The following is a 72,089-nucleotide window of genomic DNA, read 5'->3' as shown; positions in this document are numbered from 1 at the left end:
TACTACTTGCATTAAGAGGGATCTGTATGTGGTAAATCTGCTCATTTGGCAAAGAATTAAAGTTAAAATAATTGGGTAAACCACAAATGGAGGAGAAGTCTAGCAAGAAAAATACCAGGAAAAGACATTAATTTCACACTTCAAATGAGATTTTTAACATGAAAGCTGAAGACTGCATTATTGTCTACTTGGACTGTAACCAGCCTCAGGTAGATTCATTTCTCTCATTGAAATGAATCTTCAGTTTGTTTTTAAAATTAATTACCAAAACTAAAACATAAATCAAACATTGATTGAACTGATTTTTTCTGTAAATTGATTTAGCAAATAATGTAGAGCATGTTGAAAGTGAAATTAAAAGCTGTCCCAGGAACAGTGGCTGTCCCATCAGCTTGCACATCCCAACAGCACAGATCTTATTTACTCCATACTTGCTCCAAAGTAAAAGCCATGATCACATGATAAAGTATATTCTATCTATAAATGGTATCTATGGCCCCTTAAATGTCATTTTATGAAATTATTTCAACAATGCAATGCTGGACATTGGATGCAATCTCTGCAGGATGCAGAACACCAGAGCATGAGATTATTTCCTTTTGAGCCGCCCCCTTTTCTGAGGTTATGGGGAGTTTGCAGATTGATTTTAAGGAAGAACATTACCATAAAAACCCCAGCTGAGGAACTGTGCTTTTAAAAGTTTGTTGCATTCAGCCTTTTATTTTACCAACATTGTTACCGAATTCCTGCCTTGACAGATGCAGATACTGTGGTCTTTGGGTAGGTCCAGAACTGTATGTATCAATGCCATAAATTTGAACAAGCAATACAGTTTCAGCAGCCTCATCCTTTGAAAACCTTGGGATCCAAAGCCAGAACAAAGCTCAATCAGAAATTGTTACCATCTGAGTTTACACAGCTCCATCTCTTTTCAAGTACCATGGATTAATGCTGAGGGAAAGTCAATAATGCTAAATTCACCCTGAAGGTTAAACCCATGGATTGCCATGGCATTAGGGACCAGGGATGATCTCGGCCTGCTGTGGCTATGGCCACCTAATTCAATTAACATTTACGTTCTAAAAAACCCTGCCCCATTTGCAAGTCCTAAGTAATATGGCAAATATGGAACAAATTATCAGCAACAGCAGGGGAGATTTAAAATATGCATCTTGGGTTTGAAGTCACTCAGGAACCTGCGGTGATGCAATCACTCAAACACAGCGATCCTTATGAGCTCAGCTTTGCCAGGAATCCCCGTGCTAACCATCTTCCCGAGCCCGGGTGACACACAGCTGCCAAAAACTCATCCACCACCACCAACAACGGCTGCAAGTTTCGCACATCAGTTGTTTCCCAGTGACTTGGAGTGGTGCTTCCCGACCGCTTTTTATCAGAAATCCTTTTTCAGCCCAGGGCAGCGCACAGTCCTGTACAGCGAGCTGCGGGCGGGCGGTGATGGCTGCGCGTTCTGGGGCTCAGCCTGGGTTTGGCGCTGAGTGTGGAGCCAAGGCCGCTGTCCCATCCCACCGGTGCCGCTCACCTGAGTCCCGAGCGCCAACACCTGCGACAGCGGTGCCCAAAGAGAGGCCGCGATCCAGCGGGATGAGCCTCAGCATGACTGGGGAGGGACCCGCCGGGCCTGGGGCAGGGCTGCGGGCAGTACGGGCAGGGGTTTGGATCCCCCTCCTGTGGGGCCGCTGCGGGATCCCCCTCAGGCGCTCCCCTGAGGACGGCGCCTCTCCCGCGGGACCGCCACTGCCCGGCGCTGGCCAGGAGGGGGCGCCGCGGCGCCCGCGGGACGCCATGTTGGGCATGCGTGAGGGGACAGCGGGGGGACGGGCTGGCGGTACCGGGGACATTCGGGCAGCCGCCCTCGAAATGTCCCCAACACCGGGCATGGCACAGGCAGTGAGCCCCGGGATGTCCCACGCACACCCGGGCTGTGCCACACCGGACACATCGGTGCTGCGAAGGGCGGGCTCAGCCCGTGCCCGGTACCGAGCCCCAGCCGAGCCTTCTCAGGACAAAGCTTTGTCCCCCTGTCACCGCAGCGGCACCAGAGGCTCCGGGCTGCCGACGTGTAAATCTGGTGTAAAGCTGTGCAGCTCTAGAACTGACCCGGCGGGCGTCACTCGAAGTAAATTAGGACACACTGACTTAGGCTGGTAGAAATATATTTATCTTTCAGTGAAAAGTAAGTGTTGCAAGGGTGTCACGTTGGCACAGAGGGTGATGTGGTGATTTATGACAAGCCAGGATGGGCTGGTGTCCTGCACGCCGGGCAAACCAGGAGCAAGTCAGGCGGACAGCTCTGCTGTGCTTTGCTGCCCGTGTTGGAGGAGAGGTCTGCAGTGCTGAGCATCAAAACTGGGCATCACCCTGCCAGGGTTTTTGTAAAATTCCCTTCTCTGGGTATCCAGGAGAGGGGAAGGCATGCTCGGCTTTGCAGATGTGTATGGGTTTCGGCCCATGGCACAGTCGGGTCTCTGTCACTGCCTGTGGGGATGGGCTGTGGAGCCAGTTTGACTCAGGACAGGACTGTGCATCTGAAGCCAAGCTGCAGAACCAGCTGCAGGGCACAGACTCGGGCTGGGACCACAAACACAGTTGAAATGCTGGTTTGCATCCTCCCAAACTAAAGCTGAAAAAGCATGCGGGGGGTGCACCCAGCTCTCTAAGGCAGGACGAGCGGTCGGCGTCGCCCCGTGGCTGCTCTGCAGCGTCCCCGAGGCAGCGCTTGCAGCCGGGTCTGGATTTACGCTCAGCGCATCTGGAGACGAGCAGCGTGCGGCTCGTGTGCTGGAGCCGGGCCAGGGTTAAGCCCCAGTAGTCGGAGCTGGATCCCTGGTAGCACTCGTGATGGGAGGTCAGGCGCAATGAAAGAGCCCTAGTAGTTTGAGAAGGAACACACCAGCACCTCTCCTGATGGGAGGTCAGGCACAGTGAGCAGGAGGGCCCCCCTCGTGCTGGCAGCTCCGTTCCAGTGTTTGGCTGGGCTCCAGAAGATTAAAATAGAGCCTTAGACTGTCCCCTCGGCAGCACTGCCAGCCAGAGCCCTGACAATCCTGGGGTTGTACTCAAACGTGAGTCCCTTGGGAGCGTGGGCTTTACCTTAACAGCTGAGGCACTGAGTAGGTCGGAGCAGGCAGGGTTGTTGCTCTTGTGACTCAGACTCGAGGAAGAGAGGGATCAGGATGGAGCCACGAGAGAGCAGGGGATCAGGACTGAACTACAAGGCACAGAAGGGGGAAAGAAGCAAGTGTGCCCCAGAAGAAAGTCTGAAAAAAAAAAAATCCTTGTTCTGCTGTAGCTGGGTTCAAAGCACGCATAGCCATGCAAGTTGGGCATTCCACTGTTCGAGCTCGAGTTCCAATTTAGCTCCTTTCTGTGACCATTTCAGGAAAAGAGAAGTGAAAGAAACAAAACAATATTTCCCTTTTTCAAATATTTTAAAAAGCAGTATGGGAAAAGACAAAGGCCATGCAGGTTCTTGTGAAGAACCCCCACATAGGTGGAAAAATCTTCTGTGGTCCAGAAATGATCACAGCTGTGGGGAACAGGAGCCACGTTCCTGTGATGAAGGGCTTCACCAAAAAGCCCAGTTTTCAGAAGTGAGGGGCCCTCCCAAATACCACTAAAATCAGCACAAGTGGCAGATGCTGGTGTTTCTTACAGAGGGTGTTTCAACTCTTACAGAATTATTTATCACCATTTAAGGCATCCATACTTGAAATATTTTGCTTCAGGGTGATAAGGAAGTGATAACAAAGAGTGCCAGACAAAACATTTTGGCACTGCCTTTTTCCCCCCTGTGAAATAATATTTGGTTGAAATTTTGAAAGAATCTATTTTGAAAATATCACACAGATTCAGTAAAAAAATGCTGACATCACCAAATTCAGTGATTTTGATATTTCAAGAAGAAGCATATATATTTACTGCTATTAAAGGCTGTTTGTCTTTAAATTTCTTTAATATTAGTTTATAAGGCTTAAAAGTTGCTGCTCCATTTATTTCTGTAACTGAGTGTCTGTGTGAGCAGAGAGTGGATAATTCTACCTGACTCTTTTTGGTATAATAAAGATGAATTGGACAGTCAGAATAAAAAGATGTTGCTCTCACAGGTAGGAAAAAGAAGTCCTACTGATTAATTAGCACCAATTAATGAATATTTATTAGTTAAAAACTTTAAGAAAATAAAAACATTTTTTAGCCTTTTGCTAAAGGATATATTTGAAGAGAGAGATTGAAAAAAGCAACCCGGGGAGGAGAAGAGCAGCCCGAGGAAGAGGACAGTGAAGCTTATAAATGAAGATTTTTTTTATGTGTTTGTTTCAAAGCAAACAAAAATACCAAATAAAACCCAAAGCTTTTATTTAAAGACAGAATGAAAAAATAAGTTAATAGTTTGTTCAGAGAGATGAGAGTTTATATAGGTCAATCCACTGGAGTGAACAGTGAAATGGGTATCTTTTGCTGTCAGAAGAGCGAGTCACAAACATGCCCAGAAGAGTTTGTAACTTCTTTCCAGTTGGTTTAAAAGCTTTTCAGTAAAACAGCAGAGAACACAGAGGCAGGTACAGAACAGCACCATCCTTCATGGCAGATGGGTTGGAAACGTTTGGGGGAGCAGCACTGCTCACTCACTGATCTTCTGGGAGAAAGGGGAATCTCAGCTCAGGGCAAGCAAAACATACAAACAACCAGGCTCCAAAAATGCATGGTACATGCAAAATGCACCAGAGAGAGGAACTGAAGCACATGCACACAAAAATCCTGCTTTGTCCTGCACTCTAATCCCCAGTTAATTTCTTAGGTCACTGTACATGAATAATTACTTGCATTTGTGGGTTTTTTTTCCTTTTACTAACTTAGTAAACATGGTACCAATCTTAATGTTTTGGAATAAAAAATCAAGGTGGCGAAAATGACAGACATGTTTTATCTTACATTTTGAGAATTATTTTGCTCTGCCACTTAACTCAACTTTGGCTGTGTTTTGGTTAAAATATTTTTCATGGGTGAAAATATCCAATATCAGTCCAATGGCATGCTGTTATTTTTGAAGCTTGCATTGAGTTGGGATGTCAGAGCTGAAATACAGCCCATGGTCACCATGGACATGGTCACATGTGCACAGGAGGCTGATGCTGGGAGGATGCTGACCAGGAAATTGTGTCCCAGCTCTGCCACAAGCTCTGTCACCTTGGCCATGACACCTACTCCAGTTATGGCATCATCTGACTGTAAAACACATTTAGCAACCTGTCCCTCTGTGAAAGCAGATAAACTGTGACCCAGAGCAGAGCTCTTCCAGTGTGACTTCAACATTCAGAACTGACTTGTTCTTGTTTCCCTTGCTTACATACAGTAACACAGCTCCACACCGCATTAGAAGTGTCTTGCTTTGCTTTTTTGTGTACAAGAATATGTGAAAAAAGTTCAGTTTCTGTTGTCTTTTATGGGAGGGTATTTTCACCCACAAACCTGGAAGCCATGCCTATTTCATTCAGGTTTCTGAATTAAAATAAAGATTTGGAGACCAGATTTGAAAGCTTGGCCTTAGAAAAAGACACTTTCCAATAAAAATAAAGGAATTCAGGGAGAAACACAAACTATGTTCAGATTTCCAGGGTTTGTAAAGTTCACATATGGGGGTATTTGATGATGGTCAAACACAGTTTTTTTCAAGAAATACTGTTTAAAGATTATGCACAAGTGCATGTGGTATTTAGGATCATGTGAGTGTACACACCAGCATTTCTTTGTTAATGAAGACTTGAAGTGCATAATTTTAGAAGATCACAGGAGTGGTAAGAATGCAAGAGCAATTCAAGTCTTCTAAATCTTGAAAGAGCTGAGTTTCTATGATATTAGATCAAACAGAAAAATCTATGTTAAGAACATTTTTATGACAATGATTCACTCAAATAAACTTAAGATTTCTTTTACCAACCGATCTTTTTTTTTCTAAAATAGTATTTAATATCTGAAGTTATAAAAAATATTTGTAGTCCTGAAAATTATTTTTATTGTCTATTTTATGTACTATTCATGCCTCTTTCAGGAATTATTAAAGAAGCATGAGTCATACGGCACTCATTTACTCTTGGCTTGTGGCCATCCTCAATATATATTTTGATTTTTTTCAAGCCATTCACAGGTACATACACGTGAAAATATTGTGTCAAGTCCCAAGCTCACAGTTAGCACAGCATACATTGTTCATCAAGATATTTACAAAGTTTTAGAGCACATAAAATTGTGCATTATTTTGTACCAAAATTTAAACGTTAACATACGCTTGGTTGCATATATAGAAACAAGTTACAATAAAAATCTCAGCAAAGACAACCAATAAACAGCCAAATTGCTATGTACAAACAAGGCAGGAAGCAATTAAACACTGCCTCGCACATTTCACTTAAATTACTTTTTCTCGGAGGGGAAAAAACAAACAACCCCTCTCCCCCTCCCCCAGGTCCCCAATAACCCTATTAAGTCTTTGTTTTTATCAGCAAAATGACTGGAACTCCCATTGCATTCAGAAGGGGATTCATTTGCATAACATGGGGGAGAAATGTGGTCCCTGTTAGAAGGAGCAATAGTGAATTCTGCAGTGAGGGCTTCCCCAGCACAGCCGGTGTCACACAGTGTGCTGGGCTCACTCTCTGAGCCTGCTCCAGCCATCCCTGTCACCTCCAGGGGAATATTCTGGGATCAAATGCCTTTTGTCTTCCTTGCACATACCATTTTTCACACCAACATAAATGTTGTTTTCATGATGACTCCACTGGTCCAGGTCTCAGGTGACATGGAACTGTGCCTCAGGGTGTGCTGGTCTGTGCATGGTCTGTACCTGACCCAGCTTCAGTGAAACTACTGATTTACACTGCTGCAAAGGAACCTGGAGTGAGGCCCAAGGACAACAGGACTGTGCCCAAATGGACCTTTACATAAAGTAAACCACAAAAACTCTGTGCATTCAGCTTCAAATCTGCTCAATAATTACTACAGTTCACAGTAATAAGGTAGATTAGTGCCACACCAACTTCTCCAATGTCAGATCAGTTTCACATTGCTTTTCCAGGAAAGAAAATGAAAATAACAACAAACATAAAAAGTTTGTTCCCAGTTTTTTTAAAAGCTACATAGGTGGTTTTCTGTAGCCTAGTGACAGCCAAGCTGAGTAACACCTTCCCCTGTTATGGGCTGACTGGTGCAAGGGGTCAATCTTGCCCAGGATGCTGTGCTGTGAAAAGACTGAGGAAGGCATTGCAGCCTGGCTCTTACTGACCCCAAAACTGAGAACTGGCTGAGAACCAGCTCCTGGGTCAGAGCTGACAGACACCAGCACTGAGGAGAGGTGACTCTGAGCTGGTGGGATCACTCCTGGGTCAGAGCTCAGACACCAGCACTGAGGAGAGGTGACCCTGAGCTGGTGGGATCACTCCTGGGTCAGAGCTGACAGACACCAGCACTGAGGAAAGGTGACCCTGAGCTGGTGGGATCTCTCCAGCATCAGCAATGATGGATGGGCAGCTCCAGAGCCTGATCAGATCAAGGTGACCCCTCCTGGCTCTGCAGAAATGTCTAAGCCAAAGGAGGGCTCTGGGGGCTGCTCGAGGATGGGTGCCCTGCTGGCCAGTCCCTGCTGCCAGCTCCAGTGTGCCAGGGTCCACCTTGGGGAATGCTGCCCTGCCTTTCTGCAAAGAACATATGGGGCCAACAGCTCCCTTCTCACTTCTGGGCATGATTCAGCCTTATGAATTCCACTTAATGTGATCAAAAGATAAGTTATACTCACAAATAAAGCATTCTAGTTACTTATGGTTTTTTTGTAGTGGAAAAATCAGAGACCTAACCTGATGAAATCTCCATTGTCTGAAAATTCAGGGCCTGTTTACTGAAAATAGTTTTTGCTGATGGCAAAGTTCAACACCTTAGAGAAATTCAGAGTAAGTTCCCAAACTGTGTACCCTATTTTCAAATACACTATACCTTTGTTGTTTGTAAGGCTGTATTGAAATTTTACATAACAGTCACGAGCCATGCATTTAAACATCTTAAAAGAGTTGACCAGCAACTTAATGCATTTCTTTATACAATTGAGAATTTAAAGATGCACTGTCTCTTTCCAAAACACGTGAATGTTCAGGATAAAATATTCCATCTCCCCTCTTCCCCTTTAATGTCTATATTTAAAAGCATTATTTTAAAGATTTCTTTGTCTTACTATGAAAAAAAAGATCAAATTTTTAATTAGTCTCTAAAACAAAGTAAAACATACAACTATGGGAAATAAATGCTTGAGCCATAAGTGTCTAGACAAACTGTCCATTTGCAGACTGCCTTTCTGTGGATGCAAGAAATTTTGAATGTAAACCTTGCAGTTTACCTATCTCACTTCCTACCAGCAGAAACAGGTAAGTTTGAGACCACTAAACAGGGAGATATAGTCTACATTTTTTTCTTCTTCCTGTGGAGTCATTAATATTAAAGCACTGTATTCTTTTCTAGCCAGTCCAAGTCATGGCTAGAAATAGGAGGGACTGGGTTCAGAGCAGGAGAAAATATAATCCCTGAAAAATGCAGGACAGAAGTTCTGGTGCCAGATGGATGAGTAAGAGAGACCCAGAAGTTGCAAAGCCCAAGTACCCTTTAGAGAGGAGAGCTTCAAGTGATGCAAAGAGAGCACAGGCACCTTTGAATGAATGTCTGCTGGAGCTGGTGTGGTGCAGGCTCTGAGCCCCGGCACTGCCCAGCTCTCTGCAAGAGCTCTTGGAGGGGCACTCGGGCTCAGCCTGGAGAAAGGGCTCCCAGTAATTAATGGCCTGGATTCCTAATTTTAATTTGATTCTGGACTGTGAGCCTTTACTCAGCTCTACTCAGAAGAGTCACTGGTGGAGCCACTCTGTGGAGTGGGGCTAACAGTGCTGTGCAGTGCATTTTCCAGGATTATTTTCAATTGCTGAAGTTGCTTGTGAAATGTGTGTGTGATGTTCCTAAGAGAACTGCAGAAGAATTGTGATTTGTATTATGGCAGTACTTGAAAGGCACTGCTTTCTACTATTTATTTATCTCTGGGTGTTCACTACTGTTCTTTCAAGGACACCCAAAATTGGTAGGGATAGCAGTTTTGAACAAAGAACATGTATTTTTACCTGAATATAAGTCAGTGCTTTATAGCCAGAAGTATTTAAACCCAGAACTATCACTTAGTAATTTGACTAATAAAGTTTGTGGAAGAACATCAGTCTGGAGGCAATAGATCGAGGAAGCACATCCCATTGGCCATCACATAAAAACTACTGCCATAGCAAGGTTAAAACTAGGACAGGATAGATTTTGGCTGGTATTTGCACCCCCAGAGTCAAATTTCATCTCAGCACAGAAGATTATGATGAAGTCAAGGCCTTCCTTCAAGTAGAGAATGCAGTCCTTTATGAACTACATGACTGCTTCTGGAAAGGTCCAGCAGCAGGAGCAGTCAAGAGATTGTTACATCCTTATCTCACCAGCAGTGTGTGCTTCTGTGCTGGACATTTTGCCCTCATTGTCCCTGATGAGCCAAAGAAAAGTGAGGTGGGTTTCATTTAGGAGCATCTTGTTTTATCTCATCACTTCCTGCAAAAACATAGGGCCTCAGTGTATGCTTATTTTATTCTTTAATAGTTTTATGGCAGTTTTCTTTAGAGGCAAAATAGATTAGGGGAGCCCTGGCAAAGTCCTGAATACTGGAAAACGGTGTCAATTATTTTGGTTCTGCACAGGAGCATTCCATTGTTTGTCTCTCCCTGGTGAAAAGCCTTCTGCTAATAAACAGAATGTGAAGTAATCAGCCCTCAGTGACAGTCAGGCTGTCCTGCTTGGCTCTGTGGTGAGTCAGGCATTCCCCATCCCCAGTTCCATACAATGTGTGCCCTTCTAGCTGCAAATGGGCACTGCCACTGCTGCCTCCCCTGCATCTTCTCACCCACAGGAATTTTTGGTGTGGGTCTCATCCAAACCCTGTGGGAGTGAATGGAAGTCTTTCCATCCTCACTGTGGATCAGGTAATGAATGAGTATTTTTTGTCCAAGAAGTTAACCTCCTGCTCCCAAAAAGAGAAGTTACAAATGTAAATCCCTTATAGAAAAATTTTGCCCTTCCTATCACTGCAAAGACTCTTCTTGGCTTCCACATACTGACCAAGCATAAAATAGTGAATAACATTTATTTTTGAATTTATGGATTGAGTTCGCAGGGATTTTAATAGCACTGGGGTTATGGAAGTGCTATTTTAATAAGGACCACAGATCATGGGCCCAAATCCTTACCTTTACCTCAAGGACTTGTAAACTCAACTATTTAACTCAAATCTCTTTATTGGGGGCCTTAGAATGTATCCACCTGGAGGCTGGAAAACTGAAAGGTAGAAGGCTACACAAACACGGAGTGAGGGAATTTAACCAGCAGGAATGTGGCCTATAAAATTAAACTTCAAGAACTGTTTAAGAAAATTAAAGCTTGTGCAACAGCTGGGGTTTCTCTACACATTAGTTCATTTCTTAGTAACTTCAGTGTTAGGGTTCATATTAATATAGATTTAATTTTTGAGATCATCTTCTGTAGTGCTTATTGTGGTTGCAAAGGACAAAATCCTCACTCACTGTAATTTGCCTTTACACAATGCAGTAAGATCCCAACCTCCTTATCACATTAGTATTTATTTGGGGCCCAAAGAAAAAAAAAATCTTACACTGAAACTTCATCCCAAACTTTCCTAATCTGAATTGCAGAATATCCCAGCTTCAGACATGGTGATCAAATACCCCTTGAGTTTATGGTGAATATTCAGGAATAAAAATAGGGGTGTTTCTTTTCAATGGGTGTGTGACAGTGATGCCAGCACAACAAAATGTGCTCTTGTTTGGTGGGGAAAAGAAAAACTTTGCTTCAATCTCACATATACCCTGCATATTATTTGTCTAGAACCTGGCCTCATTCTGCCTTCTCTTGACCTTGAAGGTTCATCTCCTGAGCTTTTAGAATAACTTGCTACTTAAATAATTTGAGATCTAAGCTCCTGAAAAAACAATTGTAATAATTATGTCAGGCTCTGACAGCATTCAGAGATGGTGTTGATTACATTCTCTATACATTGAAAGAATTTTCATTTCTTTAAGTGGCTAGAAACTCTGGGTTATCTGTTTTACTAGACCCGTTAGTATTTCAGCTATATCCAACCTAAATTGATTCAAGAGAAGCTGAAAAGTAAAAAAAATTGCAGGAGGTGGTGGGAGACAAGTTAATAGACCTTTAGAACACAGTCCTAACATAAGGTCACCAAGGATGTTACAACTTCTGATAACTTGCAGGCAGAACCACTCATGCTTAAAATTTTGCATGCTCAGAGAAACATGGAAATGAAGAGACCTGCAAAACCTGATACTCAATTGCACATTGTTATGTGGTGACTGTTACGAGTCTACCTGCAAAGCTGCAGATGCCAGTGACGATAATGCTCCCTTCATGAAAGATGATACCTCTGTGAGACCAGAAATCTGGTGATGAAGTCAAAAGGTTAGGATTCCTTAGAGTGGCACAAGCTGCCATTTCAGGAGCTGGATTTTCACCAGTGGTTTTGAAAGTATGGCCTTTGTGATCACAATGCTCATATCTCATGTGGAGTGATGGGAAGCAGTGCGGGATTCTGGGGTTAAAGGGTGCTGCTGAAAACTTCTGGGACAGCAGAACCTGACTGCTCCTCTGGCCCCGTGATCTGTTGCATAGCACTGTGCACATCTGTGTGTTCTACAGCCTCCGTGCTCATCGCCCAGGACCTGCCCTCTCCATCCAGAAATGTTTCATAAGGCTCCACATGTATCCTATGGACATCCTGCCTTGGCTCCTCATACCTGCCTTTGCCATCCTCTGGAAGGCTGGATGCATGAGGTACGAAGGTGCCCCGAGACCCATCGATGGGAATGGTCACCTGCTCACTGGAGGTAGGTTCTTGAGCCAGGTCTGGGGATCTCATCAGGTGCTGGGTGTAGACACCCTCTGACAGAGAGCCCGCCTGCGTCTCGCTGTGCACACGCAGCCAGCGGTGCTGCCGGCTGAAGTAGTTGTAATGCTGGTGTTTCCCCAACTTTTTTTTCCCTAAAAAGCCCAGTGGCTGCTTGGAGCTGGAGGACTTGTCCGTGCTTTTCGGTGTAAGCACTGATATTGTCAGACTGCTCATCTGCTCTGTGCAGCATTCAGCACTGGTGTCCAGGGCACCACACTCTGTCAGGCCTTCTCTCAGCGCCAGGCAGGGCTTCAGGTCATGGGCTTGGAGCACGTTGGGTGCGCTGCCACCCAGGCCACTGCCAGCCTGCTGGGAGATGTCCTGGGACGAGGAGTAAATCAGGTCCAGTTCCCTTGGGCTCAAGGCATCGCTGGAGTCGTAGTCGCTGTCGGTGGGGAGGAACACCTCGGAGCAGCCTTCTTCATCTGAGCAGGGCTGGGAGTCTGCAAGGAGAGCTGGTTAACACTCACAGGACAAGCTCAGCAGAGACATGTCATTCATGTGGGTTTTGTCCTAATTTTAAATCTCCAGTGCTGGAAACGTTTGTGTGTTTCCTCTGTGAAATTGCCATAGGCCAAGTGACAGCAAAGGCAGTCAGGGAGGATTTGTCAGGGAGGAGTCACAGATGTGTTAGACAGGTGGTGGCAGAATTAGGAAAACCAGAAAGAATTAATTTATTATGTTAAAGATGGGGAAAAACTTGAATTTGAATTGGGATTAAGTTCTGAGAGGATCTGTTTTCTTTTATCTTGCTTTCACTAAATTTCATAGACATGGAGATTTGTGAGAGAGAAAATCTCTAATCCAGTTTCTGTTTTTATTTAAGATGTCAATTAAGTTACTCTAGATTTATATCTCTAGAGTGTGAGCAATGTGCAACTATAAGTGTGGTAAGAGACACAAGGCACAACATGGATGTTGATAAATAAAAACTGCCCTTTTGGCCATCAGGTGCATTGTGTGTTCAAATCCAAAACAGACACACAGAATTCAAATGCGAATTTGAGGACCACATCTCACACTGACACTGAAATTGCTGCTGTCTTTGGGCTTCAGAGGGATCAATAAAATAATAAATAGTGGCATGTGTGATAGAATAGATTGATGCTCCATTGCCATGGATAGTTTATCTTAGATTCCAGGAATTAAACATCGATTTTATACAGTGCTGACTGCTCACTTGGAGCTTGTGTAAATTGCCATAGAGCCCAGTATTAATGAATCCAGGGTGTGCAGGACAAGATAAAACTGCAGTTTGCACTGTACCAGAGCCAAGGATTATTCTGTATTCATGGTCTGTGATACAGGGGAAAAACAGCTCAGGGAGGGGTGCTGAGAAAGAACACCACTGTATCATGGAGTGAAGCAAAGCACCAGCCTCTTCAGGCTTCTTTTCTTTTAACCTCATGAAATCTAGTCAGAATAGATGTATTAATTTTCCTTAACTGTATAAAACTGCCAATTTGAAAAAACACCAAATTATTATTACTATAATGGTCATGGCAGTTGTTTAATGCAGCATCTGTTGCTTTTGTTTCTGCTGTTTCATTTACTTGTTGCTTAAAGACATCTCAGCAGAATGATGGTTTATTTTTTCCTCCAAAGTCCTTATTCTGTTAGCAAAATGGGTGTTGCTGTTTCATTTGCTTCATCTTTATTTCCTGTGATTCATTTCTTTCATCAGTTTAATTTTCTGGCTATGCAGTGAAGTAATAATGGTCAGTGAGGTGGGTACTTCTTTGTGTAATTTGTGTAATTCAAAATGCTTCTCTAAAACACTGAAAACTCTGAGAGGTGTGTGAAAACATCTGTTAAACTGGACAATTGGCACTAAAATTTGCTCTATCAAAACAAAGCAAGAGGGGCATGAGAAAAAATTGCTGCTAAACAGAGGAAAACTGAAAGCCTGGAAAGAAAATGGCTGTAATACCTGAGATACAGAAGGTGGCAAATGGAAAATCTGGAAAAAATTGAGTTAGATTCTGTCAAATTAATGAAAACTGTGGGGAGGAATAATAGATGAGTGATGAGAATGGGTCAATAGCTTTTGCTAACAACTCATGTCTCATCAGTCAAACAAAACTCTGAACGTGTGCACAATAAATACACAGCCATCGTCAGAGCTCTGCAGGGCTTGTGATAATGTTCTTTAACATGGGCTCTGCAGCTGAAATTGGGACAGAGAGAAAGCTCCTTCCCTATGAAAGAGCAGATTGATGGTGTAGGCAAAAAAATGAAGCAGTCAGCTTTCACCATGGATGGATTTTACTGGAATTCTGGACATCATGGAGAAGCCAGTGATAGCACTTGTCCCTTCCAACCTGTGCATTTAAATGATCTGGAACAGTGAGGTGACAAAGTTGGCTGATGATGAGCAGTTATTCTGAGTAGCTGAAAGTAAAAAATGATTGTAAAGATTACAGAAGGATCTCAGTATACTGAGTGGCAAATGATTGGTAAAATGATTGTTAAAATACCTTGACAGGTATGGGAAAAATTTACTCCTTTTATGAAAGGACATACAAAAACTGTTATAATTAAAAGTGAGTTCAAAGAGTGCTTGGTAAAAAAAGAAAAGTTCTCTTACCACTCACAGCTTTTCTCCTCTGGATTCTAGGCTCAGGAGAAGGGGGAGGTGAAGGAAGACAGTCTAGATGTGAAGAGGTGGAGCTCATTTTCTTTTGAGAGTGTTCTTCTGAAAGATCCACAAGCTTCTTTATGGGCAGGCCTGCTGCTGGCTGCTTGTATCTTGCATACTGCAGTGCCTCTGTGATCCATCTCATGTCCCTCCAGATCTCATCAATTTGCTGTGAAGAAAATAATAGTGACAAAATACAGTTAAGTATGAGTATTAATTCTACCTAAGTGTGTTCTTTTTCAAGTGCAAGTCTGTAGTCACTGCTAAGAGAGAGCAGCATGATCCCCCAAAAGAACATTCAGATTGAGGAGGTCTGAACTGATTTTGGTTAAGAGGTACCTCAATTATGAATGTGTAGTTAGGAGGGGTGAATCCAGACCTAAAATCTGACATGGAGAGAAAATGAAAATTGTATTTTGATAGAGTAAAAATATGATCAGTTTATAGCACACCTGGAAGCTGGTTTGATTCTGCACTGGAATAAAAGTGAGAGATCTGGAGCATCTTTTCAAACCCAGGTGAAAGCAACTGTTCAGGTCAGACCTAGTTTTTATCAAAGAACATACACATGTGCAGATACATAAATGGAGGGCAGAAGCACAGCTATGAGCCAAACTGCAGTTTTTCCTTACCATTTTAGTCTCCATACATTTTAAAAGTATAAATCTACACAAAAGCAGTTGTAAGACATGCCTTTTGATGGCATTAAGAGACAAGTGCCTAAATCAATAGCAGGATTTAGGTTAAGTATCTCTGCAGAGAGGAAAGATGCTGTTTAAGTGTGGGTCTGAAGAGTGTTTTGATAATGGAACATTTTCAACATCTTTAAACATCATCTTCAAGCCATTCAAGATCTTTGATGGCTGAGCAAATGTTGCAACCATCAAATGAGAGTAGCTGTGAGTAAATACCCTCCTGCTGCAGTGTCCTTTCTAGAATTTCCCTTGCACTTTTCCTACAGTGAATGTCAAGTGAGCCTTCCTATTAATACTGCAGTGCTTGAGGGAAGCTGCTTTGCAGTTACACAAGCTACATTCTGCAAGAATGCAGTGAGAGTTCAGTCAGTAATGGAGAGGCAAAAGTGAGGGGTGCTCTGTGCAGTGACAGTTGTCTGCTGGGGAGTGCCAGAGGGATCAGAGAGCCTGCTGACTGATATTTGAAGGCAACTTCTCTTAGCTGGAGATGCTTCACAAAATGCATATTCAAAGTGTGAAAGTTACTCCCAAGGGATGCTGTAGATGTCAGATTCGCTGGGGTAGTTCCTGATGAGCTGTGTTGGAGGCAGGATAGCTGGGCAGCTGGATCTTGGTTTTGACCTAGTATGGCCATTTTTATGTAAAGGTGAAATCCCGACTCCAATGATGTCAGTGCAAGCCTTGCCACTGAGTTAATATGAGCTAAGAATATACATCAATAAGAATAGCAAATGGTTCAGAGATTAATTCATAATCCTGCATGATTTCAAGACTTCAGTGTAGCTCCATGAAGAGAATTCCAGTTAGCAAACATCTCACCTATTTGATTTTAGAGATTTTATACATCCTTTCTGTGATCCTCCCTCAACCCCAAACAAGAACCATCCTGAATGCAGTTTATTAAAATGCAAATCCTGTTAGGTTTCTCCCAGGACATTGTAATGAACGGTGGTTCTTTTACAATTTAGGAACATTTGAAGCATTACATGATATGAATTACAGCTTAACTTCAGTTTTAGTTTCAGTGTCTGTAGATTTCTTTCCTTTCTCTGTAACATTCTGGTAAAGACTCCAAGTACCTTACATTCTGGCTGGGGTTTTTTTCAATAATTTTTACTTTTCAGTTGCCCTCTGACTCCTTTTCAGAACTGCATTTATATAGAGTCCCTTGCTCTTTACAATGTTTGGTTTGTGTAGTGACTTCAACACTGTCTTAGATCTGGGATCACACAAATGCTCTTGTGGTTTTGTGGTCACCAGTGAAGATTGTGGTATGTGGTAGGCAGAGATATTTTTGCCAATAGGTGGAATGCAGCTGGTTTTCATTTGAGAGGAAACCTGACAAGCCTAATACACTGTCACAATAATTCAGCACAAAACACTGAAGTTTAAAATGTTCTCCCCTATTTTCCCAGCATAGATATGTGACTCAAACACTTTGGAAAAGAGGAACACAGAACTGTCTATACAGTACCTGTATATTAATATAAAAATGCTTGGGTTTTATGTGAAGGGTAAAAATTTTCCAAATTCTCCTGCGGACTGCAAGAAAGCTAGATTTTCTGAGTGTGAGAGTGGGAGTACAATGGATCTTCCCTCTCTGCCCTGCTGCAGGTTGCCCAAAGCTCCAAGTGGACAAGGCAAAGGGGGTCTGCATGCAGAACAAAGATAAATAGAAATATTATCCTTTTGTTCTATGGAGGGCCAAACATCTTGTCAATGGGATAGTGTCTTGGCCCCTATTCCAACAGAAGATAACGAATATTAAGAATATAGAGCTGAAAAGTTATTTGCATCTCTCTTGTAGAGAGACAGGTCAACCATGCTCGTAGATATACTCTGCAAAAGTAATGAGCTTTATCTATAAATAACCAATTATCAAAATCATTTGCAAAAGGATAGGCTTTACTGTGCTGCACAATGGAGGGTAGTTCAAAGAGCCCTTAGTTGAGTAGGTAAAGTCTTGATTTGGGAGCAGTAGAGGAAAATCAGGATGAGGGACAGAGAATAAGCAAATTGGACAAGTGTGGTAACACTGGGGATCCTCCTGCACTGGAGGACTGAGGCAGTGCCACTGCATGGTGCTGGCCAGGCTCACAGCTGCTTTTGGGGCCAGCTTGACATCTGAAATGCAGAGCTGTGTTCCTGAGTGTGATATTGTTGGTGGAGGTTGTCTCCACAACCTAGTCTGAATTTTCATTTAAATTTTTTTAATTGCCAAATTATTGTGGTGAAAAATGTCCCCAGTTCATACAGACAAAGAAAAACTCTTACACAAATGAATGCCCAGACATGGTGCTAGCTTACCTCACGTTAGATGGGAGGGAGTTTTACAAGCAGACTGACACATTTCTTTATAACAGTCTAGTATAACTGTCATTTGATTTTACCCATAAAAATCCTTCTATAAAAGCAACAACTAAGGAAAGCATGTTCTGGGTTTGAATTTCATAAAAACAGAATTGCACTTTTGATACAACTGCTCTTTTTATGATGTCTGTGAATAATTCTCCATTTAGATTTCAAATTACAGCCCCATGCAATTTTTAAGAAAGCCACCTTAAAATCTCCTTGGAATAGTCAGAAACAGACTATTACCTGTATGTAGTCTATAACTTGCTGGTGTCTTTGTTTGGCTGCAGCGACTTCACTGTCTGAAATTGCTTCCCTCAGGGACTGCTGGGTTTTCAGAGAGTCCAGCTCTATGACAGCAGAAAGGCGGCAATACAGGCTTATAAATTTTTCCTTGTAACAGCAAAAATGAGCTGTGAAAAGACCAAGTGCAAAGGAAAATTGTTACATTCTGGTTATGAAATATGAAATCCTTAGCGTTCAGAACACAAATTTTATTAAATATAGTAACTAACTCTGGATGGCTTTCTTTAAGCTAGAAATTAATAATACAGGCTTCAGTTCTCCTCTCATTTACACTGGATTTACTCAGTAGCTTCACTGATTTCAAAAGAATCATTTCTAATTACATCTAAGTGAAGGGATAATCAGGTCCTTAGTATGCAGCTCCAGAGGCTATCTTGCCTTTGATGGCTTTAATCAGAAAGGCTATTTCTGAGGCTTTTATAGCTCATCATTTCTTTTATCAAGAAAGTAGTGACATGGCTGGAAAATGAAACTAATATTTAATTTTTTTCTTAAATTGAGTGTTTCAGAATGAAACAAAAAAATTTGAAGGCTGATAACTTTCTCTTGGACTGCACTGTTATCACAATTTGGGAGAAATAATTAAAACTTTTTTAGGTGTTACCACACATCATCTTCTGAACTCTCCTGCAGAAGGGTAACACAAAAAGTTCAGACATGACCTCTTGCTTTGTATAATGTGACTTTGGAGCAGCACAGAACTATCCTCTTTACCAGAGGTAACAGAGACAGCATAGCTACAGTGCCATGGAGCTTTGCAAATGTCAATTTATCCAGTGTGTTAAGGATACATTATTCCAGGACCTGCCACTGCTCAGGCAAAACTGAGCAGTTACCTCTCCAAATGGCAGTGCAAACGTACTCATATTTGCTGAGGGAGAGCAAGTTTTCAGAAATACTTCCCCATTCATTGGTGCTGCAGTAAATGCAAACATACAGCTGACCCTGTTAGAGCAGCGAGTGCCAGTGGGATTTACTGCTGCTGCTCCCCTGGACTGGGACAGGGCATTTTTCAGGGAGTTCCAGGTGTAAAATGCATATATTCTTCTCATAAAAAATATTTTTAAAAAGAAATGAAAACAGTGTCCCGTGTCTACTTGTCCCTTACAAACAGTATGATTAGAATAATTGAGAAGAGTTTGTTCAACTGAGAGATCCAATCACAGAAACATTTTTAGCATTAACAATAAAGGCCTAATCTTAACACAGACATCTCACAAAAAAGAGTGAAAGAATGAATTCTACCTTCTGGTTTCAGCAATGCCTAGATATTGCAGGGATCCAGTGTGAATAGTGTGTGGTCTTCCAGTACATATGCCATATGTGGTGGACTCTTGAGTGAATTACAGCTGCGGTTTCGGCTCCAGTGCTGAAGTTTCGAGCCTTTGTGGTTTTAAGTCAGACCCTTTAATGTTACTTTAACAAATGTTACTTCAACGTAGTCTTTTGTGGTTATGCAATTATATAGTTGGTAGCCACCAGCTAATGGGGAATGGAAGCTTCTAATATTTGAGATGTGAATCACAGTCACTTTATAGAACATCAGGGATACATATATAATAAGTCATATTGAAATGTCATCTGCCTTTGGCCTGAGGATTGCTTACTTAAAAAAATACTCAAAAGTAAAATTCAGCTTTCCATACTGTTTTCTCTACCATGAACTGTTTTCCCACTGCAGCAACATTGCAGAACAGAGAGGGTTGCACCAGGAATGCCTTTTGGGAGGTGGCTCTGTTGCATGTTTGGTGGCACCGCACCATCCCATGCAGGCTGTGTCCCTGAAATGAGAGGCACTCCTGCCCCTGGCCCGTGTTCCACCTAATGAGAATCAAATAGCCTGCACAACATCTAGGGAGGAGATTAATTGCATCAGAGATTAATATGCTCTGTGCATTAATTTGCATAGCAGGGCAGCAGGCCCCTCTCACCAGGAGAAATGATGTGCTCCATCCTCAGAGGCCAACAGGCTTCAGGGTGGCACATCAGAAGATAAAAGTCTGGCTCTAGGGCACTGCAGCCACGGCCATGTGACCCAAAGCACTGAGCTAACTCTTACATTAGCTGTCCTTTGAAGGGGTAACTTTTTCTTGGCAGACTACACCATGTATTGTGTGGCTGTTCCACTCATAATTGTGTGGCAGCTCAGCTGGCATCTGTCCTCCCACGGGCAGCAGAAACCCCCAGAGCTGTCACAGCACCACAGTGGGCTGTGGCTCATGTGCCATAAATCCACTGCTGCTGCAAATGCCTGATCCAAATGAAATTTGTGTTGCTGGGTGATGGTAGGTCATGGATGAGTAGTGACTGCAGAAACACAGGCAAGGCAATACCCTCCATGAATATCTAACCTCCTACCTAAATGATTTGAGCAGCACTTGGCTCTGATAGGAAAGTAATGGTGTCACATAAACCTCTGACAGGGACATCACTGGCACACAGCTGCCACTAAAGCCTTTCCTGCAGTGGCTCCTGGTGCACTGACTCCATCAGTTTTGGCTCATATCTTTCTCTCTTCTTGAAGGCAGAGGAAAGAAAGATCCCAGTTTTACAGGCCAGAAGGAAACAGAGCAGACTGACATGTAAGGCTCAGCAGCCCCCACATTTTAATATTCTTTCTAAAAAGAACTGTTAAGTCTTTATGAGCTGCTTTTATGTGGAACCTTTTCTTTTCTCTGTGGACCAAAGAAGAAGAAATGAGAAATAGAGGACCTTGAAGCTCAAGCATCTTATGTCTTCTGTGAAACAGCTGGAAAACTCTGTTTTGGAGAATTCTTGCCCAGTCAGCAATGCAGTGGAAGAAGAGAGCTGAATCTGCCGCAGCAGCAGATGTGCTCTCCAAAGAAAGAGATTCAAGTCCAGTGCTTTGGCATTTTTCACAACAGGCTTTTGCTGCACCACAGCAATAGGACAGTCTCCTGCATTTTTCCAGGTATCAAAGGGAAAAAGATGCCCTTCATATGGGAAAATCTATTCAGACCTTTCACAAAGCTGTAAAGGAGTCAGACCTTGAGTAGGACCATCTGTAATCAGGATCTGCATAAATCCCCATTACAGAACCAGCAATTATCCTTGTGACAACTTAGAGAGATGTTTTTTGCATCTCCTGTCCCACTCCAGCCTTGCTGTGTCATGTGCAATATCTCTTGGTTCTGATTTTTAAAGAACATCATCTTGCAAAGCAGCTTATAGACACATAGTGGATGACTGTGGGCCTTGCTGTCTGCTCTGCATTTCAATAACGATGGCTACAGTGCATGCTTTAACTGCTCTGCTCCCTCTGTAACTTGTACACCGTTCTAGGGAGTGTTGTTGCCAAAGCCATCATGTGATTTATTGACTCTCCACTGGGACAAGGGGGAAAACAGATACAACTTTGTGATTTTATTATAAGGAGACTGGGTTAATATTTCTAGGTGAAGCAAGCTACTATACCAAGTTCAAACATCTGAAGAGGGAGGTTAAGAAATCCTGAGTGTGGGGTGTAAGGATTATTCTGTCCTGGGGCAGTGCAGACGTCGTCTGAGGCGGGGAGCAGGAGAAGAAAGGAGACATTGTGACCCAGTTCCAACACCTCCTGTGTGTACAGACGGAAGTGCTTAGCCTGTACGGGGACACGCGCGGGGGAAGGAATAGGAGAGAATTACAACATGGCACTTATATAAACAACACCCCAAATGATATAAAACATTAAAGAAAATTTGCACAACATCAAGCTCGGAATTTTTATAAAACGTAAATATTTGGGGCGGGGGGGGGGGTGGTGGTGGCTAAATGTGGGTTCATGTCACTACATAAAATAAAGATTTAAAGCTGCAATGTTCCACATTAAAACAACACACACAGGCACAACCCCCCTGAAAACAACATTTATGTTTCTTATTAGGCAGAAAATGATCACATGCCATGTGCTTTTCAAGATTATGATTGCATAATTATGTGAAAACATGAAAATGGATTCAATTAAAAACATTTAAGATTCAATTTAGGGTTGGTTAAGAGAAATATGCAGCTCTCCCTCAACACAGCACTGAAAAGGTTTAACAAGTGCTGCAGCAAGAGAAAATGGCCCAGGCAGAAGTGGCCTGAGGCTGCTCAGAGCTGCTGTGTGCAGCACTGCCTTCTGCCCTGGCTGTGCCCCAGTGCCACTGTCCCTGCTCCTAGTTACCACAAAAATAATAAAAATACATAAATAAATCCGTGGAATTAAAAATGCAATTCATTAACATGAAAGCTTGGTGCTGAGCCATCAGACCATTTGTATCTGTGTTGAACTACAAGGTCACATTGATATCCATCTCTCAGGCACAATGCGTGAGCTCAGATGCTTAGCTGAAGAACATATTGCACAGTGATTTCAATATTTTAGTCCCTAACTCTAAAAGAAGAGAAAAAGGTTGCACAAAAGGTATAACCTCCAAGCAAATGCAGTAATATAGAGACCTGTACAGAGCCCTATTGAATTAGAGTGACTGACCACAAGGCAGCACACCATCTGTCTTAATTTTGGATTTACTTGAGTCTTACTTGGCTCTTCCCTAGCTACAAGGTGAAGCACTGATGGATTCCTTTTTAAAAGCAAAGCCTAAACCTTTCAAAATCAAGAAATGTAGAACCAGGTTAATTTATTTTAAGACCACATCTTTCTAGCTGGACAAACAGACCTTGAAGTGATATAAAGATGATTTACTTCTACTTTAAGACCTCTTTACCTTTGCAGACCAAAATAAAATGGAATTCATGTAAACAAGAAACAAACTTCTTAGCTTATTTTTTCATGGATCTTTCACATCATAGATTATTCTTCCTGACTTTATTTATTCACATATGCATTTCTTGTACCTAAATGTAAAGCCAGACACCTCTCCTCACTCACAGAAATCTGGAGGTCTGGGACTTTGTGTTTTAGAGGGGGTACATTCATCTGTGTGCAAAACCCAGCAAAATGCTATGTCTTTGCTGGGCCTTTCCTACAGCCTCACTCAGAGTGTCCCAAAAAACTGTCACTTGCTGTGCTTGCCTGCAAAAATGACTCTTTTTCTTTGTCAGCTTCGTAAAGGTGATCAAAACTACAATTTTCATGCAAAAGTGCCTATTTGGACCTGCCTGAAGTTGCACAAATAAGCTATAAGATGAAAAAAATAGCAGGCAGTTGAAATTTGCCTCTTAATCCTTGAGTGTTCACATGTCCAGGACAAGAACTGTTTTACTGAAGATGTTCCCCCTCAGAACAATGGAATACAAAACTTCTCTGCTTTGCTTTTCTTGCAACCCTGACATTGAATCTCTACTTTTCAGTGGCACAGTTTTGTAGCTTTTCGCTGTGTTCTTAAGAATGGGGTATTAAAAAGGTGATAAATCCCACAAAGGCAAATACCTGATGCAGAGGTAGATTGATCTGTTTGAGGAGAGCTTTCACTGCTGTCTGGAGCTCATACAAGAACAATTGAGTAGGGCAGTCTGAAGTATGATCCATACTTTCCACAGATTCTGAGCCAGAAAGTGTTTGGATCCATTCCCACTCATCTCTGTATGTTGAGTCAAGTTAAAATTAGAAATATAACAACAGTTCAATGCACAAGCAGGAATTCAGTGTATGTGCATTTGGGATCTGTTGATAGTTTAATCCTCATATACCAAAACATTCTAAACTTGTGATATCTTGATTGAACTTTGAAAAGTTTTATTTTTCTAGCACATGTACATCAGGCTGAACATTCCTCTGGAAGTCCAACTGCCTTTGAAATATTTCACTAAGGCTTCTCACTCCAGGTTTTCTCTTTCACATTCTGCATTCCCCATCTACCACAATATTTTAAAAAACATGCATTTGAAATGGCTACAGGAGGTTTGATCTCTGTGAAGGACAATCTTCTACTGACTGCAGCCAAAGAACTTCCTGCTTTCCTCCATGTGTCTCTGTTTGAGACCTGATAAACATGGGAATCATAGTTCTGGATCCAGTCCCTAATTCACCCTGCCTAGTATTCAGTCTTGAATAGCAGCCAGCATCGAACATTAAAAAAGAAAAAGAATGTACAGGAAACCCCGCTACAAGACAAGTAATAGTTGTGGTATAATCTGTTCCTAAATAAAGTTCTGATCTGAAACTTCAAGAGTCAGGGATTGCTATAAACTCTGAAGCATTTGCCTTTCTATTCCTTCCAACATTGTTGTTAGTATTCACTACTACATTCTGGATATCCTTATTGTCTATGTAAATATCCAGGTCCTTTTTCCTTGTGCAAAATTCTCAGCTGGTTGCTGAAATGATACAAGAATAAAAAGCTCCAGAAAAAGATCAATAAAATGTGTTTTCCATTGGGCAAGGACCAGGCAGTACAAAGAGGGCCCTTGCCAATGGATAAGGGGAGCAGTGGACAAGGGGAAAATGGCTTTTCCAAAGCACAGAAGTTTGCTGGCTGGTTGCATTTATAAATATGGTTTTCAATTGCTGTGGGTTTGCTGTGGTTTAGGGTGAAAAAAACCAGATATCACACAAGAGAATAAACAGAAAAATTCCCCACAGCAACACTCCACAGTCAGTGAAAATCATGGAAAGGGTGGCACCGAATCCACTGAAGGCTGAGGCAGGGCTGCAGGCTATGATCTTCTGAACAGGTCATTACCCCTGTGCAGGACTGGAATAACCATGGAACACCATCCTTAGCAAGCAATGGGCCCCATCCATGTGCTCTGGGAAGGTTCTCAGAGTGCTGGGGAAGCTCAGGTGCACCTGTTCAGCCCAGCAGGGCCTCTGGGATGGCACAGCCTGGAGCCAAACCCTTCTGCCACACTCCAGAGCCAAACCACGCTGCACCTACAGCTTTGCAATGGCAGAATTGCCTCGGCATTAGCATTTGATCAATTGTTTCAAACTTAAAACAACTGTTCTCTCTCTCTGTAAGTAAATCTCTGTATTCACTTACTTGGAGACGTTGCTGTTGTCTCGGATTTTGACATGGCACAGGACATTGGGCAGCTTCTGCAGCACGAGCACTTTGATCTGGTCCACGGAGCTGCAGAGCTTCAGGTAGCCCAGGTACAGGCCGGGAGGGAGGCGCTGCTGACTTCGTTTGTGATAGGAAAGTATGTCCTGGTTTAAGGGAAACAGTCCTACATAAAAATCTCCTCTCTTTTTCCACATAAGCAGAAGAGTTTGGGAGCAGAAAGCAGCAAATGTTTTTACAGCCGCCGTTCCCAATTCAAAAAGCATTTAAGCACATGCTTAAGCATATGAATAATCTCTGGTAGCTCGGGTGCACTTGGACAACTTCTCACTTAAAGCCATACACAGGATCTCTAAGGTCTCTGTGTCATGCAGGAATTGGCTCTGACAACCTGAGGTTTCAATCTTCTGCAACTGTGGTGTTTAAACTGGCTTAAATAACCCCCACCTCTGCCTCCTGTCTGATCATTTCAGTGGTGAGCCAGGTCAGGGAACTGATTCCTCTGGAAAACAACTTGGGAAAAGGAGCAGTTGTTTTTCAGCTGAGCAGTTCCCTGGTTTGGGTTTGGTTGGTGGCTGCACAGAGAGAGCAGGGCAGCTCTGGGGCAGAGCTGGGAGAGAGGGGCTGCAGGAGCCAGGGCTGTCCCCAGGGAGATGCCAGCCCACATCTCTCCAAAACCTGCTCTGTGTCACCTGCTGTCAACAGGAAGATCTCTGTCAGCATGAGGGTTGGTAGTTTGCAAAACTGAACAAGTGGCAGCGTTTTCTGAACAAATATCTTTATCAACAAATAGAGCTTAGAGGAAATTAGTATTGATGGTGAATTTGCTGAGGCCAGGAGACATTTTTAGAGCTATGTATAGCAGTTCTCCAAAACTACCTGAAAAATGATGTCTGCTGCCATCCATCCTGAGAAATGTGTGCTTCTGCAGTGGGTGAGGATTAAGACACCTGGCCCTGTGCCTTTACTCTTGGAACCATCAAATTATCTGCCAGTGCTATGCTTGGCTCTGACCAGTGCAATTAGACCCTCATTTTCACAAGCACTTCATGAACAAAATACCCACTCGATGATTAAACAAGTAATAGAAGAAAGGGTGGGCATTAGATAGGAATGTGTAAACCATTAGGGGAACATTTTTTCCACTAGGATCTCTGTGGAAATCTGATCAGGACTGCAGTTTGCTTTTCCTAATATAAAACTTTTGCCCAGATTGACAATTTTCTGCACCTTTAACACATTGTAATACATTAAATCTAGCATAGATCAGGTAAGTTTTATTGTCTTTTGGAAATTTTTTAACATTCCTAAAACCTGGTAACATATATTTTGATTGCCTGTCACTTCCCGGTATGAAAAGCAGAGTCTGTGCCCCAGAAAGTGCCTCTAATTCAAAAATTAACCACAGCAGCCATCATCTCATGGACAGTGCTAAAGAAGGGACTAACACAATGATTTGTCTTGTATTTTGGGTAATTGTGCAACAATTTTAGGGAGATTGGCTGCTGTTACCTACAGAAAACATGTATTAATCTTAACATAGACTGTCTCTGTTTAATGTGTGCTCAGAGATAATTCTGAACCCCCACTCAGGGATGGGAACTGAGCTGAGTGTGCCAAGCAGCTTCTGAGATCAGTCCTGACCTTGGCATTTCTCTAATTGCAAGTCTAGGAGCATGTGATGCAGAAATTAAAGGAGGGTTATGGTCAGTTAAGGGTTCCTTAGTGGCTATACCAGGCTCCAAGGAACGCTGAACCCCACAGAACAAGCTTATTAAGTAGAACAGTAAAGTTTAAAACCTAGATTTAGTTTTCAAGGTTGGATGGAAAAATCTTACAGAGTGTAGAAATTCGAAGTGTCTGTATAGGTGCTTAAGAACATCCCAGAGAATTTTAAAGCTTTTTTATATCCCTTGCTACAAAATTCCATAGCCTGGTTTCCCGAAATTGATAGAAACTACAATTCTCTGCTAGGATTTTGAAGTAATTTCTTTAGAATCTCATGGATATTTTGCATATTAAGGATCTGATCCCAGATCCACTGGAAGTAATATAAGTCTTTGCTCTCAATGGGAGCCTTGCCATTAATTTTATTGGGCACTGGACTAAGGCCTAAAATTCTACAAGAGGCTTCCAAAAATGGGGGCTCTGGCACAGGCTTTACAAAAGCAAATAACACACAGTAAGAGAAGCAAAGCACTACCTGGATTGTTATGAGCAAGATGTCTAATGCTGTTGGCTCCTCTGGAGTTGAGAGGGATTTCCTCTGGCTTTGTAGTTTGGATACCTGCATCCATCTGCCGTTAAAAAATGAGTACAGGCTCTCCACTTCTCTGACAGTAACTATCAGCATATTGCCATGGCGATCCTTGATGGGCTCGTAAAAAACTCTGCCTAAATTGTGAGTTCCCAGCAAATTCTAGAAAACAAACACAAAATGAAAGTTATTTATCACATATCAGGAGAGTATCATTTGAAACATAATTTTGTGCTCATTGACATCACTCCGGTTAGCTTCACTAAGAATGAGGCACTGTGTTTCTCAAACCCTTGCCTTACAGTCATACCATTTAGTGACAAAAGGAAATGTTTTCCCTCAGGCTGTGTTTGTGGATTGAGTTGTGGATTCTCTGATGCATTTGGTCCAGCAGTGTTTACTCCAATGCTTAATGGAGAACCTCAGAAAGACTATTATGACCCAATGCCTTTGTAAAAGGCAAATTGATCCACCTATTTACTGCAAAGAAATTCACTTATTTGGGCCAAACTTCCTTGTTTTGCCCAGTCATGTGAAGATGAAAGATACTATTTTTGAAAGCACTTGTTGGTCTGCTGGTGATTTCTTTGATTTGAACTTGCTTAAGAGTTGGGTGCTTATCTGAACCTTCCCACAACCAAATGTCAGAGATCATATAAAATTCTTCCTTTTCCCTCAAATCACTCCTAATAGACACTTTAAATATTTTTTTCTATGTTAAGTAACTGTAATCTCCATTCTCTGTTCTCCATTTTAAAATTATTCAGATTATTTTCAGCAACAAAAGCAAGAGACCCTCATATTTGTGCTGAATGTAAATCATTCTGGAGCTAAACTGTGCAGTGTGTTTGTGAAGCACAGGATTTGAAGAGACACGAATCCTTTTACTTCAGATACCAATAATGTGCTAGACAAAACAGGCAGAAACTCACAAAACTACCAAGGCACAGCTCTCCAGGAAAATCTGTGAGGATTAAAGAAAAGTAATTTAAAAAGACTCCACATAAAATATATATTTTGGTTAAAATCCCTTTCCTCACACAGTAAGGCATCTGCTTATAGGTGCAAACACACTCAATCCAGTGACCAGCCACTGAAGAGATTCCCAGATGTTATAAAGAAAAATGCATAACATTTAAAATATGCTCATTACTTTGTGATTTTTCAAGAGATCTACAGTAAGCTGGATAGGGAGAAGGGTAGTGTAAAAGGAAAACTGAATTCACAATGAAGCACATTGTATCTTTGGGGAAGTGCTGTACATTAATTTAATGACATTGTAAACCAATAGATTATACTGAAATTAATTATCTGCAGTTAGCAGGCAATATTTACTTATCAACTTTAATATTATGAAATTGTTTATAAACTCTCAGCAGTCGGCACAGTGCCTGGGTTTGGGCAGTATAGGTTGTTTATTGCAGCTTTGTGCATCTCTTTCCAGGGCAGACTGTTGGGGTCTGTACAGTCCATCTCCTCTGCCTTTTTTAACTGCCCTGCCTTTTGGGGTTTGTCTCCTTCTCTGACTGACTTTGGCTGTCTTGAGTGTACATTTTGTGCTAATCCCTGTGTCTCCAGCTGGGGCAGATCCTGGCAGTAGTCCTTAGCCATCTCATTGTCATATTAATTACTGCAGCACATGAATGTGCCCAGATGAAAACAAACAGTTCTTTATTGTCACTATGTTGTGAATGACATTCCAGCACAGGGAATGGGGGACCCACTAATATCAATATGGGACTGATTCATGCCCTAAAAAGTTTTGTGTCTGCTTAGCTTGTTACACCATCACTTGTGCTTTGTTTGCTCTAGTTGTCTGCTGGTAACAACAGGCAAAGTTGCAGTCCCTGTTGCCTCTCGCTCTACTGATCTGGTCCCTGAGCAGCTGTGTCATCACTGATCTTTTCCATTCTGTCCTGAATTCCTGCAGAGTCAGTCTATTAACTGCCTCAATAAAAAGTATTCAACCATATGAACTTTATTGAGATCCTTCTGTTGGTGGATCCCATGAGGCCACACAACGTTGGCAGCTGGGTGACAATCCCCGTGCTCCTCAGGGACCAAGCAAACAGAACAGACATTTGGGGCAATAAATTTGGCAAAACTTCAGCAGGGAATACACCACATGGGCATAACTGCTGTGTCTCTGTGTTTCAAGCTCTGCACTTTGCCTCCCTGGTAGCCAATAAGACCACGATGCCCTGGGGATGTTGGGTGTCTCCCAGGGCAGATTTTTGTTCAAGGGGATCTGCACGGGGGGGATGGAGCTGAGCTAACCAAACCTGTGCCACCTGAGCTGAGCCAGCCCCAGGGGGGGAACATTCAGCAGATCCAGTTAAAACTTCCCCTAGTGACAGCTCCAAGGATGACAAGCAGCTGCTGCCTTACACAGGTGTTCCCCAATAATGTTCAGCAGGCTGGGCTTTGGGGCACGCTGGGGAAATCAGTCCAGACAGGTGGCTGCCCAGGAAGGCTGCACAGCATCCACCAAAAGGTGTAAAACAAACTCCCCCATGCATATTGTCAGCAATGGCCCCACAGTGAGTGGGGGGCTGCACACCAGGTCCCTGTGACCCAGCCTGGGGGACGTGTGGCCAGAGTGACCAGCAGTGTCCAGCAGTGTCCAGCACTGCAGCAATGCCAGCAGTGCACCACTGATTTTCTGGGAAGTTCTGGTGGCTTCAACAAAAGGTAGGAGAAAGTGAGGCCTGGATATACTTTTTCCATAACAACCATGCACACAGCTTTTTGAAAATGTATTTTCCCACAAAAGGAACTATTTTAATGGAAGTGTCTGCCTGCCATCTAGAGATTTCATGTTGTCGTGAAACCCAACTTAACCCAACTTCAAAGCTTTGCAATAAAGGTAGAAATGTTCTGCTGGAGAAGTGTAATTTCTGTTTGCATAACAAGTAGTGAACTGAGACAGAAGGATTTAAGTGACCTGTTCAGTAACACTCAGGTTGTATCTGTTGAAGGGGCTGGAATGGAACAGACTTTAAATGCTTCATTAAGAGACTAATAATTAATAATGAGTAAGCCTATAAGAGTCTATCAAGAGCAAATACTAGGATTATAACTTTGAATTCTCAATCTGCAAACTCACAGGCTTCTCTGCCTGGTCATTATTTACTGGTTCATATTTGTTTCTTTGTTTATTTCTTTTGTTCTTTTTTCCTATTGTTTCTTTCCTTTGCTATTCCTGCTCTTTACTTCTATTATAATAAACTCCTTCCTTCCTGGCAGGAGAGACTCAGTGCCTCATTTCTCTGGAGATGAGGTTGCTGCTCCAAAGAACAGTCCCAGGGACAGCTGGCAGCTCTGTCCCTTGCAGAGCAAAGTCACTGAGCTAACAGCCAGAAATGTGCCATGGGACCCACCTGTAGCTGTGCTGCTGCTGAAAGCATCTTCTGCCTGGCCTGGAGAGCAGTGGAGGAGGACACAGACACTGCCATGTTCTGCCTCAGCCACCTGATGTCATCCCACATGCACGACAGCTGCAAAAACACATCCACTTCAACCAGCTCTTGTTCTCGGCATTTGCAAAAGCAGAAGTGATACTAAAATGCAATTTGGACTTGAAAAATCAGTAGATACTGCACATTTTGTGTTTCTGCAGATGACAATTCAGCTGACTGGATAAACATGGCACAGATACTGACTTACACAGGAGGTATTCTGTAAACACCATGAACCTGTTTCAATTGATTTTGGACTGCTGTGCAAAACTGATTTACTGTTCTTTGTGGTATAAGAAAAGTCGTGTGAGACAACTTGAGTGATGGCACAACCACAATACCAAATTTAAAACCCCTGGTTATTTCTTTAGGCCCTTGCTCTAAATGTCCATAAAACCTGTAAGTACCCACATAGCAATCACTCATCTAGGATCATACCTTAAGAGTTAATTGTATCACTGTCAGTGGCCCAGTCAGGATTTAATCCACATGACTGGTTTGTGAAAATTGCCTTTAACATGAGTGATAGAGCATTTCATCATTCAGCTTTTTACTGACATCATTCCATACATTCAGAGTGATGAGCTGAGGCCTATGCATTGCTAGAAACACATTTGCAGAAGCAGTAGATGAAATGAGACTCCCATTACCTTTGTGAACCACAGGAAATCCTGCATAACTGAACTACTGTGAGAGTCATCGATTTCCACAATTGGGATTTGATCTTCATTGGTTACTAACAAATTGTCTTTGTAAAAAAGTATAACAGATAAGTAGAGTCCCCTAAAGAGAGAAGGAAACACTATCAAACACCTTTCATGTCTATTCACATCCATGCCAAATTTAGTCAAAGAATCGTAGATGTCAAGTTCTGATGAGACAAAGTGAATCATCTGGTCTAAACTTCTGTGTAATATAAGGTCATGCACCTTCAGTCAGTAAATTCTGAAAAATATCTGGGAAGTTTATCACTTTAGATGATGTGAGACTACGTGAATCTAAGAGATTACGGATCTTTGCAAGCCACTGACATCAGTCTCAGTGAGAATTTTGCCACAGTACACAGTACACAATGGAGACTTTATGCCCTTTAGAAATCAGAAATTTTACTAAAACTTATAATTAATGTGCTTAGTTCTGCCCTCCTTTATTCAGAGCAAATCTGAAGTAACTCAATTGAAATCAGGTGGGTTATTATGGATTTACATTGGTATAATTGAGTGTAATTTGGCTAACATATCTGCAAACCTGTTTATAGAGATCATTCCTTTCAATATTTACCCTCACAATTAGTTACATATGTTAAGTAGTTACTGCAGGGAATTTAAAGACTCTGGAGAGCTCTTCTGAAAGAATCAAAACCTTATCAAAATACAAAGAAGAAAATGCAAATTGAACACTCCTGGCAATGGAAGAAGAAATAATCCAGAATAAGCAACTTCCATTTGCTAAAACAAATAATTAGGGCTGAGAGTTGGCTCACAGTGGGCTGCAAACCCAGCTGAGGATGTCAGAGTTCTATGTGTGTAGCTTGTTGCCAGCGGACTATTCAAGTGTTATCTGAGCTCTGTGCCTTACATTATGAATGAATAAATGTTGTAGTTTCATTAATGAGCAGCAACAGAGGCAATGCTTTCAAACAGCTCAGTAACTGCACTTTGGGTTTACACAGAATATTTCACTCTGTAACAATTTGAATCCACTTCCAAAAGTAACAAGGAAAACATTCTATTGATTTCAGTAGGAGCTGGAGCATTATTTTCCTGTCAGCTGCACCAGTCCTACACATCTGTGATTTTATCAGCTCATTCTGACCAATTACTGTCTCATCAGTAGTGGCATATTCACACATATTTCTAAGGTTCTTTTCTCTAACACACAACAACAACTGCCAAAATTCAGAATGCCTGGAACAGAGAAGGAATGACAAACCGTTTCAGAGTCTTCACAAACTTGTTTGATGAATGGAAAAGGTGCTTCAGACTTCTGGAAACCGATTGCTTGCGACCAGCATTTTGTAATTTAGAACTTTCTGAAATGGGAAAAAGAAGCAAACCCAACCCAGCTCTTAAATTTCAGTTAGTGTCTCATAAAAAAACCTTTGTTTCTTGAACCACAGTACTAAATTTCAGTCAGTGCCCATTACATTCCTTTCAAAAGACAACATTTAGAAAGATGCTCAAATGCAACCCTTTGATGGTGTTTTCATTAACTTAGTGATACACAGCAGCAGACAATTTCCTTACTTGCTGCAAACTCAGACAAGATAAAGCTGTTTTGCTCTGAGGCAAGGTTGAAACAGCCCTACACACTCTTAATGCTCAGAGAGGATGGGAATTTTACAAGTGGTCTCAAAAACCCAAGAAGGGATTTGAATCATCAGTCAACATTTTAGGGTGTTGTAATTTCTAAATTTCTTACCACATGTAGCTTAAGCCTCTAAGAAGTGAATAACTGGGGCACTGGCTGACACTGACATCCCAGCATCACCAGTGAAACCAAAGGAAAAGCTTTGAGGAGACCAGATTAACCCTCATCTTTCTCTATATCACATTAAATACATCTGCTGTTGCTTGGATTTTTTTTTCTCCATCACAGCAACTTCCTCTCATTATTGTCTCAGAGCTTCCACAGTTACCCTTGCTCCCTAGTAATCTGAGTCCAAGGAAGAGGTGTTAAATTCTTTTGTTCACTTCATGTCAAGGTTAAGACCTGTTGTGTGCCTGCCAGCATCTCTGAGCCAGCTCTCCAATAGAAGAATTTTATAAAATTGTCCCTATGTTTAAGAAAAATATTGTTAAATTTTCATACATTGCATTTTTTTCACTTTGATGAATTTGACTAAATGTCTTTTCTCACGCATGGCCTTGTAAACCAAGGAAATATCTTCCCATGGGCATTGAAAGCCCTGAGTTCTGTGTAACAGCTGTGAACCCCTGTGTGCCTGAGCAGGTTTGGAGGGGACACCAAGAGGTGGCAATCAGGGACAAGCAGCACTTTATAATGTACTGGCAGTTGCTGTTCATACCTGGATTTGAAAGCAATGGGCATTTAATACTGTTTGGGTTTGGTTTTGGTTTTTGCAATGTCTGTGCTGTTTAATGTTGTTGCAAGAGAAACAGCAGAAATACTTTGAAAAATGGAGTTAATTATTCAGATATTTGCTGTGATATGAAAAGAAAGACAAAACAGAAAATGTCACTGTGAAAGTGCATCTCCCTTTTCCAGGATCTGAGTGTTTATTTGGATGAAGCATGGATCCCCATCCAGACTGAAGTGTGAAACATTTTGAGGGACACCCTTTTTGAGGGACACCCTTCTCCAGTGGGAAAACCCATGACTCATGAAGAGCCACTTGCTGAAAGCTGCAGTTCATCTCCTCAGGTGTCCTCAGAGTATTTCCCACTTACCTCTGGTGCAGAATAGGAGGGGCCTGCCTGTGTTTCCCTGGTGAGTTCTAATTTTGAGTATTTGAAGAACCTCTAAATTTGCTGTTTTCACAAGCCCATCTGTGGAAGTGCTCAGCATATTTAAAATGCTGAATAAATTTGCACCATGATTGGCACATTGAAAGGCCCAGCAAGCAGACACATTGTTAGCAGTAATTACTGCTCTGTGGAACAGCGAGTACAAAGAGAACAAGGTTCTGTTGGGGGTGAAATCATACAGTTCAGATGTGTGAGACTTATTAGATCATCACATCCATTGTCTTTCCAGTGCAAACTTGTTCTCCGTGGCATATTCTCCAATTCACTCTTCAGCTTAAACAGACTCATCCAAATCCATGACTACTACTTTGTTTTCTTCTCTTTCAAAAATATTCCTTTGTATTTCCATCCATATCTCCTCAGATAATGGTTATTTTACTGTGAACTTTTTTCACTGTATTGCAGTAATGTAAACCAAATGCTACATAAAAACTCCTTTCTTACTGTTTCATTCTTCCAAGGTTAAGATCAATTTAGGAATATAAATTTCATTCTAATTATTTTCTTCTGTATTCCCTCCATCTATACAGAAGAAATGGAGGAGGAAATTACTGAAGGTAAAGCAACATAACTTTGTATAAAGCACCAAGACACTGCAGCATTAAAATAAGAGGGTGCATTACAAGTGAAATATATGTTATTGGTCTATTTAGTGGTTTGAGTTTAGTCCCCAGCTTTGCAGAAGCCAACAGCAAAAGAATTAATGTAAAACTAGATGGAGATGGTAAACTCTCCTATATTGCTGTTTGCTTTTTATTTTACAGTATTGTGTGTCTAGAAGCCAGAAAACATGGAGCTGAGATTAGAGGATAATTTGGATCTGCAGGAAATGGAACTTTGTCTGTTACTTAATTAACTAATAAATAACATAGAATAACCTTCATAAAAAAAGCATCAGTAGCAACACAGTAAGTTTATATTAACAAATGATACAGAAACTGAGCTGTGAGCTCTTTTAATAGAAGCCTGGGAGTGAGCACATAGCAGCCAAGATGGGAGAATTTCCAGTGATTAGATTTAGATCAGAGGCATTCAAACCTGGTCTGAAATAGGCAACAATTAAATAAGAAAGTGTATTTATGACATTGGCAGCCTTTCTCTTTGAAGGTGGAGGGTTTATAAAGATTTCTTTGCAGTTTTTTACGTAACTGCAACCCATACTTAAAAGCAACCTATTGGAAGAATAAGAACCATCCCTTCAAACTTGTGTGCATCTGGGGTCTCTTCTTAAATTCTCAACCTGAACTTCTCAGTCTACAGCTTGGTTTTCAAGTCTACTTTTGTATATTCTCACAAAAAAAATATAATTTAAACATCTTAAATGCTTTGTGGAATTAGAGATCCTTCTCTTTGCTAAATGCAATTAAAACTATTTACTTTGCTTGTGAATCAAATTAAAATGAGAACATTTTTATTTCACCTCTGACTTGTCTAGTAAAAAACATTTCAACTGAATTTCAGAAGGAAAATATCTGGTAAGAATTCTACTGAAGAGCTGGGTTCCTTTCTTAATGAAGCATCACACAATTACTTAATCCACTCTGAATTGCTTAGAAAGAAAGATCTAAAAGGAAAAAAAATACTTAAAAATATATTTGAAGTGTTGCCAGGACATACAATTGTTCTAAGTCAGTTATGATAGTCTGTAGCATGGAATTATGAAGACAAATGGATGACTGTTGTTTATAATCATCAGGGTTTTCCAGAAGATTAAACATATGAAAGCAAAGCTTCCTAAGTAATTCCCTCAGAGATTTCATCATATCACAGAGCAGGTTCAAAAGCAACAGCTGATCTAATTCCAAAAGCTCTTAAACTCACTGTACATTCCAGTGTATTCTTCCTGGTATTTTTGTAAGCTTGTTTTCTCCAGCGCCTGCAATGCAGAGCACAGGGCAGAAGGCAGAGCCTGAATGAACAGACTTGGGCAGAGATCTGCCTGGAATGTGGGCAATGTCCCCTCCCAGATCCCGCAGGAGCAGCAGCACACAGCCTTGTCCTCCAGCCCCTCTAGCTTCTGAGGCTTTTGCCTGCATTGTTCAGATAATCTCAGACCATTCAGGTTGATGGCTCTCAGGTTTTTCCACCTTCCTGTCACTTGTCCTGCCCTTGGAGCACAAGTGGGACAGGAATCTCTGTGGGGCACTGGAGGTGCCTGGGCACCAGGATGGACCCAGCTCTGTTCCACTGAATCCACAGGAATCATTGTGGGGCACCAGGATGGACCCAGCTCTGTTCCCAGTGAATCCACAGGAATCACTGTGGGGCACCAGGATGGATCCAGCTCTATTCCCACTGAATCCACAGGAATCACTGTGGGGCACCAGGATGGACCCAGCTCTGTTCCCAGTGAATCCACAGGAATCACTGTGGGGCACCAGGATGGATCCAGCTCTATTCCCACTGAATCCACAGGAATCACTGTGGGGCACCAGGATGGACCCAGCTCTGTTCCCAGTGAATCCACAGGAGTCACTGTGGGGCACCGGGATAGATCCAGCTCTATTCCCACTGAATCCACAGGAATCACTGTGGGGCACCAGGACTGATCCCTGCTCTGTTCCACTGAATCCACAGGAATCACTGTGGGGCACCAGGATGGACCCAGCTCTGTTCCCAGTGAATCCACAGGAATCACTGTGGGGCACCAGGATGGACCCAGCTCTGTTCCACTGAATCCACAGGAGTCACTGTGGGGCACCAGGATGGATCCAGCTCTATTCCCACTGAATCCACAGGAGTCACTGTGGGGCACCAGGATGGACCCAGCTCTGCTCCCACTGAGCTCTGGTTCCTGCAGAGCCTGGCTCTGCTCTCACAGCTCATCAGCACTGGAGGCAGAGTCAAGGATCTTCCTCAAACAATGTCCAGCTGTTTACTGACAGCGCTACAACAGATGGGGCAAACAGAGATCCCAAGGCTGGCATTTACTGGAATGTGGTAAAGGGAGTCATGGCAAAGAACAGAAAAATGCCTGGGCAGCTCCTCAGCCTGTGTGTAAACAGCAGGCCCAGGCTGACTTCCACCCTGTCAGTCCATCATGCTAATATAGAATTAAGAATAGAAATCAAGCCTCTGCATTACATCAAGTGAAAGCTGTTATTTGGGGTTCTCTGATAAGCTTATCTCAGATCCTTGATCAAACACTTCAGATTCCACTGAGGTTGATAAATATCAGAATAAAATTTCTGAGTCAAAGTGATGTCATAATTCTTACTTTTCCTGCAAACTTTGTTTCGATTTCTTACCAAATTAGTGAAATAAAAGGGATTGACATCATCATATATTTAAGGAAAGTTCCAAAGGTTCTCCTATGATGATACCATGCTGATTTATCCAAAATGTACTACTGTGTAATGCTAGCATTACGAGCAATCATGAGATTTTTATTTGGTTGGAGGCAAGGGTGTTGCTCAAGCTGACTCCAGTGTGGGGTCCCACAGCCTTTCAGGCACAGAAGAAAATGTTCTGAACTGAACACATTTTCTGTATTGTAATTTATTATTCAAGGAAAAGGTGTTAGGAAATCAACAATGAAGTGATTTTTTTTTTGACACTGGGCTTAATTTCAGGAGCAGTGAAATTTTATAAGAAGCAGGCACTGGTGTCAGAATGTCAAAAGGAGGTGTTTTCTGTATGATGCTTATAACTGCTTTTGTTCTGGGCTGCTATGTCAGTAAAACAATTTATGCTAAGAATATTTTCAGATATTCCATCACTTAGTCCCTGTTGACTTGAAAGGTGGCCTGAAAGAGCTGAGATAGGCACTAGTTCTAGAAAGGAAAAACTGTACCACAAAAAATCCCTTCTTAAATAGCACAAAATCCATGTAAGAGATAGAATACATCATCTGTATTTCCAGTACCAAGACCACCTGCAAGTGATAATGTTTGCATGAATTTTAATTAGAGAAACAAAATTTTCTTGCAATATCTCCTTTCCAAGCATCATAGATGAATAGTTGAAGTTGCTATGGTTACAATGGGCTGTGTCAGACTGTGGATCAGTGTGATGGTTACAAATTTGCAACAAGGGCTGCATCTTTTCATTTCAACCAGATGATTTCAGCTCAAAATATTTCTGTGATTTTAAATTGGTTGATGCAACTTGACATATCAGTCATACTAGGTGAAGAAAAATGAAAACTTCATGATAGTTTAACTTTTCTGTTTAAAGTAAGTCCCTTTGCAATTTTTATTCCAGTTAGAAGTTTATTTTAAGAAAATAAATAGTACTTTTCAACAACACATATAGAACAGGAGTTTTTATATAGGTTCTAAAAAGAATGCCAAGATGTTGCTTTGGCTCTTGAGCTATTAAAGGCACAGTCTGTTTCTCATGAATGAAGATTGGCTGAGATTTGAACTCTCTCCTAGTTTTGATCCATTCTGTTTTGAAATGTAGCAATCTTATCTTCCCATTGCATTGTGCAAGTATTTTTCATTATGGATTGGCATGCCATCCACTTAGTATCTTCCATTTGGAGGCAGCCAATTCCTCCCTTTTGATCCAAACCAGTTGTTAACTGTCTAAAGTATTTCTTTATATGAAAAAATAAAAGAGCCTTCCTTGAAACATTTTAGTGGAATCCCTTGTGAAACTAATTTGTGGGGAAAAACAAATCAGTAGGTGTGTAGGGTATGGAGAGAGAAAGCTTGTGCCTGTGTGTGTGCACATTGCAGCCTTCCGACGTTTTCATCCAACTAATTTCAAGGGTTAAGAGGGAGATAGTGTGCTAAAGTGATTCCAGATGGGCCAATATTAATATCTTTCTTTTCCTGGTGAATGAGAAGGTATGACCTAGTTAGAAAACTGCTAAAAGTGAAGGCACCAGCGAGGCTCCAGCCCAGCAGAGCCGTTCCTGCTCACCTCGGCAGCTGTGGTGCTGGTGCGCGGCTCGGACCTGCTGCAGGAGCCCTTCCAGGGCCTCCGTGTGTCTCCTGTGCTGAGGCTCTCTTCCACTGCAGTCTTTCCAGTCTGGTGAACAAAGGAAATAAACAGAAATGAAACACAAAGGTGCAGGAGAGGCTCTAAAAATATTTTGTTGCCTCTGGTACTTCTCGTCTCTAGAGGAGTTTTACATCTCGGCAGGCAGGAGCTGTTTCTAAGTCTGTTGTTACTTGTACACTGAGGTTTCTTTGCCTCGTGCCAGCTGGGTGATTAATCATAATGATTATTAACAAAGAGCTCACAAGCAGCTCTGAGAAGCTTCTGTAGTGACTGACTTGACCATGGCTGTTTCTCTCCATGAATGGGCTCTGGTGCCACAGTAAGGGCGGCTCTCAGCCCGTCCTGGCACTCAGCCCCTCACCAAGGTCACACAATGCTCCTTCTGCCACTCCTGCCGACACCAGGAGGCTCCACAGCTCACCTACAGTTCTGCAAAGCAGAGAATGAACATCTTCCTACCCCCAGAGCTCGCTCTGTAGCCAGAGAAACATGCTTGGAGTAAAATCACTTCTGGAGATCTGCTCCCAGCAGAGGCCTGAGCAAACGCTGGCAGCTCCTGCCCTGGAGCCATGGGCTGCTCAGCACTGCACTCCTGAGGCAAAAACCTGCTGCATTTGTCCCACACACATTCAACCACCAGCAGACTTTGTTTTCACTCACTTGCTGCTAATGAGAATCTCAGGCTTCATTTTAAAAAACAAACTCATCACAAATAGGAAGAAACCGCGTGTATCAGAAAGGAGCTCTTTAATTCCAGACTTGGCTATTTTAATACTTTGATTATAATGAGAAAAGCTCATTGCACCAGTTTCCTGGCCCAAAGGAATGGTGGATCAAGGTATTAAGAGATCTGTCTGCACAGGAGACATGCTCCCATCTTGCTGGCACAGAGGCTGCGTACGTACTCATAGCCACCAGCAGTTTGCTCACTCACTAAATATACAGATCCAGTTTCTAGTGCAAGTTTGGAGTCAAGCATTCCTTCCAATGGGCTCACTATGCCAGGGATATAAATACCTGTTTATTTACATTTAGTGTAGCAGCCAGAGTAAGCCCCATGAAAGGCTGGAAAGAGAAGACATTTGGTATCCTGATAGCCTGTGGGCAGTGTGACAGCCGCAGAGGGGCTGTCCTGTGTGCTCTGTGCTGCTGCAGGCATCAGGGTCAGCTGCATTTACTGCTCAGTGTGGGGAAAATGTCCTCAGAGCTCCTGTGAGCAGCCAGGAGGGACCAGCTGGAACTCACCAGTATCAAAGTGTTTGAAACTGGTAGAGTTTCAAACAACCTTGTGATTTCTCTGTCTCAGTGGTTTCCAAACTTTTTGAACCTCCAGGTTGCTGACTACCTTAAAAATGACACAGAAACCAGACCAGCTTCTGTCATTGTCCATCACTCACCTGATCATGAATAAACTTAGAAATGTTTCTGTCTACTGGGATTTCACAGAGAAGCTGCACAATGCTGGCCACCACTTTCCAGGCTGCTGCTGTGTGTGAGGGAAGTGGCAAGTGCTCCCTGCCATCACACACAGACGCATGTCCAAGAGTGTCACCAGCCTGGTGCTCTGGGATTGGACCAGCATCAGGCCCTGAAGCTTTCCTTTCCCTGCATATTCTCATGGCTGCTGATACAGACAACTTTGTAGAGCATTAATGTATTCCCATTTAAATTTTAGCTTAGGGCCATATTTTTTATGCAGCACTGGTGTAATGTCAGCTTGCTGCCTCCTTGCCAAGCACAAATCTTCTGCTTTTCAAAACCAGTGGTGAAGGCAGTCATGTGAATAGGGAAATTCTGCCCCCAGTAACTGCAATGGTAAATAACATCTTGTCTTTCTAATGTGAGTCTTACTTAATGAAAAGATTTGCATTTAGGCTCTGCTGATCTCACTGTAAAGCTTAAGCATGTGGCCCTAAACCCAGCAATTACAGACCTTTCTGTACTCTTAGCACCCTGAGATACTGTACAAGGGGAATGAACAGAATTCTCTCCATGGCTTTTGTGCTGATCCACTGAAATCTGCAGGAAGATTTCCTTCACACGCCAAAACTTTGGAGCTGGCACATAATGTCAGATTTCAGAAGGTTAATAGCAGGGGACTATAAAAAGGGAAGAGAATGCAATATGCTGAAAGCAAAATTCACATCATACAAAGTTGCAGTCTTAAATACCACCTGTCTTGCCAGGAGTGCTCCTTCTTTGGGGATATTTGGCTAACTGGCAGCTACTGTGAAAGAATCTGTCCCCCAGCTGATGTAAATTCTGGGTTTCTGGGGCCAAGTCCTGTGTAGTTACACCTGGCTATAGTCAAGGTAATTGCACATTACCAAGTTATTAGTTATCCACAGTAGATTTTTCCCCATTATTGTAGCCCATTTTTGTTCTCAAGCAGAATATTTCTTTAGCCTAGTTCTGGTATTGTTCTGGAGAAAGCACAAGAAAAAAAAAGAAGCAAAATGGGACAATGGTAATGCAAAAGCCTTATTTATCCAACCCTCTCCATTATGACTGCTGAGAGTAGGTACAGCTTGTTATATTTTTTCGCATTAGCATGCAAGGTTATTAAATTGCTACATTAGCCTAATAAAAACTAGTGTTAATGCAATAGAAAAGAGAAGTCCCACTTTACTGCATTAATCAACACAAGGGGAGCTGTAATACACTGAGCCAGTTTGGCAGGGAACACTAAGTCTGGAAAAGCAACTAACAATACAATGTGATTATAATAGATTAAAAATTACAAATGACAACTCATAGCCCTAATGAAGTTTGAGAAGACTGCCAGAGGTTGGATAAGGAACATTTTCTTTTTGACATTTCTGCAACATTTACAGGCTACATCCTACTACCATGTGTGTCCACACTGGAATATTTTATGTACAGGATGCTGTAAGAGTGGTCCAGTGAATGGGATCTGTAATGCTACAAGGTAAAGCATAAAACTACATGAGATACTTGTAAGTGTTTTGCTTCTAGCAGCTCAGAATCAGGTTTTGATCTATTAATGTACTGAAAAATGAAGTTCCATATATCAGAACTCTACTAAGAGAAAAGAAGATTAAAATATTTCTAACTTTTTAAAGTGCTAATGACTAGAAAACAATTTTCTGTCAAAGGACTGGAGAAGAATAAAAGCTGAGACATAAATATACATCAATTATTATTTTGCTTAATTTTTGAGAGTTGGAAAGAATTGAGTTTTATTATTTATTTCACTCCCAGGTGGCATGACAATTACATTGTGAACTCCAACATCATTAAGCAAACTGGAGGCCAGACCAAGCCCACCTACTTGAAGGAGAAGCATATTCAGGAGTAGATTTGCATGGAGGTCCCCATCCTCTCATGTTGTATGCCGAGACACGGACATAATATCTCTGGCCCTGCAAATAGAAACAACTGGAGTCAAAACTATCACTGGATTCAAAATCTTGGCTGTAACAACTGCAAAGCAGTGCCTCACAAAGATTTTTTTTCCAGCTTAAATAGTTTTAATAATTTAAATGCACCATAATCAATTGAAACATACTACAAAGATTTGAGGACAAGGTTTAAGACCCAATTCTGTTTGGTGTAAAATAGATATACAAATACAAATAACAAAAATGAGAATGACTGCCATCAACATGTGCATTTCTGGAAGAAGGAGAAGAAGGTCATCAGAGTCAGGTCTAGATTTCTCAAGAGCCTTTGCTCTGCACTGATTATCCCATGATCCAGAAAACAGCAGCTTTTGCTCCAGTCTTTCCCAATTTCTCCTGAGAATGATAACTCAAAACTGGTTCTATTCCTTTGTGACTTTTGGATTATGGCTACCAGACATACTGTGCTCAATCACTGGAACATGTTGCTACAAGAAAGGCTCTGCAGTGATTTCCAAGGGTGTGGTGCAAGTTCTCTTTGTATCACTGTGGGGACCAGGCCATGAAGGTCTAAATGAGTCCTCTGGAACTCACCGTCCTGAGACCTGTGATGAAGCACCTCAAAGAGTGAAGATTATCCATAATTATTTCACCAGCCAAAGGAGAAAAGTCTTCTGAAGAGCTCCATTCCACTAGAAACAAATAGCAGGAGAAAATCAAGTCAGGTACCAGTCCAAGCAAAGAAGCTAAAGGACTTGAATCACTCACAGGTTAACTTTTCTCCTAGCAGTTTCCCAGTCCATGTGGGTACTAAAAGTCATGTTCAACAGTAATGTATAGCAAATACACAGTGATTAAATTATATCTCTGTGTATGGGAGATAAACCCAAAATATTGTTCAAAAGCTTTTCAGGAAAGAATGCTTAAAAATAGACTGCAATACAAATTACTTTGAGTTACCATTGTGCTCATTTAAGCAATTTCTTTTTAAAGACAGAGAAGCAGTGGAAAAGAAAAGGTGAAGGAATTGGACCTGTTAATGCCATTTGGCAGTTTATACATCCTAACCAACAAAAACCATTGGATTTGCAATGACTTGCATTGGATTTTCCCAGGTGGGCATGGGCAGAGAGTCCTTTTGGCTCCTCAGGCCCACAGACTTCCCTTGGCTAATTAGGATAGAAATATTCTCCTTGGACCAGACACTCACTGGAGCCTCCTGGTTGGTTTCAGAGGTTCTGGCTCTCCTGGCCAGGCCTGCTGCTGCTCTGGTCACTGCAATTACAGAGCTCCACCAGGACCTGGTAAGCTGAATCCACCTTCAGAGGGATTGGAGTGCTGCTGGGCTGACAGACCCCTCCCATCTTTCCTTCAGCCCTAATTGTGATGGACACCTTCACCAAAGTGCTCCTGTCACTCCTGTTCCTGCTGAGCTCAGGGGTTATGCAATCAGCTGTCATGCTGTCCATACTCTTCCTCAGTACTTGAAAAAATTATTCTGCGCATAAAATACTACTGGAAGATTTTGGAAAAAGGATATGTGCAAGTGAGGAACAGATGACTGCAGGCAGGAAACCAGCCTTTTTTCTTAAATTATTCCTTATTAATGAGAGGTGCCATCCTGGTTAATCCTGGAGTCATACCTCTGGCATTTAGTGACCTGTACCTTCAGATTCAAACTTCCAGGAAAACCTATCAAAACCATAGTGAAATTAATCTCTTGAATTATTCTACAGTAGAAACTGGGAAATCTCATTAATTTCCTGGATTTACACCAAAGAATTCAATATAAAGCTTTTCTTTATTTCCTAAAATCTATTCACAAAATAGTTTTTAGACATTTTATTTGTATATTCATTAGTACTGGAGTTGATAATTTAGAATAGATCAGAGGATATAGGTATTCTAATTTCAACATGTGGAATTTTCATCTTCTGGCAGTGTCATACCAGTATTTTCACGTTAAAAGAAAATGGCTTCAGAGAATTTCTTGTTCAGCATATATAACATTTAACTGCCAACACATTTTTCTGAAACAGTCAAGTATCAATAGCACAACTCATTTTTCCCTTCTCCCCTAATCTCTCCTTTTCTATGATTGCACTTTGTTTCTATGATTGCACAGCATGCTCTGCAACATTTTTGTGTTTGCTGCAATGAAAAGAAGATTGGTTTTTTATATTCTCATTGAATTTTTTCACTGTGTATTTTTCTAGTTTTCCACGGGTTTTAAATACCTAATTACTGCCACCTTTAGTGGAAGCTATCTCTGCACATTAGTAGGAAAATGTAGAGGCTGTTGCAGTACCGTATTGTAGGGTTTTGTTGACAGTTTAATTATAGGAATACTTAAAGGCAACATTGAACTTGATGGCCTGTCAGAGTTTCCATTGTAAACCGTGATTTTCAAGGTTTCTAACTCCACTCGTATTAAATTGCTGCAGACACTGTACACATGCTGCAGACTTAGACATGTTTTCTGTTTTCCAGAAGGAGAAACCAGAAGGGAAAACCCTGCTCAAGCTGCTGGATGTATTGTCAACAGGCTTGCAGTCACTTCAGACACCCTTTTTCTTTCCAAGGATTCATGTCAAGCAAGACAGTGTCACTCAGGACAGCTCCTGCCAGCAAATCCTGCCTTCATTGGAATTCCCAGGCATGCCCCAGGGTCCTGCTCCAAGAGAGGGACAGTGGTTGGGCCACACTTTGGGCAGCACAAAGCAGAAGCCAAGGATGAGAGAAGTAGCTCTAAGCAGCTTGTGATCCTCCCAAATTTTTATCTGTTCCATGGACTGGAGGCTGCCCAGACGTAATCCGGTACTTTGAGAGGCATAATTAAATTTGGGTAGCTTACACAAACAAACTGCAGCCCTGTCCTTGATGTGGGTCCCCTTCTACTTGCATTTGGCATTCAGAGGAGTGCTCCCAACATTTAGAGATGCTGGCACACTGTCTGAAGAGGAGTTAGTGCCTTAATCTGAGCGGGATTGCAATCTTACCTGTCTGCAAGCCTGTGACCAGCAGGAACACCACAGTTCTGGTGGTGTGACTAGCAACAGCACGGCAGCTTGTTCTCAGAAATAACCAAAGGCTGCTGAGTTCAGGGACAGACACTGAGTTTCCAAGGAGAGAATGGGCTGACATGATCCTCAAAGCTGTGTCAGGAGCAGCAGGGAAGTTTGAGAGGCTCTGTGATAGTAAATCACAGGGCTGTGCTCTGATCTCCCAGGGCAAGCTGCTGCCCCAGCTGGTGTCAGTGAGGCCCTGAGCGATGCTGGGTGACACTGGGATGTCCCAGCCCCTCGAGGGACAGCAGCTGCCTTGGGAGGGTGTCCCAGTGTCCCAGAGCTCGTCCTGCCATGAGGTGCAGGTCCCCCCCTGGTCCCCCCACTATCCCATCCTTCACTGGCTGCCAGCTGAGGCTCAGCTGTGCCTCTCCTTATGCAGCCAGCAATGCCAGCATTTTGCTTTGTTTTTAGCTTAGCCAGTGGTGTCTGAGTCCCATGGAACTGAAACACAGGAATATGATATTTGCCTGTGGATAAGGTTATGGTTATCATGGTTGAGAACCCTCCTTTTAAAGGATATTTACCTAACAAGATGGTGTATCCAAATTTGCTCAAAACTTAATTTTCAAATATATTTATTTTGAAACCTCACTTTTGGAAAAAAACCCCGTCCCCCAGTTTCAATAAAAATTTCCATAACTGAAAAATAAATATTTTTTCAACAGCTGTGTTGGAATAGTGCCTTCTTTTCCCCCTCATTTCAAAGTATATCTGTCATAAAGAAACTCATAACAAGTTTTGGAATTTTCTTGCTTACTTATAATTTTAACAAACTTTTTTCCTCCCTTGATTTTACTGACTCAAGTGAGAAGATGACATGATGCAGCTTTAAAGAAATGCAAATCAATGGAAATAATTTATCACTTTGGTTTATATCTCCTGCTCTGCATTGCCAGTTTTTAGCTCTCTACTGTAATGGTCATCTAAAAATAATACAGAATATTCTGCTATACTGATTCATTGGGCTAGAAACCTCCTAGGAGGACACAGATACCAGTTTTCCTATTTTATAGAGGTAAAAATGAAGTAAAGAGGGCTAGAGAACCTTTTTCAGTCAAAAGGCCCCAAACAAGGACAAAATCCATGTATCAGGGCAGTGTTGCTCCCACTGCCTGGCCTCGTGGGATGTCTGCAGCTGTTCCTGGTACCAATACAAAGCCACTCACTCATGGTCTTACCCTGGCGAAGGATCTGGACCTAAAAATTATCTAATTTTGCATGAGCAACCCATCATGAAGATTTAGCTAAATCTTTGCCTCCTTTGTGAGAGGGAGAGTGCTAGGAGAGAGCAAACAGAAATTACCAACCATTTGTGTCACGCTGAAGTCCTTGGGACTTTAAGAGGGAACAAAAGGCTGCCTCACCTCAGCATGTAAATGCTGAATTATAAACATGCTCAAGTATAGAAAGCTGAGGATGAAGAGGGTCCTTTATAAGAGCCCAGGAACAGGAGCTGGTCTTGTAGACTGCACCAACTGTGCTGTAAAGGACCTGAAAGCTGTTGGGTGAATTAAGGATGGAGCATGTTCCAGTCCTGTTCTGAACACCCCAAAGGGCTGCTTTGTTGTGAACGCTGAATGTCTTTGCTGTTGCGGCTTTCCATCTGACACTTCATGTTATGTCAGAGCAGGGTTTTTTTGTGTGTTTAATATATTGGTGACTATGTGTTTTAATGAAGGTGCCCTGTATTCCAGAGCTACCAAATGCACGATGTGTTGCTGCGGTCGCCAAGATAAGTAGTAATTTTTAAATAAACAGCAGTATAAACAGTTACATAAAACTCATGTAAATTGCTGGCACATAATTTTAGACTGGCTTAAGTTATGTAACTTACTTGTGGCCAAGTTTTTTTTTCTGTTTTTTTTTTTTTTTTTTTTTAAATACTCAATTCACACACTTTAAAATAAAGGGAGAGGTTTATTTTCACCTGTTTCTTTTCCACTCACAATCCTTCTGTTATACTGAGCATGCCTTTAACAGCTTCTCAGAGAGACAGAGAGACAGATAAAGGGCAAAGGGAAGACATAAACCACCTTCTGACCCTATTGTAGATTCATTCAGGAAAGCACCTTCTCCTGAGTCAAGTAAATAGCTTGAGCCACAGTAGAATTTATTTCTTGTCTTGACATTTGTTTTTCCTTGCACTTATATTATTGAATTGCTGAGGAGATTAATTAGATTGAGGGACAGGAGTTCTGTTGCTGCTTGTTGGGGTCTGCAGAGTAGTGAATGGAGCTGGAATTCTGGATTTTATTCCTGCCTTTGCCACTGACTTGCTGAGTGACCTTGGGCAGTCATTCTGTCACTCAAGCTTTTAAGGAAGGCTTAAGCAGCAAAGGTTCTGTCTCCTTCCCCTTCTCCCATGTCCAGGGCCAGGGCTGATAGTGGTCTCATCTTGTGTTTCCAAGGGCCTCCAAATAAATAACTGTGTTATTTATTAGCTTCCTTTGAAATAGAAAACATAACAGAAATCACCACCAGAAATTTCTTCATGCCATCTTTTTCTGCTTGCTGATCTTTAAAAAATTTTAATTATTTACTCTTATAATGTCTTAGCAGCTGGATTTAAGGGCATTAAACTCTGCCATTCATATGAATAAAACCAGGATGAAAGACCCTAAACAAATATTTATCGAACAAGTGAAGAGACCTGAACATTAGTGAAAAGCAGGAGTCTATTGGTGTAGAGACCAGCTCTGGTAGAGAACACTGTTTGCAGTATTTGGTCAGCTCCTCCTTGCTGTTTTCAGCTGTTGTGTCCAGCCTGATTTAGGAAAGGAACCCAATTTTTTCACATTTTCAGCTCAGGCTGTTCTCTCATGTTTGGAAATCCTCCAAGAAGTGATAGGAGAAAGACAAGCCATACCAGCTGTAGGGACTACTGACAGCATAATGCTTCCATTAGGAAAAAACAAATGTTTGGCACTGAGCAGTTTGTGCAAACACAGAAGTTAAAACACAGTCATGGCCTGGGACTTGTATTTCTAGGTACAGCTCAAATTAAAACCTATGCTCCAAACTTCTCTAAATACTAGTGTTCATTATTTTGGATCTTATCTATCATTTCAGTTATTTCTGTAAACTTAACCAAGGCTCTTTGTACTGGGTTAGTACAAAGAGAAGCATCAGTAAAGATGAAGAGAAATGAAAAAAGGTGCAACAAACAGCTCTGTGCCCACCTGAGGCAAACAGAGCACTGCTGTGGTGTGGTAGGAAAGAGCTGGAGGGGGATTTAAGGGCCTCTCAGCAGAGCAAGACAGAGCAGTGCAAGACAGTACCAAAAAAAGCATATCTAGACTATTCCTAGAGAGCACATCTTCATTTGGAACTTCCACGGCTATAAATCTTCACATTACTTATTTCAGATATTTTTTCTTTTAATAATCAAATACTTTATTTGCAGTAAATCTTCTTCCCAACAGCTCTGGGCTCCTTTGCGTTTTACGCCTGCTAATAATAACCAATGATGTTAAATAACCTTTCTTGTGGCCCTGTTTCTGGATGTTCCTTTGACCCAGGCCAGAATACTCTATTTTATGTCTTGACATTTATGGGAACCATTATGACAGCAGGCTGGGTGCCAAAGACACATCTTTGCTTGATCATGGTTTCATGACTAGTTCATCTTAAAGCAAATCTGCATTATATAAATGATTTATAAGATACTATTTTTACTGAATTTTAATAAAATTCTCACCAAGAGAATATAAAAAGAAAATTGATCTTTTTTCTCAAGTATTTGATTAGCGTTTTCTAAATCCCAACAATTCTCTATCTGTTTGCAATAAGGCCAGCTATCCCAGTACAAGAAGGAATTTTTTTCTTCTCTTAGTGAAATGACATTTCTTACTAACATTTTATAAATAACTAAGAAAATGTGCCATGTGGGTGCACATGCAGCCTTCCAATGCGGGCTAGTGGTTAGAAAGCTACAATGGATTATAATAACAGCCAAGATTTGTTTCTCAGCCCTGAAATTACAAACATACCCCACTGCGGCTGTGGAAGGAAAAGTGGGAGAGAACATGTGCTAGAACTGTGAGAGGGGATTGAAGAATAAATGGGGTTCTTATGCAGAGGCTTCACATGCTGGAAAAGCTTGGCTGGGATTCTGCAAGCTTCCCCTGGCAGTGGGAGCATTGCTCTCCTGTGCTCTGAGCGTCGGCACAACGCGCACGGGCAGGCTCAGCTCCGGCCCAAAACACGGCATTGAAATAGAGTTAATAATCAGCAGCTGGGAAAATGCACTCAAAAAAGTAATCTATCACAAGGTAGGAGGCAAAGCAGAGCACTGCACAGCGTGGGGAACAACGGAAGGAAGTACTCAGAGGGTAATTCAAGGAATCTGTTTAATGGGATTCCACTCCTTGTTCTCTAGTTCCTCTGTGATATGAAGAGGGACTTTGCTGCATAGATGTTGATTAAACATATTTAAGGCTTTTATTTCTTTATAAAATAATCCCTACAGTAACTTAAAGAGCTTTCACCTTCCCTAGTAGTGCAGACAGGTGTGGCAGGCAAACCATCCTTGATTTGGGGAGATTTTACTTAGTTTAATTTATTGAAAATTAACCAAAATTTCTAATAATTCATTCAAAGTAGAAGAAAGTAAATATAATTAGAAAAACATCTAAGTGAACATCTACCCATCATCTTTCCTAGACTGAACTTAATGTGCTTGTCCTCCTGCTCTCCTACGGTCAGCTTCCCTTCTCTCTGTTGTGGCTTTCACACATTGCTGGGTTTTCCATGAGACGTGGCCAGGCCAGCTGTGAGCATCACATGGCTTCTCCTGACCTCCTCCCACTCCTTCAGTTGACCCTGGCTCCTGGAAACTGCCATCCATGCCCATCACTGTGCTCAGGAGTGAGCCCAGTGGGTGCTCAGGTGTGAACTGGGGTAAGAAGGAGCTCGTGGGGGAGCCAGCTGGGTGCTCATTAGTAAATTAACTGGGTGCTTGTGCACAGACTGATGGGGTGCTCATGCCTGAACTAACTGGGCACTCACGCAGCAGGAAACCCTGCAGTTTATGCTCAATACACGAGGTAGGAGGTTGCAGCAGATCCCAAGACCTGATTCCAAATTTACAGACAGGCATCAGTTCTGGGGGTCAGATCTGATTACTAGAACAGGATCAGGCTTTGGCTGGGGAGGCAAATAAGACCCAGACCTTTGATGCTTGTCAGTGGTCCAAGGAAGTCCATGATGGGCCAGAGAAGACTTAAGATGAAGCTGTGAGCAGGGAAACTTTGCCATAAACCCTTTGAAGACATTCTGCTTTTGTTTAAGTCTTCAGTAAGTCTTCATTCCCAAATCCATTAATCAAAATATCTGCTAAATCATTGATCTCCTTCAAGACAGAAACTGAAGGTCTTGAGTTCCAGTCCTGCCACTGACTACAAGGAATTCACCTCTTCTGTGCCATACCTATGAAATGGGAGCTGTAACAGCCACATACAAACCATTAAAAAAACCCCAAAACTCAATAATTTTGGTAAGTCAAAGCAAACATAAAAGACAAAGCAGTGTCTAAAATTCAACATCATGATAGGAGCCTTTTTCCTCAGAAATGAAGGCAGACAAAAGTAGAGACTGTATGTCTGGGTTTTCTCATAGCTATTCATCCTGAGCTGCTGTTCAAAATCCTTATAAAACACAAAGCAAGAGGAAAGAATGATTCAGCTGAGTAAATAGTGTTTGATTAGCCACATTAGTTAATTACACCATCACTTAATATATGATTCATGTTCAAAGGTGATTTTAAATACATAACAAACTTAAATAATAGAAGGTCTTAAATTTTATGTAGAGTCCAGCACATACTACAGACATTGACAGGAGCTAGAAATAGAAAGGTTTGTTTTAACTTTTATACATTTCTGTACTGGCTAGGCATAAAAATAGAAGTCAAATTGCACAGTCCTGTTAGCTACCAAAATGTAACGTGCAAATAAAGTGCCTGGGAGACCTAATAAAATGCCATAAATGAACTACTGTAAAAAATATCAGACCACACCTATTCAGCAGGATAAATTCAAATGTCTTACAAAGAAATGTATTCTCTTTTCTTTTTATGGAGCAAGAACTGTTTTTAAAAAAGAGAGAATGAATTTCAAAATACACAAAGAAACTTTGAATAATAAGTGGAAAGGGTTCAAGACCAAGTGCAGAATGCTGCTCAATTCCGCTATGGACTGGACCAGAATCAAGCAGTGACACAGCATCTACTTTAGAGAGACAGAGGTATTATTATTAAAGTACTTTGTTTTCATAAGACTTGCTTCCACAAGCATTCATTTCCATAACCAGGGTTCTTCTAGAAGTCAAAGAAAGCACAGGCCTCCTGCTTTGCACTCTGACACTGCTATGGGAGCAGATAGCTGCCACCAAAGTGGAGAAAGATATATGTAGATATGGATATAGAGATATAGCAATATATCTGTATATTTAGGTCTTTGAGGATCACTGCAGGGAGCCTGCTGTGGAACAAATCCAAACTTGGTCAAACATGGAAGGCCAACTTTTGATAAACATATCAAACACAAATTAAAAAATGTGGTATTTGCTGTTTGTATGTGTTCATGGGGACAAGCAGAAGCCCACACAAAATGATGAGATTATTTGGTTGTGAAAGGATGACCCCCAAGAATAAAACATGCAGAATCACACAAAATTTATGGATCACTCCTGTAAAGTCTTGGAGGTTTTTCACACTGAAATCTTTAAGGTAAATTTCCATTGACTTGGTGAGAAGCCAGCTGAGAATCCCAGATCCAGGTTACTTTGGAGCTCCAGGGCAGGTCTCACACAGGCCCAGGCTCCTCATTCCTGAGCACAGGTGCTGACCCTGAGTGCAAAGGCAGCTCCCCCATCCCTTACTGAGACTCCCAGTGACAGCAGTAAATTGTACTGGTCTGTTCTGGACTGGCACTGACCCTTTTCATGCAGCCCTGTGACAGCAACACCCTGGGGCTGCTGCATATCCAGTCAGGACTGAAACAGTGACTCAAAGACAATTATTCTCATCCAAAAAAGAAAAAAAATCTGAAATGGATCACAAAATGCTTTGGAAGAAAGGAGGCAGGGAACGACCTTTTCTCAAAATTTAAGCAAAACATGACTCCTTCTTTCTTGATCTAAGCCAACCTGTTTTGTTTTGTTTCGTGTTTTAAAGAGCTACACTGACTGAAAATAAAAATCTTCTCTTCATCCAAAAGAAATCCTGGAAGGCAGCTGGGTAGTTCTAACAAACATGAAATACTCTGCTAAAAGACCAAACTAAACAAAAAGGTAACACGGGCTAAAGTGGCCCAGACAGCTCAGCATCACTATCTGGAAAATAACTTGGCATTCACAACTACAACCAAACAGAGAAGATTAGCTTTGTTTGCTATATCAAACATGTCTTTCTTCCTTTCTCTTCAAACATAAATAGTTCCAGGCTCTAAAATAAATTAGCTCAACTTGGGTTATACAAGCTGTTTCATTTTTTTTTCTTCAAAAGGGAATATAGATGTTAGTTTAAAAATTGTAAATAAAATATAAACAGAGATTTTTCATTGCATGGTGATTCTTTCCAGTAGGTAGTGATCAACACTGTGTCCATTTTCCTTCCTTATCCTGTACTTTGGTATCACAGCATTATTATGACTACTTCTCATGGGAAATGGATGAAAAAAAATCATGCAGTAAGAAGAGGTTTATCTGTACTTATTCACTGTAAAAGCAAAATAATTATCAGGTTTAAAATCCACAGAAAATAAATGCGACAAAATTACTTAACATTACTTTCACTTTTTTTCTTTGAAAAATCCCTCTTTCTTTATGTGTATGTGCTATGTGGAACACGCAAACCCAAAAAAGCTGGTTAGTGAAAGACAAGAGTTCTTAAAGCCCAGCAAGCCCTTGCTGCTGTCTCTGGTGGGTGTTCCTGGGAGCTGAGTGCTGTCTGAGTGCTGATGGTGCTGCTGTGGGGTGGTTTTAGGAGATGGTTTCAGTGCCGCAGCTCTGGGATAACAAAACATCCTGCAGTACCAGTGTGCTGGTGTAAACAGAAAGCTCTCCCTGGCTTCAAACTGTGGCAAGATGTTTTGAATGTTAACCGGAAGGTTTTGATTGTGTTTTCAAAGATGTAAAACTAAAGCAGGTCCTAAGTACTTCCATGGTGGGATGTGAAGTTTGGCTCTAGGGCACAATTAGCCAAGGGCAGGGTTTTTTCCCCCTCAATATTACAGTGATGCTTCACATCCTTCCTAAAACTGGCTGGGGTGAGGTGTCTCTGGCTTGGAGTCTTTCTTAGCATGGAGCAGATTATTACTTTTATTATTGATTTATGCCATGGCTGTCTGCTTCCAGCCTCAAAACACTTTACTAAGTTACAATATACTTAGGAATCATTTCACGTCAGCCACCACCACGCTGCAGCCTTCTCCAGAGGGAAGCTGAAGGGAGCCATTAGGATGGTGCCTGCAACATTAAACAACAATCCAGGAGAGGAAGTAAAGAATACTCTGGCTCCTTAAAGCAATGGCTGAACAGAATGCAGTCACTGAGCTGCCATCCAGCTGGGACACCAAAGTCAATACCCATTCACCGTGTGTGGTTAAAATTAAATCTCCTAATGAAGTGAGATGGTTTTAGTGGTTAGAGAGTGAGTGCAAAGTATTATTCTCCTCTATGATTATTTGTAAGTTATACTGCTAACAAGGGAAAAGATCACACACAGGAAAACAGCAGACAGTTAGATAATGTTCCAAGCCCAGTTTCTAAAAAACATTTGGGCAAATAAAGCTTTGGGGAAAAAAAAAAGAAAGAAGAAAAGGAAAAAGAAAGATGACACAGGATAAATTGAATTGGCAGTTTTTCACTGTTTTTAGGGAACTAAACTAAGCCAAACAGAATTGATGTCAGTTTTTATTCCCTACGGTTCAGGTCCAGAGAAAAGAACATTATTAGTTTCTGTTAATGAGCAAGTATTCCCTAAACACTGGTGCAAATGCTCCTGAATTTTAATTTGCTTAGAAAAAGAAATGGTAAAGTATTGAGGGGGAAAAAACCCCCACATTAATATCTTCTTTTTTGTTTGTTTGTTTTGGTTTTTTTGTTTGGTTGGTTTTTTTTTGTTCCTGAATTAGCAAAATGCTTCAGTGGTTTTCTGGACGGGAGGTTTATATATCTGACTAAAAAGATACACTTTGTTATCAAGCTCTCCTTTCAGGGCTAGTAATTGTTAGCTGGTTCTAATAATTCTTGCAAGTGATCATTTGAAAGGTTCATTTTATGACCCCTCAAAGTAGCACAAAGAATCTCACTCCATAATGTAATAAACAATTCTACAACCAGTGCTTAATTAATTCCTGAAAGTCACCAAAAGGAGCTATTAATGATCTTTCTTTTTATCTAACCATAAATATACAAGTCTCCTGGGACAAAGGATTTAAAAAGAATATTCTGTCAAGACTAACTGTCAACTTGATAAAGCATAAAATGATCATGAGTGAGGGTAATTCAAAATACAGGGCAGTGCTACCTGGTCTGAAAGTTAGGTCAGGTTGGATTAAATTTCTCTGAATGATGTGTTTATCAAAAACAGGACACCACTGACATGGTACAAACCAGACTCAACCCAAATGAATACCCAAGAGAAAAGTACTGCAGCCTTCACAGAATTATTTTTAAAAATTAGCTCTGTTTGGGAATGTGATTTTCTGTGAAAATACCAAGAATCATTATAATTAGAGGGTGGACAATGTTTCAGGATTATTTAAAATACAACTATTACGAAGAACAGTCTGATATTTTCTAGAGAACTTTGTTGTTTTAGGAGCCCAAGTATTGTTTTCATGAGTAAAGCAGGCAGTGGGAAGCTCTTAAATGAAATTTAGTTTCCTGGCAACACAACCCATTGCTGAAAATTAGATTTAGGCTTCTAAAGGGCTTTGATGTTTTTGAAAATCACACTTCCTGCACACTGCACAGCTGACTAGGTGTAATACATTAATTTGCCTTCTACTGAGGCTGTCAGGGCATTATCACTGTGATGGCCTCAGTAGTGTCTGGGAGGTTGGGTTTTGGGTTTTTTTTTCGTAGAATGCAAAAAATTATTTTGCTGGGCCTAGCCAGTGATGAGTGGAATCTGACTGGAAGCAGGAGGAGGAAGGAAAGAGACAACGTACCCTTTCCAAAATAAACTCCTGTAGTGCTTTGGGAGCTTGTGCTGGTGCCAGTGGAGCCTGTGCACTGCCTGTCCCACCTTTGGAAACACTCCCTGAGCTGCTGGACCCTTGAGGGATGGGATCTTTCTGAATTTCTCCTCTTGAAACCATCCCTGGGACACCCCCATGGAAACATGAAACATTCCCCACCACACAGCCAGGACAGTGCTGCCTGTGAGAATAGGAACTTTGGGTTTAGGCACCTCTGAAAGGAGTTTTCAATGATTAACACAAAGAAACAAACACAGCAGGAAGCATGAAGGGAGAAACTGGGGGAAATAACTAAGGGGACTTTGAGGCTCCCACTCCTTGACTCCCCTGGGCAGGGCCAAGGAGGCTGCAGATCCCCAGTCCCTGGACCTGTGGGAGGATTCCTGCTCCCACTGCAGGCTGGAGGCTGTGGATTGCGGTGCTGAACACTGAAGAACTTACTGTTCCAAGGATTGTAGAAAACCTGAAAGTTCCTTTAAACAGGAAATTTAAAAAATTCTAATTTTTGTTCTAATCTTCAATAAAACTTGCTTCTTTGCTTAATGTTGGAATTTCCTGTGGAACAGAAATTCTGTTTTAAAACCATCTCTATTCAACAGGGCTATTCAGATGGAAGCATTTTCTTATTCATTCCACTTTGCAACTAACTGGTGCCACCCCAAATGTATCACTCTTCCAAGAATGATGTGGCAGCCCTGGAATAGCTAATTAATTGGGCTGTATGATGCCTGTGCCAGAAGTTTCAGCTTCCAGAGGCATTCCTTTAAGGAATGGTGGTGTGGGTTTGGCTTTTACAAGGATACACATGGTTTCAGGAGCCCACAGGCACCAAAAGTTAGTTTGTGTTTTGTAACTGCTCATCTCAACCCAGTCATTGAGCTGATGTCTTAACCACAGTGAGTCAAGCAAACTTCTTCAAAGCACTCATGGAGAAAGCTTTTGGTTAATTTATTTTTCTTTTTTTTTTAATAAAAATTTTGTCCTTGGGTAATCTTTCAAGAAAATTCCACTTCTATGTCTGTTTACTGGGAAAATAATTACATTTAAACACTACTTGCATCATAATATAACCTCTTGCATATAAATACCTTTGCCACTTAGCCCTCAAATTTTTTTACATTGTTAAGGGGAACAAGAGATGTCAAAATCCAGTACCTTTATACTTGGTCACCACAGCTGAGTTGACACTGAGGGGTTCTTGGAAGGTGACAGTGAGTGATGTGCTGCTCGTTACCATGAGACAGACATTGCTTGGCGCCTCGGGGGCTCCTGGGAGAGAAGAGAAAACATCAGCTCTTCAGCACAACAAATCCTATTCAAACAATGTTCCTGAGTCTTCAAAGAACCCACTGAAAATCACCCTGCAATTGTGAGCTTTGGGTTGTAGGTGTTTGTGTTTTCTGCCTTTTGAGCATTTTAATTAGTGACCCTACTAACAATATCCTGCAGACACCATTTGTTTCTATCATGGTTTTTGGCTCCTTTTTGGTTAAAAATATCTTCCTGCATATATGTAACCCAATAAAACAGATCCATGCTAATTATGTCAATGAAAAGCCCCTATAAATCTCTTGGGGTGGATAAGAGGAGAGGGAAAGGACAAAACCACAAAGAGCTAATGAAACCTTGATGGTTTCACTAACAAACTCAAATTCATCAAAAACCAGAAAACATTTTTATGTTATTGGGATTCAAAAATTGCAAATTTCACAACTGTTTTGGTGCAATAGCCCCAAAATGCAGTTGTCAATTGGGATCTAACATTTTTGTTTAAAAAAAAAAGGGGAAAAAAAGCTTAATTTGCAGAATATCAATAGACTCAATTCAGAAAGCACAAAAATGTCATGACTTACTGCTGGGATTGATTTTAAAAGTCAGTATATTAACTTTCACTATTTCTGTATTTCCTGTATTTTGTATCTAAGAGAAGGAGTATTACATCTGTCTTGAAGAAATAACCTTAACTTACAATAAATTTGCAAAAATTATTTGTGAGTACATTTATATAAAGATGATTTTTAAAATGTTAATGGCAATGATTGTATTCCATCACATAGGATACAGCTAAAAGATCCATGTGTCTAGAAACAATTCAGGCCTGTTTACTCCTTCATTTGGGCCCAAATTCCATTTAATTTGGATACAGACTCACTTGTACAACTGTTTAAAGTGACTCAATTTGTGGCTGTGGTGATGAAATGGATACCAAAATTAAGATTAGTGCTTATCAAAATTAAGGTTAAATTTTCACAATATTTATGTGCCAAATGAAATTTCACTGCTTGATCAAATATTTAGAACAATCCCATTCCAAAATAATAAGTTCTTTTGAAAAATAATCAAATTACAACAGAGAAAAGGCCAACATCTCCATCCCTTTTCCCGCCTATTCATATGTTGTTTTATAGCATCCTGTTTTAAATTCTGAACATGTTAAATGAGATCCAGGAGTAAATGTGAAAAGAGATAAGCAGGGCAGAATCATTGCATCCTGAATGAAGAGTTGGTATGTTGGATGTCGTATTAATTTTAGACAACTTAAGGAGCCATGTGCTTGTTTCTCTCAGATATTTGGTACTTTTGTTGTTCTAACAGTGATTTCCTTCTCCCTCTTGGAAAGGCCATTTCACCTCTGTGCCTCAGTTTCCCCATCCCAACCTCCTCCAGCTCCCACTCACAGCAGTGCTGTGCGGATCATCATCTTTGGAGAGGGTTCTCAGCTGCTGATTCCTGCCTGGAATTTTGCTGTTTCCTTGTACTTGATGTCATTTTTGCCTTTTTTTGTTTTATATGTTCCCTGTATTCTCCACACCTATATTTGGAGCTCTGTAGCCTGTTGTATTAGTAGCTAGTTTACCCAGTGCTTTTCCATAGCCTTTCCTTAAGCAGCAAGAAAAAACAAAGACAAAACATTCCAGAGCTCCAAGCTCCAGGAGGTGCAGGGTTCTTGGTTCTTCCTGGGAACCAAGGCTGAGAGCAACTCCTTGAGATCCATTTCATGTTCAGAGCACAGCCAGTGCCAAGGGGGGAACTCCAGAGAAGGGGCTTGACCTGGGTGGGGGGAATTGCATCACCACTCATCCTCCCTTTTATCCATTGTGCTAATTTCCTAAAACCAATAAAAATGTAGGGGTGGGCTTTTGTGGACATCATCCCTGTGGGGGTGGGCTTTTGTGGACATCTTTCTATAACTGCCCCTGAAGGCCTTCAAATAAAGGTCCCTTTTTCTATTACCTCCTTACTAAAATTACCTCAAGTTTCATTTCCAAGTTGAGAAAAAGGCAACATACTCACGGGCATGCTCGTAGCCGGCCTTCATGCGCTGGTAGAGCCTGGCCCTCCACTCCCAGCCCTTGAGCTGCTTCTCCCGCTCGGCGCTGTCCGTGCCCAGCCCTTCGCTCGCTGCCTGCACCGATAACTCCATCACTCTCTGCTGGGCCTCCTGCACCAGCGTGCTCAGGTGCACAGACCTGCTCTCCACGGTCACAACTGCCAGGAAAAGAGGGAAATAGGAAGTGCTTGGCAAATTGTTGGCCGTGCTCAGAACACATCTTAGGTTACAATGTAAAATGTACTCAAAAGTGTGTATTCCATCACCATCTTCATAAGCTGTTAGAACCAGACAGGGCAGAGTTCCTTATTTCCTTCATGACTCATCCCTGATAACTCTGAGGGATCTCTTCTGTTCATGGGCCATTGAGTGTCTCTTCTGTTCATGGGCCATTGAGTGTCACTGCATGGCTGATAAAATTACATCATCCCCTTGGGAGATGCTCCGCCCAGGGGGAGATACCAAGCATTCTTACCCGGATATGATCTGAGGTTTGGAACACCACTGCTGCCTTTTCTCTACTGGATTCTCAGAGGACAAAGTCTCCATAACCACCTCTGGACCTTCAGAGGAAAATCAAGCCCTTCTACAGGATCACCACTTCAACAGAACCACATTTGTCGCTCCAGGAGAATTGCAGCCACCATTTAATCCGAGTGCTACCTGCACCCTGAACAACGGGGTGTCAGGTTGTATTCTGACAGTGTTTCTGTATTATTGCATTTATTTTGATTTTCCTTAAAGGTTAGGACACTTAAATGTCATTAACACATGAATTAATTTGCCAAATTTTTTCCTCAGGTATTTCTCCTATGCTTAGAATTGTCTTAATTAGACTGAAATTGCATATCTGTTGTAAATCAAATATGAAAACCAAGCTAAAATAATAACCTTGCTCTCTAACCTCTGCTTCAGTATAATATTGTAAACTTACATTTAAAAAAAGGATATTGTACTGATTACAAACACAATATATAAACTTCACCAAACAAGAAGAGATCTGATAGGCAAAATTAAGAATTTTTTGTGCCTAAGGTCCACGGCTGGTAGAGAATTGATTTCTTTTCACAGTTTTGTCCAGAGAATTTAATTAGTCCTTTGACAGGCAGTGAGCAGCTTGCCACATGGAGATTTTTTCCTCCCATGCCTAGAATAATATTAATTTGATGTTTAACTGTTCAGAATAATATTAATTTGATGTTTAGATGTTCAGATTTTCTGTGTGAAGTATTGTGGGCTACATCAAGGTGAAAATTAAGATCACATAGGTTACAAACTAGAATAGGTTTGATTTTAGCCCAAGTTCCCAAACAAGCCCCTTGATTGTACAGTGAAATGTGGTGAATCAAGTCCTATTTTCAGAGTTGCTCTTAGCCTAAAATTGTTCAATCTGCAGTTTAGAAAGTAGGACTTGTAAAGATGTTTAATTTGAAAATAAATGCAGGTATTGATTTAGTTTTTAATATGTAGGAAAGAGTGCACTAGAGAAGGAATTCTGAAATCACAGAAAATCACTTTGGTGTTCGGTGTTTTTGCAGAAGAGCTCTGAGATAGCGTTAATTTAAAGGGCCTCTTTTTTCCATAATCAGTGCTCTGGCACTGTGGCTTCTCTTAGCAATAGTGAGGAATTGCTAAGTAGAGACAGGCAGGCTCTTGGTTGCCCCAAGTCTTTCACAGGAACAGCAGGAGTCTCACACAGACTGAACCCATCATTCACTTGCACAAGTCAGGAGCAGCAGACATTTCTGAAAACATCAAACTGTACCATATAAAGCACCAAGACTCTCATGTCAGGAGTATATATGTATGTGGATATACATATATACATGACAGGAGTATATATGTATGTGGATATGAAAGCATTCTTTCTAAACTGGGATTATATGGGACAAATTAGATCGGAAAGGAACTTTTCTAGACCAATACTCTTCAAAACAGGCTCAGCCAAGAGGTCAAACTGAGTTACTGCAGGTATTATCCAGTCTGGTCTTGAAAACTTTCCAGGATGGATGGAGATTGTTCCACTGCTTCGTTGTCCTTATACTGAAAAAGATGTTTGTTTTATCCAGCCTGAACCTCTCATTTTAACTTTTGTCTTTGTCTCTCATAACAGGATGACAGCCAGAGTTTAGCAGAGTCCAAGAATAACCCTACTGATGTGAAAAGTGGCCTGGGATCTTTACAGCCACGGGAGAGCAAAGAATTACTCAACACCTCTGACATCCAAAGAGTTGTTTTTGAAGAATGTTTGTCTCTAAGACTTTGGTTTCAGAAGCTGGCTTGAAGCCAGCCTTCTTAAGTTTGATCATTCTTCATATGGACATCAGGGACATATGGCCAGGCTCCCTGGAACCTGCTGGTATCCTCAGAACTGTTGTTTACTGGGAGGCCAGAGGTGATAGGGTTTCCTGGATCCATGCCTACAATAAACATGCAACACATCTGATAGCACAACAGGACTGAGGAAGGAGATTTTATGTGCCAGAACTTCAGGTGGTTGAGCATTGGCATTGGTTCAAGTTCTCACTAAGGATCTGGCTCTATCTGTTTAATCAAGGCTCAGATCCACATTTGCTGAGTCTCTGATGTCCAATCAGCCAGTGGGAATTTTAATCTTATTTTTATTTGGGTTCACATGAACAAGCCAAACCATGAGTATATGATAAACGATAGTAACTGAAAAGATATCACTTTGTCTTCTCCCCAACTAAATTAATATTTTAAATGGTCTACTCTCTGATCTTAGTTACTTTGTTTATAAAAGATGTTGGGTTCCTGTTGAGATTTATATAATCTGAGTTCCATGTGGAGATGAAGATCATAGTTTTACTTTCTATTGCTTTATCTGCTGCTGTTCCAGGCAGAAATCCAGGTGATACAGATGGAAACTATCTGTCCTCCAGATTCTCTTTTCTACAGAGTTAGGTTAGAGGCTATAATGAAATTTCAGCTGAATCACTACAGCTAATATATACAGTGAAAGAGCAGAGGTTTTCTGTGAAGGAAGCTTTTTGTTTGCACTTGGAATGAGGAATTCTTCCATTTCACCTTTTCCTAGCTCTGTGCATCTGTCTTGTACACTTCTAATCACATTAAGAGATGCTGTGTCCAGTCCCCAAACTGGGTGAGTCAGGGTTTTACCCTCCCATTCAGCCTGCAGAAGTCTTGCTCAATTGCCCACCACAGCAGAATGAAAATACTCCTGCTGGGTGCTGGATCATGCTCCTGCAGCCCTGAGATGATACAAACAGGATTTAATTTGAACAGGGTTTGTTGAGTACGAAAACCAGAGCAGAAAGTCTGGACAAAAAAGAAGGTGACTGCCATCAGTTCCACAAGAGTGAAGACATGCACAAAGATGCTCTGAACCTTTGTTCTGAGGGCTGAAAATAAGTTTTTGCATTTCACTCTCAAACAGCCACTGCAAACCTTTCAGGTAAGAAATCCAAACAAAATGATCGTTTGCTTTTTACTGGGAATGTTTCATCCATTATTTCAATCAGAAAAACTAAAAATCAAGATAAGTGAAGTGGAAATTTGGTGGGTATATTTTGAAATGGAAATGAGGTGGTTATATATTCATATTCTCTGTGTTCATAGGCATGTTTGCATTAATTACAGGAAATGAATACTAATTTATGATTGCCCCTGCTCGCCATCAGACTGCATTTATTTACAGATGAGGTCAATGAAAAATTAGTTTAGTCTTTTTTACTGCTGTTTAGAACACTCAAGACTGTGTTTTCCTCTAGATTTGTCATGGTTAATGAATGTTGCTTCAGCAGTCAATCATGTACTCTAAATGCTGTCACACTTTTTTTTAAAGCCTCAGTCATGAACCATGACAGAAAAATAAACAAATAAATATAAAACTAAAAAACTCTTTTCACTGAGCAGCTACACTATGCAAAAACCTCCAGGGAAGGTTAAAGGAGGCCAGAATAAATGATAATATAAGTGCTGTGGATATAGAAAAGCAATAAAGGTGTACCAACACTGAGGGTCTGGCAAAAAAACTCAACATGCACATGCACACACACTCTCCAGTGAAAAAACTGGCAATGTTAGTAGCCTCAAGGTGCAATTTCCTGGAGCACTGAGATTGACATGCCAGCACTAAATGTTGTTAATTTAACTAACTTCAAATTAATGGCAGAGTCTGCAGTGGCCGAACCCCTCAAACACAGTCTCATTATAGCCTTGCTGGGAATGTCCTAAATATAGGCATTGACAGTTTAAAACAAATTCTCTTACATCGGGGTATTTTTAGACCCACATAAGGCGTCAGAGTTTGTGTCATGGTATATGGTTGATTAATTGGGTTGGTTAGTCACCCTCCAACCCACAAACTGGGCATAAAAAGCCCCATGAAGGAATACAAAGATGTTTTATAACTACAATATGTAGTTATAAGCAATATTGGTATTCCAGTAAAGTGAGAAGGTCTGTTTTGTGTATAGGTCTTCTCTGGTTCTGTAGAACTTTGAAATTCTCATTTAAGTGGGATTTGAGGCCATTTGAAGACCAGTAGTGAGGGTTCTGTGGGGAATGGAAGTGATAGGTTTCAATATAACCAGCCTCCTGAAGGCAGCATAGCCAGAATCAAAAGGATAATAAAAATAAAGCAAAGTCTAGACTACCCATCATCCTTTCACTTTTGATGACAAACTCTGCATTTCAGACCACGATCTTTGAATCACTGAGTTTCTGTTGCCATATTTTTAAAGATTTTTTTCTCAAGGTTGCTATTAACCCAGCTGCCCCGGTGTTAATCACATTAGAAGCTCAACATGATTGGTTAGTTGGTGAATCTGAGAGAGAGAGAACAAATCTACTGAGCACGTATTCAACGAGCAGATATTGCTGCAAATATCCTCCAGCACTCTTGTTATAATCATCTTTATGATAAAACCAGGCAATTTTTGTGTGTCGTGTAATTGATTTTCACTAACAGCAGAACTGATCTCATTGAAGAAATTATCTAAGTCAGTTTGTGTTCTTTACTTACAGTGTGGGCTTTCCTTTGCCCCAACGTGCAGAAGGGTCCTGGCAATGGGCACGTTGTTGGTCAGGATGGCAATATCCAAAGGAGTGAGTCCCTCGCTGTTCGGTGTGTTCAGGTCCAGTTCCTCCAGGGTGTATTGATAAAGAAGAATCTGAACAGCATCCAGGTCCTGCTGCTCTACGGCCTCAAACATAGCTTCATTGCACTGGAAGTTCTGTGTTTCAATAAAGACAGAAATTCAGTAAAATTTTTCATATGGTAGTGCTTTAAAAATAGAGAAAATTTGTGTTTTGTGAGTTTGCTCCTGAAAATAAGATATTATGCCTCCAGCCCCAACTTAGGCTCAGCTTGAAGCAAGGCAAATGTTTGCAGCAGAACTGAGCTTGGTCTACCCCTGGAGTGCTTGAAATTGCTTCAGGTCTGTGGGAAAATTCAAGTGACATTCAAACCCATATGAAACAAACACATTTTTATTTAGACATCTGTCCTGTAATCAAACTGTATGAGCAACATTATGTTTGCAGTGTGAAACTGGATGACACACTACAATTTTGGCAGAGCCTTGGACTACTGAGTTTTTCAAACTCAAAATTTCAAGTAGAAAACTACAACCAGATGATGAAAATCCAGATCAAACAAGCAGTTCTGCAGAAAAACCTTCCCAGTTCCAGTGTGACCCAGTGTGTCACCTCAGTTATTTCTAGGTGCCTGTATTATTGCTTTTAAGTTGTAACCAGAGGAAACTTTGACATTTGTAGGCCTTATAAACAGATGTAGAAATGGGACTGAAAAACTGGATTGTCCAGTGTGCATGTCTGAGCAGCAGAGAGCACAAGCAGCCAAACATGAGAACTTCCACAGCACCAACTCTCAGGCAGGGAGAACCACTGAACCTTTTCCTTAGCAATGTCAAGGAGATAAAGGAATGGCACAATACAAAAGCCCCTGTTGTTTCCTAATTGAGCTGGGGAGAAGCAGGTGCAGGAGAGTAGCAGGGCCTGCAGGTTTCTCTTATGAGGCTCCTTCTGGAGCCTGCAAGTTATGAGGAGTTATTTGCCAAGATTCTTTAAATTCTCTCCCAGTGTCCCATTGCCATAATTACCTGATAGAGTTTTTCCCTCTTTGGAATGAATTAGCAGGAGCAAGAGGCCCAGCAAGGCAAGAAGGGCTCAGAGCACAGATTCAGATACACAGTGTAAACCCCAAAACCACTGAGAAAATTCTCATCCCAGAATGCACTCTTTATTCCATGAAATACATATTGAACTGAAACCATCTTCTACTGTGATTGGAAGTTAATACTTAACCACACTAAAACTTTATTTTCTTTCTAAAATATCAATTTATCAATAGTTTTATTGGACATATCTGTGTCCAAGTTTGCTCTCAGTGACACAACATTGACCTGCTGGAACATCTGTGTGTCTCCTTGTAAAACACATGGATTAAGTGTTTCCAAACAGTTCTGGAAACTGCAGTCCCAACCTCCACCTTGGAATTTCATCCATTCTACAGGAGCTTTTTTTCAGCAGGCTTGAACTTAAAAGTGTCTTCCAAAATGTTCAGGCCTGACAGGGGTCTTCTGGTCTACTCTTTGCATGTGAATTATTGGTACCACACTAAGAAGTTGCAAAGGTGATGTTAGCTAAAAGTTTCAGTAGGGACCCCATCAGTGCTGAGTATTGGGGATCAGCAGAACAGGAGGATGAGAGTGCAGAAGGTGCCCTGTACCCCAAACTGGCAATGTAAAGAAACGAGATACTTATGTTAAGATGACAATCTAAGGGTGAGATGAGCTATGCAGCAATAATGCAAATCTGGGACAGTAGTGCTGAGTTGGGAATCACCTTGTAGACACTGAAGTACTGAACAGCTCATGCTGAAGAAATATTTTTTCTGTTGGTCTCCATGCAGAATAAAAGATATGACTTAAACATCAGTGCTCTTCATGGGGTTCTGTCACATTCTTGGGTTTAGACTCTTCTCCAAATGATAAGATTCAGGTTTAATTTTATAATTAGATACTTAGGCCATATTCCAGGGTTCATATAAGATAAAAAAATCTCAGAAAAAGGGACAATGGAATGGTAAGCAGCTCTATTTATCATTTTTTAACCCCTCTGATCAAAATAAAAATAATTTATAAGGATATACTCTGTCATTAGGTAGAGCACATGTCCAGAAAATTTTAAAAAAGAAGACAGCACATATTTCTCTTATTATAAGGGAAAACTTTAAAAATGTCAGAAATTTTTACTGCAATGCAGGAATACTTCTTATCATTCCAGTAGTTCCACACACCTGTCTTGCTTATGTAACACCTTTATAATCTTGATATCAGAAACATTATGTTTATTCTGGTGTTTTGCCCGTACGCTGAAAGAATGAAGTGCTCTTGCTAGACATCAAAAGAATTTTAAGTAATTATAATTACAAAACATTTTAATTATTGGTATGATTCTGATACTTCTGTACGTCTTCAGCTCCACTCAACAGTAATATTGATTTAACAGCTGTATGTCGCTGTATTGTGCACTCAAAATTAACATGCAGAGAGCACTGATGTATGAAGTGCAGAGGAAAAAGAAAGCTTGCTCTTTACTCCATGAGACTTTATTATTATGATGCAGAATTGTGAACAGATAGACTTTTAAAGCATATTACTCTTGTAATAGATCACAGCTATGAAAATCTACTTATTTAGAAGTGAACTAATCAAGAGCATATTACACAGGGAATTGGTTGAAGGAAACTGAAGGACTGCATTGGTCTGTATTTCTTTCTGTTAAGTTCATTGTTGGAAACAGTTTGGGGGCAGAACAAAAAGGTAAAGCTGATGATATTACTGAGTGAAAGGCTGTAATGTGGTGCTCACTCAGGACAGGAAGGTGGTTATTTTTCTCTTCACATTCTCCCTTCTGTGGCACTGTGTACACACATGGTAGTCCCTTTTTAAAAAACCAGAATAAATAATTATCTTTTGATTTGCTTTACATATGTGCACAAAAGTTAAATGACCTAGCATTTGTAGAGTGCTACTCTAAGTGCTCAATATCATTATTTAGCTTTAATTCAAATTTTTTCAGAAACTCAGGAAATCTTGTACTACATCCCATGAGTTTCTTCCATTGAACAAACCAAAAATTCACTATTACATAATAATAAAAGAGAGATGGCTAACTTCACTATTATAGCTGAAATTAATCAAAATTATGGCTGACAAAGGCATTTTGTCCTTTTAAAATATACACACACACATACACCCCTTAACAGATTTTACCTACCTGTCAGATTGCTGTAGAATTAATTTTAAAATTTTGATTTGAACTGGGGTTTTTTGGTTATCATGATTTAGACCTGCTGGTGTGCTTTGAAAATGCATCTTCAGATTTCTGCTTGCCAAATGAAATACCTGAAGTATTTGTGAAATTTTGGCCTTAAGTAAGTTGCTGAACAGAATCTAAGCACATGTTTAAGTTAAATTTGTCGTAAATGCTGTTGCCAACTGACCTGCTGGCAAGAACGTTTCACCAAAAGGGAAAAACTAAAAGCAAATTTCTATTTCTTCATTTCATTAGAAATCTGATTGAAAAAGCTGCACTGATTTAAATGAGAAACAGAGCATGACTATTATAAGCTGCTTCATCCAACCCAAACCATTACAAGATCAAATTGCAAATATCAGGTTTTCCAAATGATCAATTCAGACACAGGCAATAGGCTGAAATACATTGGCAAGTTTTGTAATTTCAGAGTGTAAAATCATGGCAGCTGTGATGTGGCCTTTCTAAATGGTCATGTGTGCGTCCCTCTTCCATAGAAGAGCACATCAAACTCTGCTAGACAGTCAAAATCATCCTGGAGAGGCAGCAAGGTATCTATTACATCTTCACCCATGCTACTGAACTGCCCCATATGAAAATGTGCATCCAGCCCAGCTCTCCAAGTCCAGAAAAACATTCTACACACCTGACCAACTTTTCCCTATTCGCTTTCACACAGAAAACAGAAATATATTTGAAAACAATATAGTTTGCTGCAAAAAGCTTATCACATTCCATGTAGAAGACTTTCTAGTATTGCAGCATGTCTCAGGCATCTGCAGCCTTGGGATAAGAAATCCAAACATGTATAAGGAGTAATGTCTTTAAACCCCAGTGCTCTATTTTAGTCCAGCTGACATTGTCACAAATACTAACAAGAGCAATCATTTACCTTTACTAGATAACTTCCTTCTGCTCTGAAAGGACAAAAGCATTAAATTCAAAGGAAAACTTAATCACATTTAAAAGTGATTGGGTGAAGTTTAGGAGCAGTTTTTACGTTGCTTTTTCCTTGACTCAGTCCTGCAGCCTCTAATCATAGCTGGACAGCTGTGCTATGTGATTAATTTATTTAGGTGTTGCTGTGATGCACAAATGTATATACTGAAAAGAACTACAGTATTGCTTTGCAGTAAGTAATAACCATGTTCCAGTAAGTGATTCAGTGCCAGAGTGTTTAGAAATGCAATCTTATGTAGCTTAATTAAAATGAAGTGCCCCTTTCAAGCTATTTGCTCTAAGTTTGACTGAAAAAGTCCACTATGTACTACTGGAGTTGGAAAAAGTGGTAAGGTAGTTTCTGCAAAGACTTGTTTTGATAAACATGAGTTCAAGAATAAAGCTACTTTGGGACATTGCTATGTCTGCAGCAAGACAACAATTTACTGAATGGAAAGTGTTGCACAGCAAGAGAGAGTGGAAAGAAAACTCTTCACAAGCCAAAGCTGAAAGAAAACAAATTCTAACAAATTTTGTTCACTTGTCTGGAGACATGATTTTACTCCTTAGCTCAACAGCACAGAAATTCAATGATTTGAAAATACATGAGCTAGCAACTTGACCTGGAATATTTCCACCCCTTCACTAATAGTTTTCTTGCTGTTTATTTCTAGGGAAAACTGGGAAAACAACAAGCAGAATGGATAGAATGGCATCCAAAGCCTCTCAAGTTCAGTGGGAGTCTATTCACTGCCTGTTGTGGACACCAGCTCAGACCCCAGACTGGTGGTACCTGGAGGTTCCTCTGCTGGGTTTTTGTCAGTGACAAAGGCTGTGACACTCCCATGACAGTGTAGTGGGCTGGGGGAACAAAGTTAGCACAGATATGTCTGTGTCCCATTAAATCCCCATCCACACAACATAAAATCAGGTCTCCCAATGATGATAACTGATGGAATAGGCACTCCCACTGCTGGCAGATCAGAGTGAAAAGGGACAGATCTGAGGTTCTGAGTTACTGGCTCAGGGTTAGCAGAGGACTTGGCCCCCAGCAGCAGTTGCCCTGCTCCTCAGTCCTTTGGCTCAGCTCACTGGCAATTTCTCTTCTTATTAGTGAAGTATGACAGAAGAGCCCATGTTGAAGGAAAATGTAATCTGAAAGGTGTATTTAGATAAACACTGGTCAGAAGATATGCTCACAGGCTGGCATTCATTCAGCCTACATGTCAGTCTGCTCTGGCTTGTCCCCAGCACTGGTTTATCCTCCTTCACTCCCTCAGTCATGCTTGAAATTGAAGTTGAAAAAAAAAAAAAAGAAGACAAGATAAGATAGTGGCTAAAAAATTCATCTAAAGAATCTTTCCCCACGGTTCATACTTTGAGACCTCAATTCAAATCATCCCTACAAACTGAAAAGCATTTGGAAACCCAAAGCCTCAGAAGCAGAGCTGCTACAGCCGACACCACAGCTGGCTGCCACGAAAAGGCTGTTCTCCAGCTCACAAGCCTTGTTTGAATTTCAAGCTTCTCTTATGAAACAAGAATCTATTGGCTCTGGAAGAGCTGAGAGGAAGCAGCCATGGTCCCCTGCTTCCTTCAGGTCATGGTCTTTCTTCACAGAGAGAGACAACAGTCTCCACAGGTCATGCAAGGTCTTCTGACTTTGGGAAAGCACAATCCGCGGGGACAGCATCAGCTAATTGAATGAAAAATAATTTCCAATTCTTGCACTGATTTATATAATACATCTATTACATAACTTGTGAGTATTAAAGGAGTCTAGAGTGTCCTTTCTCCTTCTGACAAAATGTGATATTTTTGTTATCTGGCCCAGCCATGCCTGAAAGTTCCATTTGCTCTGTTGTTTGGAAAAATGGGAACTTCTATTAAAAGCCATCTACACTTTTCTGAAAACATGTTTTATTCTTTTCTTGTAAGAGAAACACTTGCATTTATAGATTTAATTCACGTTTTGTCATGTAAGTGCCAAGTTACAACCTTACTCCTAAAATAAAGCATCAGTTATCTACTGACCATCACCACAGTCTGGTAGTAGCTTTACACTTATCTGTCATGCCTGAAAGTTCCATTTGCTCTGTTGTTTGGAAAAATGGGAACTTCTATTGAAAGCCATCATCACTTTTCTCAAAACATGTTTTATTCTTCTCTTGTAAGAGAAACACTTGCCTCTATAGATTTAATTCATGTTTTGTCATGTAAGTGCCAAGTTACAACCTTACTCCTAAAATAAAACATCACCAGAAGTTACAATCTTACTCCTAAATAAAGCATCACCAACCTTACTCCTAAAATAAAGCATCAGTTATCTACTGACCATCACCACAGTTTGGTAGTATCATTACACTTATCTGCCATGCCTGAAAGTTCCATTTGCTCTGTCGTGTGGAAAAATGGGAACTTCTATTAAAAGCCATCTTCACTTTTCTCAAAACATGCTTTATTCTTCTCTTGTAAGAGAAACACTTGCCTCTATAGATTTAATTCACATTTTGTCATGTAAGTGCCAAGTTACAACCTTACTCCTAAAATAAAGCATCACCACTTGAGTAGGTAGCCTGTCTTTACCCTTCAAGAAGGCCAAACTCTTGACAAAGGGTCATTAATGGTAAGGCTGGGAAGAACACACGCACTCGTGAGGGAACAAAGCGAGATGAGGAGAATGTGGAGGTGAAAAGGCAGCTGAGGAGGGAGATGGGAGAGGGCAGAGGCAGGTGTTACCATGGAGGCCTTGCGGAGGCTGAGGCGGTCGCAGCGGGATCGGAAGTAGGCCTCGTCGAAGGACGTGTGGCTGCCCTTCAGCTTCTCCGACAGGTTCCGGTAGAGCCGCTTGGCCGCGCTGGGCGACGAGGGCATGCTGTGCTTTTTGCTCTGCAGCAGGCTCAAGTTGTGCATTTGCTGGGTCATTCTCAGCCAGGGTTTTCTAGAGGGAAAGCAGCAGCTGTTTAGTGAGGTTTTGCTGGACCAACGTCGTTGATCAGAAGTGTGTCACTGCAACACACAGTGCAAGGCTGCTGGGCCTAAAATCACCTTCACACACAGCTTCTGCACATGTTTGGGGCTTTTTCAATGGCAAATCGCTCTTTATGGAATTACACCTATGGATATCTATGGAGACAGACAATTAAAGATGGAAAAAGAAAACAGATCACCCCAGAATTATTTGCTAATTCATATAGGGAGAAGGAGTTTCAATTAATGAGGGAAACAATGTTTTTGCAGAGTGAGTTCTGGGAATACAGGTGTCAGAAAAAAGTGACACCCAAAAGTAAATGTTGCTATAGACAGTTTCATAATGAGTGGCTTTTTCCTCATGTAGTGAGCAGGCACTGGTTGTGTCTACTTGTTGTTTTACTTTATCCTGCTCTGTGTTTGCCCTGTCCATTTAGAGTACAGCCTTCTCTTCTCCAGCCTTCACTAATGCAGGAAGTGTATTTGTCTCCATCTTCAACTCAGTTGCCCAGATATTTTTCACAGAATCTCTTGAAAGTCATCAAGTTCAAGCTTTTCTTGAGAAGGGAGAAATTGTTTCCAGAATCTCAAATTTCTACAGAGAACAGCTTGACAGCTGCATTTTCTTTTATGAGAAAATACTAACCTGAGCAAGTAAAGGAGAAGCACCTGTCAGTTCTTGGACAGTTTTCCAGGAAATGAGAGTCTTTGGGAGAGGTGCTCTAGTGACACCTGTC

The 72,089-nt window shown here is 41.2% G+C and overlaps 1 protein-coding gene across 1 annotated transcript; it reads right to left on the bottom strand.

Annotated features, from left to right (window-relative positions):
- Positions 1-11,704: 11,704 nt before the first annotated feature.
- ANKFN1 (ankyrin repeat and fibronectin type III domain containing 1) lies at positions 11,705-71,308 on the bottom strand. The gene is made up of 17 exons (XM_058817435.1): positions 71,122-71,308; positions 64,124-64,334; positions 59,079-59,273; positions 56,940-57,053; positions 43,106-43,203; positions 42,442-42,532; positions 39,069-39,176; positions 32,644-32,743; positions 31,362-31,494; positions 30,634-30,750; positions 27,200-27,415; positions 24,976-25,142; positions 23,424-23,574; positions 21,482-21,650; positions 17,987-18,153; positions 14,643-14,862; positions 11,705-12,498 (listed from the first exon to the last, which is right to left on the bottom strand). Exons 1-17 carry the CDS (start codon positions 71,305-71,307, stop codon positions 11,705-11,707), a joined length of 3,237 nt encoding a protein of 1,078 aa, XP_058673418.1. The 5' UTR covers position 71,308.
- Positions 71,309-72,089: the final 781 nt, after the last annotated feature.

Source organism: Ammospiza caudacuta, chromosome 19, assembly GCF_027887145.1.
Source record: "Ammospiza caudacuta isolate bAmmCau1 chromosome 19, bAmmCau1.pri, whole genome shotgun sequence".
In the NCBI taxonomy this organism is placed as follows: Eukaryota; Metazoa; Chordata; class Aves; order Passeriformes; family Passerellidae; genus Ammospiza; species Ammospiza caudacuta.
Note: the sequence above shows the minus strand (reverse complement) of the source record. Positions and strands in the feature narration are given on the sequence as shown.

Coding starts and splice junctions, on each gene's coding strand:
- ANKFN1 (XM_058817435.1), bottom strand. CDS start 71,307: ATGACCCAGCAAATGCACAACTTGAGCCTGCTGCAGAGCAAAAAGCAC. Junction 31,495..32,643: donor TTTGTGAAGACTCTGAAACG/GTTTGTCATTCC, acceptor TTCTCTCTTTAG/GGGACTCTACTTATCTGTTA. Junction 30,751..31,361: donor ATTTCCTGTGGTTCACAAAG/GTAATGGGAGTC, acceptor GTGTTTTTGCAG/CTGTCGTGCATGTGGGATGA.